Consider the following 72,089-nt stretch of genomic DNA (forward strand, 5'->3'; position numbering starts at 1 on the left):
AAGATATTTGGTTACCTAGAAACCCTCCAATGAGAAGGCAAAATTGGGGTGGGCATGACACCCACAAATCTTCACTACAACAGTAATAAAGTGTATCCAATGAAGGCTACAATGTTTGATCTACCCTGTAAAAGGTCTTCCCTATTAAAGGCTTACAAGATTGTTAGATCTTACCCTATTAAAAGATTTCAACACCTTGTTAGAAGTGTTCCTAATTAAAGGACTTAAAACTTATATTGAAGTAAGCACCCTATTAAAAGATTTACAATACTCTGTTAGGACTACTTTGTTAAGAGATTTAACTGATTCACCTCTTAGAATTTCTTAGCAATGATCCTATAGTTAACACATTGTTGCTAGATAACAAATCACCTCTTTCCTGATGTGTAGTTGATCCTCTCTAATTAGATGTATCACTTTTGTCCTTTAATTCCATTCCTTTATTCTCCTCTAACTGATTCTACAATATATCTCAATTCACAACTCCTTAGCCACCATAAATTCTTTGTTTGTGCATGCAAACTTCTCTCTTTATGCATACAATGTTTAGGGTTTGTCCTCCTTATGAAGACTTAGGTCACTTAGGGTTACGTATGAATCAATGATTTTGATTCACCCATTTTGTCACTTAAAACATCCCTTCAATTGATTGGTTGCATATATTACATTGGGATCTTAAATATAGATGCATCCTTATCATCTAGAAAAAATCACAAAAAAAATCCTTAGGTCAGCTCAAAAATGGTTTACATAGAAGTTTGTACCATTACAAACAACTATGTCCAAAACTATTTACTAGACAATTGAAGTGTCTGATGCTCGGCATCCATTGTATCTTCAATGTTGTAACTCAACCTCTGAATAACTCGACATCCATTGATCACTTGGCATTTGAATCACTCAACATCATCTATCTACTCAACACTTACTAGTTACTTGGCACATACTATATATCTAACAACTTACGCCCGTCATACATTACTTATTTTTCATGAACTAAGCAAATGATTTAAGTGTATTGTCGTCATATGTCAAAACCAATCTAAGATTAACAGTTGTTTCTCAATGGCCCTCTACTAGTTTTCAAGCATCCTTAGTCATGACTTAGTTTGTTTCTTGGGTAAAGTGGAAGGTACTCATTCCTATACATATAAAAATCTATGATAGTCTTCAAATTCTTTCTTGTTTTTCTCATCGTTATTATCTACAAACTGAATTCTCACATTTGTACTTTAAACCATAGTGTGAGTAACTTTATTTAAACACTTATATTATTTTCTCCTAGTAGAGTATCCTAGGAATATTCCTTCATTTCCTTTTGAATCAAAATTTTCATTTCTAACATCCTTATGAATATAGAACCTACTTCCAAATGTTTTAAAACAACTTACATTTGATGTGTCTCCATACCATGTTCAGTGTCTTGTTTGTACCTTTCTTCATCTGTACTCAGTTAATGGTGTAAATAATAGTATTATTCGCCTCTCTCTAGAATATTTGTGAAAATCCTTTCTCAATCAATGGTGTTCTAGAAAAATCAACAATGGATGTGTTTCTTTTTTCAAAAATGCCATTTTTTTGAGGTGTCCTAGGTGTAGATACTTGTCTTTTAACTCCATTCTCATTAAGAAAATTAGTAAACTCACCAAACATGAATTCACCCCATCTATCATATCTTATACATTTTAGTTGCTCACCATTTTCCTTCTCTACTCTTGCCTTTTACTATTTGAACATATCAAATACATAAGATTTAACTTTTAGAAACATCACAGTCATCATTGTTGAATAATCATCAACAAATAGAATGAAGCATCTATCACCATAACAACTTTCAACTTTCATAGGACCACAAAAATTAGTATGAACCAAATCCAATATATCATTAGATAAATATGACTCACTTGAGAAAATTGACTTATTTATCTTATTGATTTGACATTCTTTACAGATAGCATTATCAAGCTTATACAAGCTTGGTAAACCTCTCACTTTCTTCTTGCTACTAATTTTAGCCATGTTATCAAAGTTTACATGATAGACAACTCCACATTTAGAAAAAAAGCATGTATTTACATTGGAATCTAGGTAATATTTCTTACCTCTTATTTGTTAACCAACCCCAATTAGTTCTCCATCAATATCAAAGATTTTCTATTTTCTATTTCAAAACTCTATATAGTGACCTATGTTATTTAGTTATGCAACACTGAACAAATTGTATTTGAGACCTTGAACCCAATAAGAATCATCACACCTAATATTTTCATTAAATATTAGTGAACATCTTCCTTTCATAAGACTTTGAACAACATTTATATGTTTAACGAATCCATCATCACTCTCTTCTAGTTATCAAACTTATCAATATCACTAGTCATATAATGTGAACAACCATTATCAATAATCCAAGCATTATTCTTACTAACATGAGATATAAGAGCTTTTTATTATTCATACCTGTCCTCCTCAAAACCTTCTTTTGCATCAACATACACAACTTCCTCACCTTCAATTTGATCATTAGATTCTAACTTGGTGTGTTCTTCCTTAGCTAGGTAACATGAATTCCTTCCCTTGTCTTTATAATCCTTGTTCCTTCGGTATTTATTCTCCCTTTTGTCACTCTTTTCACTCCTACTCTTAATAGTACATCTAGATGCAATATGACTAACTTCATTACATTCAAAATATATCAAGGGTATTTTATCTTTGAAATTTCATTTTCCTCTCGTTAGCCTCCTAGCCAACACTACATCTAGCTCATCTTGTTCTTTCTTATCTGAATTAGAGTCACTTTCATCTTTTCTATTGTGAGCACTTGTATCGTTCATTAAATTTCCAATAGTTAGAGATGACTTGAAAACATTTTCTACCTTAGGGAAACTATTATCTAAGTTACTCAACTCAAAAGCAATCAATCTACTAAAGTATCAAGAGTAAGGATGGTACCAATGAATAGATCTAAATTCTTGAATAGATAAAACTCTAATAAGATAAATATGGAACAAATTTCTTAGTATTTTAATTACAACATATTGATCACTTATGACTCCTCCAACAAATTTAATAGCACTAATTAATTCCTTTATTCAGTTACTAAATTGTATAATGTTATATCCGTCTTTCATTTGCATTTCATCAATATTTCCTCTTAGACTCTCAGTTTTTTCCTTCAACACATTCTGATATCTTCCATGAACAAGTGAAATATTATCCCATATCTCTTTGTTAGTGGTACAATCCTTGACATCATCAAATTTAGCATCATTAAGAGAAGAAGGAATCTCTATCATTAGGTTATTGTGTTCTTTCTTTTCCTTCATCTTCTCAATTTTCATTGGTCCAAGTGGTGGCAAAGTGTATGCATTATCCATATAGTATAATTCATAGCCTCCAATTCTTGATAGGTACAACTTTATCATTCTTTTACATGATGTGAAGTTTTCTTTGTTCATCTTATGAACCTCTCTCTTAAACATCTTTGGAACTTTATCTTAAGTCCCTTTAAACTTTCTTCTTCAAGCACTTAGCTCTAATGCCAATTATTAGATAAATAAGGAGGGTTTAATCACTTATCATTAGGTCCTTAATACCAATTTTTAACAATTTAACAACTTAAACTTCTAATAGAAGAGCTTAGTAATTAGATCCAAACTTCACAACAATATCCAATTCAATCTTTATCAGTAAACTATTAGCTTGTATCAAGTATCAGAGCAATTGATTGTTAACTATAAACTTCATATACCAACTTGCAACAATAAATAGTAAATGTCAAATAATCATAAAATAACATGTAACAAAATCATCCACACATTTTTAAACACATATATTTTTAATGTAGAAACCATGTTAAGGGAAAAACCATCTAGGACCAATCACCCAAAATGTTTACTCTTCTAAAGTGAGCTCGGTTAGGAGCCAACCCTGTTAAAGGTTACATGCACATTGTTAATGTGACCATGTTGGGTGATTTATACCAAATATCATCTAGACCTTATCACTCCTGAATTGACTTTCCTACTCTAAATGGCTTACAAAAGTCCAATGGAATGTCCCCTTAAAAAAGATTTACAAATAAAACTATTAAGTCCACTTGATTAAGAGATTTTTTGCTCCAATTTCTAGAGAGTAATAGTAAAATGATTTGATAGATAATTCAACTAATTTTATTTGTTTAGATCTCCATTTCACTCATTCTTTGTCCCATTTTGGCTAACCCACTTACACACATAAACTTCACACTTCATTTATTTGATTTAGCAATTCGATTCTGCTCGGTATCCTCTTCCATATTCAGCTTCACAAATGACTTTGATTAACATATATAAACATATCATTCATTCCTTAAATAGAAAAACTATTTTTGTTTACTTAGATTCTCCAAAACAATTTTTCTTAATCATAACCATTTGATCATCATCCAACTTGGATACATTGAATCTAAACACTCAATCAACACAACTTGTCCTTGAACTTTAAACTACTCTCTTGATTGTGAAATCTCCACCATCAGGTCATACCTAATTTCATCCCTTTATTAAATTTTCTTATTTATTTCATCTCTATCTTCAAAACTTCTCAATTAATCCATATTATCACCAAATGTCGACCTACAATTGATTCTTCTACAAATTGTTCATATTTCCCTTTCTTGGTTAACACTACACTCACTTGGTCAATACTAATCTTAGTTAAGACTATACTTTCTTAGTCAATACTATTCATTCTTTAATTACTTAACATGTACTTGATGACTATTAGTCCAACATTTATTGACCTTATTATCTATTTGATCAGTGTAACTCATTGTTTCTTTGTCTTTCCACTTCATAACTACTTTCCTTCCTTATAAACTGAAGTATCTTTATTTTGAATCATCTCAACACTTAATCAAATCATGTAAAACAATAAAATCAATCTTTTATTGCCAAATTCTAACTATTCAAGTGCCCATTAAAACTGATATGCTTATCAATATTGTCTTCCAATCCATTTTCTTCTTCATCATTCAACACTACATCCTTCAGATGATTTTGCACCTTGTTGAATTAGCATAATGTCTTGTCTTTTTAGGCTTGACATAAATGACAACATTAAAAGTGTTTTAACTATTCCACATACATTATAGTTCTATTAAAAATATTCCTTATCTTCAACATGAATCTTAAAAGAAAAAAGGGATAGAAATGCGATTGATATATTTCTTTGATTCAAAATTTGATTACAATTTTAAGGCTTCTAAATAGATATATTTTGTTGTAAGAGTGGGAGGTACTCTAAAAATTTCTTAATTGAGAGACCCTTAAAATTACAAAGATTTGACAATATATATTAGCTAGAAAGCAGTGACCTGAAAACTCCAACATAAAGTAGATTAAATAGTGTGTCATGTGTTCATTTTTGCAAGGTTTGAGAATTTGAGATCTCTATCACTAGCTACAAAATTGATACCTAGCACTTTATCCACTAATAGAATCATATCATTCACCACTATGCTCAGCTACCACCCTTTTATAAATAATGTGATAATCTTAAGATAACTACACCAAAATAGATAGAAGCAATGAGGTGGTGGGGATAGACAGATAGAAGCATTTGGTTGGAACAATAACACATGGAATACTAACATGAAAGCTCCCTTTGAAAAAAAATTGAAGCTCAAAAAAATTCCCATGAGACACCCACATGTTATGCTTAGACAAAAGAAGGGCCCACCAAAAAAATAAATCTATATATCTAGCCAAGAGAAGGAGCACATGATGCTCAAGTGGGGGTTCTATTTTTCACATAAAACTGAACTTCTTCAAATATGCACATAACACCCATGTGTCTTACATAATAGATTCCCAAGCCTCTCAATAAAAGAGGACTATGGTGAACAAAAGAGAATGTTATGATTAAATGTACATTGTGTTGATAGGTAGCAAAAGCACTTTGCTCCATAACAAATGCTTGTGACATTGAAAGAAGGAAGCAATGACAAGAAGCTTTAACTTCATGATATTTTGATTTTTAGATTCACACTGATGGTTGCTCATATTTTTCAAAATCATGGGAAAAAGTTTCATTTGGTTAGGTGACACTCATAAGGTCTCACCTCCATCATGCAAAGAGTGGGGAGAAGGATTTTCAACAATAGTAAGAGTATCATTAGTAGACATGTTTGTTTCATCAACATTCCTAGAAAACATAGAGAACTTTAGATAAAAAGAACCCATAAGTCTATGAATTCTCCTAACAAAAATGTTATAGGTAGCACTCAATACTATGGATCTCATGAATAAGGTGTAGTGCACCAATATTATAGTCAAAGGAACCAGCAAATATAAATATATTTTTCTTTTTCAATGAAAGCATTTTTATTTTATTTTATTTGTTATATTTATTTTCCTTGATCTACAATATTGATGTACATTCTTACAATACATTTAACTAACTTCACTAACCACTTTAGTTCCTTCCAACCAGAACATTATTTGAAATTCTAACAAAATGTCTTTATAACCAAATGTATCAATTTCAAATGGAGACACACATTTTTTCTTAGAATCATTTTAGAAACAAAAGCATAACAACTTTACTCATTTCTATATACTATAGGATAGTGCATGATATATAAATTTCTTTAATCACTGAATGTAGCAACATATCAACAAGTACAGTCCACTTATACAATTTTCTAGCTTACAAGCTGTCATAAAACACAAGATTGGGAGTTACCCAAGGGTGACTCTCCCTAATACAATTAAAATTCACTTGGAAGTATGTTTTTGTTGCACATGAAAATAAGACAACATCCTTCTTCTCTTCAAGTCTTCAATCCATAGATCACAACCTGCAGTACAACACACACAAACAAGCCCATGGTACTCTCCTCCCAACCTTAGGCCTTTTAAAGGCCACCCCCGAGCAGGGAGAACCTTGACTAGGTGGACATACATTACTAACAACCATTTACAACACAATGCTCACATTACAAAACTGTTCACACATTTTACAGTTGACAAATAAAACCACAAAAATTCCCAACCAAGGTAGACCACTTAGGATCACATGTAGATCCATCTCAAGGGGTAAGGGTGGAAAATGAATGTTGGGGAGACTCCACCTGCAACTATGCCTTCATTAGGCTATACATTTTATACAACCTTCACAAGGCAACCCAATACCACATACATGCCCTCACATGGCATCTTTACAATACTTATAACTCCAGCAAGGTGGCATATGGGGCCCATAACACCCATATGGCATCCCTCTCCTACTCTAGGAGAGACTCTCACCCAACACATTCCCTATGCACCCCTTACCCTCACAAGGCTCTCTTTCCCTCCCAAGAGATGAGACTCACCTTGTCACACCCAAAATAGAAAACTGCAACAAGAACATATGAATTCACAACACAAAGTAAATCACAATACACACATACACCAAAACTGAAACATGATCCCTCAACCTTACACAACACACCATATTACAACTACATTACAAAAAACTCACATGCATAATGCAATAAAAATAATCTACTTGACAATAAGCTTTCATAACAAGGGTACATAAGGTTACCAACCTGGTTTCCAAGCAAATTTGAGCTCCCTCTCTTTTTACCAGCAATCCTCCTCCTAAGCTATCTTCTTCTCCTCTTTTTTTTTTTTCCCTTTTCCAAAATTTTACCCCACTTAGATTCTTTTTCCAGATATATCCAAAAATTCTCCCCCCAAGAACTCTCCAACCAACTCTCTCTCGAGAATGTTTTCTTTTGATGCTTAAGTTTCCAAATTCGGCCAACTTGGGAATCCACAATTTTTGGGTGCTCTTTTCAATGCCTAGGGAAGCTTATAATACTTAAAAATGCCCCTACCCCCTAGGTATATCATATGGGCTTTAAAATAAGACCTCAAACTACCCCTAGGGATGGTGTAAACCTCCTAGAAATTCACAAAAGGAGTGCATTCGACCTAGCATGGAAAGAATCCCTCTTGGACCCATAAATACACCTAGGGAAAAGAAATCCTACCAAACCACTCCTTGGTTCACTCAACCACCTACCATCCCACTAAGCATGCTACAAAGGAGAACATGTGTCAAGTGACACCACAATACACACAATACACTTGGCAAGCCATCAAGAAAAACAAATTTACTTTTATAGAATCACAATAATACACACAAATTGGTTTTACAAATAAAATACAAGGGTAAAAAGGTTATACCCTCCTTAGGGTTAACCTTGGTTTTTCCAAACACCTAGCAAGGTTCTCCATAAATCCATGGGCTTCTTTCCTGCACATTTATTGCAAATATCAATAGTCCAAGAATAAGGTGATAAAATGATAATGTAAATATAAATCACATAGATTCTATCATCAATGAATAACATAACTAATATGAAATATGTATTTCCATTCATATCACATTACACACTTCACATTTGTAGCAATTCTCTAATCTAGATAGTAAAACATTATGATCATTTATTCTTACAGAAAATTATGGAATTAATCTACCTTAAGCAATGCATCAAATATAATATAAGTATACAATTCTAGTTTATTCAAATGATACATGAATTCTTAATGTTACTCTAAATATGCTAAGACATGATAATCTAGCACCATATGGAGACCACAATTCAAAAATCAAACATTCACTTGAGTACAACATAAGCTTTAATCATGACATATGGATCATCAAGAAGGTAAGTAAGCATATCTGAATAACATCATAAAAACTACTTAGAATATTAGTGTCCTAGTAACATCATAAGGAATCATCATATAGCCTAATGATATAGGTATCAATGTCCCAATAACATAACATGAAATCAAATAGTCTAAGAATCAAAATATCAATGTCCATAGGGGGTAATAATGTGTCATCTAGAGTCTAACTATCAAAGTCCAAAAGAAACAAAATGTCAATAGTGCTATGATGGTCGGGGTGGGACATGACATAAGGATATGAAAGAGAAATAACTTTGATAAATATAACACACTTAAATTTATGCATCATAAATAGAATTTAGATACATAATTCCACATGAAACCTAATGAATAACACATATAAAAACCCAATCAAATAAGTCATACAAGGAAGATATCTTTACAAGAACCAAAATATAAATGTTATGAGTAGGATGCACCAAAATATATAATAAAGAGATGAGGACAAGAGTGGAATTATTCTTATCTCTAATTGTAAATTACGAAGGGGAGATAACCCAATAGGCTTCAATGGATCCAGTTAGAAATGGGCATCTCTATTTTTTCACTAATATGAAAGGTTGATTATGGAAAATTGAATTAACTAATGCAAGATGAAAGACAAAAATAGGCAAAATTAACAAGTTGAAGAGTATACGAGTGGCATAAAACATACAACTTTGTGTGAGTACTAGAAACATAAACCAAAGAACAACACTAACATGTTATTTCAATATGGTGTTGTTTTGTAGGGAAGAGGGTGTATAGGGCATCATGTTATTAGGAAGAGGGTGTATAAGGCATCATTTTATAAGGAAGAGGGTGACTGCATCACAATATTCCTAGTGCCTTCAACTAAATTTAGTTGTAGACTATCCATGAGGTCTTGCACTTTCCATATTTGAATCGATGTGAATGTCATTGATTCCTATACAAATAAAATGAAGAAGATGTTAAGTAGAAAGAGGTTTTCCTTAGTAAAACATCAGTTGAGGAATCAACTATGAAATAGAAATAAATTGCATGAAAGGGAAGTAGGTTAATATAACGTAAATATAAGATCTACTTTGTAAATGCATATACCTTTATAACTTGATATTGAGATCATTTTGTTTATGAATATGCTTGCATATTATTTGAATGTAGTTGTATTTTGAATTTAAACCTTAAAATGTAGAGAAGAGTCAAGGATACCCTTTACAATTGTAGAGATCTATGAATACTCCTCAAAGTTCTTCAATAGTATTTTTCTTGATTGATTATTGACTTGAAAAATGGAATGACGATTGAATGTCAATGGACAAAGGATTTCATTGTTTGAATGATGTCTCCTCTAATTCATCACCATGGAAGAGACGCTTGATACAATAGAGAATATTGATTTGAAAATTCCTTAGAATACTTGAGAGATGCTTGAAATCTTGATCTTGAATGATTGGATACAAAATTGTAGAATACTAGAAATATTGATTATGCTTACCAATATGTGGAGAGATATTTTTATTTTTATACATCTTACAATATTTAAGATCTCAAAACTCAAAAGAGGTTAGTATAATTTTAGAAATCCAACTAAATTAATAAGACGAGACCCCAATTCAATTTGTGGGGGAAAATATTGGGAAAGAGGTTGTTCAAGGAACCCTCTTCCTAAAAAGACACCAAGGGCATGTAATGTACCCACTCCTTCAGTTGTTTCTCTGTGAGTTTTTCCTATAGAATTGTTAGAAATATAAACTATCAAATACAATTTATAATGATGCAATTATTTCTCCACATCCTTAAGGACTCCGTCAATTAGGCTTGCTAACCCTATAGGAGGATCTCCCATGTTCCTGAGGAATAATCTTTCATTATTTAGCCTTCTTTATTGAAACTGCCTTTCAAGTTGAGCTTCATAATCCTTTTTGAAGATGCCATGTGTTCCTCAAAGTGACCCTTTATTAGTAAGCCATCTCACTGAAAGGAATATCTTTTAAGGTCCACAAGATTTATCTATCAAATCCCCTACAATTTTATATTGTAACCACCCATTATTTCTTATAATTCTTGATTCATATTCCAAAGTAAATTATATTCCTATAATCTTAATTTCATACAATAATTGTATTATTATTATTTATTACTATTTATATTATATTTGCAAGAACTAATATCTGATCAACTAATAACATCATAATTAATATTATGTATGTACCATCTTAAATTGGAAGCACTCCAATTTAATGAAGGTTTAGCACCTATTATGATCTCCTCTCATTCATCTCTTTATCCCTTCTCTAACCTTTCTCCTTGGTGCAATTAGGGTAAAACCTAATAGATCTCCTTTAAAATCTCTTATTTTCATAGTGATAAGATCGAGGTGGGATCTATTTTCCCATAGGTCCTTCCTTTCCATCCACCTTTCCACTAGGAATCCAATCTTGATACTGAAATAGGGTTTCCTCATAATCTAGGTATGATGTCTAAATTTTGAGACCTATTTTGGGGTCCCTGAATTATCCCTGAGGTGCAAGACATCCCTGATTGGGCCCTTTTTTGGCCACTTTTTTCTCTAGGTCTCGTACTTTGACAATCGGGTACAAAATCCTATGAAAGTCAGCTTGTGAGAGTTAGTTGATTATGATCTCTATTTAAGCCCCTCCATTTGCTCCATTTTTCATATCCAAGCATCCATGATCATATCATGAAATCCATCCACAAGAAATTGCATTCAAGCATTCAAGTTTTCAAATTCTTTTCAAGAATTCAAAGAATTCAAGGTTTCCTCCATTGAAGATAAATGATTCATGCATTCAAACCGTTGAAGGAATTAATGTTAGATCTTCCATTGCATTTTCAACATTCAAGATATCCCTTCATGTATTCAAGGTCCTTTGATGTAGAATCTTTCATGATCCATCAAAGGTAGATTTCAAACACATACATTCAATAAGGTTTTGCTTTCATTTTGATTTCCTTCCAAGGTTTATAAGGTTGAATCAAAGCTATTACATTTATACACTTGATTACATTCCAAATTCAAGAGCATATTCATAGATTTACATTACTTCATTTTAGATCTATCACTACTACTTGCTAGCATTCAATTTCAATAATTTCAAAGGTTAATTCCTAAACTAGGGTTTGACTAAGGCAACCCACCCACACCCCCCCTCCCCCACCAAAAAAAAAAACAAACCCTTTGTTTTTCAGGTTTTTGATCTCAAATAGACAAACAAGTTGCAAATCTAAATACCCTTTTTAGCCTTTTGCAAAATTCCAAAACTAGAATCAACATCCTACATAGTGAATCAAGGTGGCACTACACCCCTAATGTACCAATTCACCCCTAATGCACCTATTTCCCCCTGATAAATCACCGAAAGATTTCTTGATTTTGTCTATCACACAAATTTTTGCCTAGATCTTAGATTACAACAACTTCCAACATAATTTGACATCATATTTTTAGGTTTGTACTCTTCAAGGTGCCATCTTTTCCTCTCCATTTCCATACTTTCCATTTCAAACATTACTTCATCTATATATATTTTTGTCCAAAATCCTCTTAAGGTGGGTGTGAGTGAGAATTAAACCCATGTTATCCATTCTTCTTGTGTCATTACCTATTGGATATTAACCTAATGTAAGAATGGTTTTAGATATTCTCCTTTTGAAATAGTGCAAGAATATTTTTGATGACCCCCCTTTCATCTTCTCTTACCTACTCCTAACCTTGACTATCTTGATACTCATTGATATTTAGCTTTAAAGGTATATGTTCAACTAGTTGTATGATATTATATTCAAATATTTGTATGGTATTTCATATTGAGGAAAATATAGTATGGTATTATATTACGCTTGATATATATTAGAAGATTGTCATTTTACGCATGGCTATCGATTCTCGCTTGTGACTTGTCTTAATGACTTCAAGTCTCTTTTATATAATTTACTATGGGATTCCCTTTCTTATCTCGCACTTGGGGAGCAAGAGTCTTTGTGCATTCTTTGTCTCTTTTCTTTCTACGGATCTACTTTCTTCAAACTTACATGGAATTCATTCAATTTGTGATGTTGTTATTCTCTTAATGAGGAATTATTTCTTGACTAAGGATTCTCTCTTTTTAAGAGGTGCATGTCCTAGGTCATAACCTCTTCTTTATCAAATGAAGATTTGTTCAATATGCACAATTTTCCTTGTTTAGAGATTGTTATCTTTCATCCAAGGATCCTTTTTTCACCTATATATATGGGGAAATGAGTAGGTGTATTTGTGCTCCTGTTCCCTTCTTTTCAAAGATGTTATCTTAATCAAGCACTCCTCTTAGGTGGACATCTTGTTCTTAATATTTCTCCCTTTTGAGGATCTTCTTCCCTTTAATGATATATCTTTTTTACGATTACCTATGTTCCTATATTGAAGACTCTAAGCTCTTCACTATGAATGTAGTTTACATTATTTCTAAAATGATATCTCCTTCTTGTGTAAGTTAGTATCCTCTTTCTCTTCCTTCTCATGCCTATTTGACATTGACATGATAAGGAGGGGGCATATATACACCCTCCTTATGCAAAACTCTTGTTATACACAGGTTAGCAAATACATATAACGAGCATTATTTGGAGTACCTTAGCCTTGGATGCTAGGCATTCTTTCTAAGTCATTCTCAAATATATTCATTGTTACCTCATCTCTTTTGCACACATAGACACATATGCTAAATCTCATAATGGGAAACATAGATAAACTTGTTAAATCTCATTCATGTGTAAAACATTTAGATACATACATATATGCTAATTTGTATATTTGGGCCACACATAAAAATTTGCTAAAGTCCCATGTATAAGTAACGTATCCAGATACAACATGTTAAGTCTCATACATTGGTAACACATCTTTTTACACACAACCATACCTTGGTGATATAATGGATGTTGAATTATGGATGGAACTTTGGTGGGTTGACTAGTGAGTTACCACCCCATTAGCTATTTCAATGACATCTCTTGTACCATCTCTCTTGGTATTCATAGTGGGATGGACACTCTATTGGGTGAGGTAATCGCTCTTTCCTTTTTATCTCTTTTGCTATCGTGCTAGTAGAGATAGATCCAAAAGTTATGTGGATTAATGATTTATCTCTTGCATTTATTATTTCATCACTTATTATCTTGTAATGGATTTCCAAATTTGATATTAGTGGGAGAGATTTTTTTGTAGCTAAGATTCTTCTCACTAATTGATTTGGGCTTGTTTAGTACTAACCTCTTCGTTATGTTGTTTGTCCTTTATTTTTTGTTTTTGTTTTGTTTTCACCTCTATGCATGTGTGTGGAGTTAGGACCCTTTGTCTTGGGGGCTTGTTCTCTTTGACTAAGAGATGTCCTATCTCATTAACTTTCACCAAATTCTTCTCCTCTTCTCTCTACTTTACCGCAAGTGTGGGTTGATCCACTTTTGCTAAAGCTAGGGCTAAATGTACCATATTAAATTGGAAGAACTCCAATTTAATTAAGTTTTAGAAGCTAATTAATGTGAATTCATCATTTTCTCCTCCTCTTTCATCTCTTTCTCCTTTGTTTGTCCTTTATCCTAGGTGGAATTAGGGTAAAACTTAATAGATCTCCTTTAAAATCTCCAATTTCCATGGTGATAAGCTCAAAGTAGGATCTATTTTCCCCTAGGTCCTTTCTTTCCATCCACTTTTCCACTTAGAATCCAATTCCAACACCAAAATAGGGTTTCCATAAAATCTGGGCATGATTTCTAGATTCTTAGACCTATTTTGGGGTCCCAAGATTGTCCCCATTGTTTGTGCACCTGGAAATTAGGAGCACACTACACCCTTGATGGGCCAATTAGGGGTGCATTATGCCCCTGATTGGGCCCTTTTTCAGCCCCTTTTTCTCCACGTCCCATATTTTTATAATCAAGTACAAACTCCTATGAAAGTAGACCTACAAGAGTTAGTTGATTCTAATATCTATTTGAGCCCCTCCATTTGCTCCATTTTTTATATCCAATCATCCAAGATCACATCACAATATCCATCCATAAGAAATTGCATTCAATCATTCAAGTTTTAAAATTATCTTTAAGCATTCAAGGCATTCAAGGTTTCCTCTATTAAAGATCAAGGATTCATGCATTCAAGCCATTGAAGGAGTTTATGCTAGATCTTCCATTGCATTTTCAACATTCAAGATCTCCCTTCATACATTCAAGGTCCTTTGATGCATCTTCTTTCGTGATCCATCAAAGGTGAATTTCAAGCACATACATTCAAGAAGGTTTTGGTTTTACTTTGATTTTCTTCTAGGGTTTATAAGGTTGAATCAAAACTATTGCATTTACACACTTGATTACATTCCAAACTCAAAAGCATATTCAAAGATTTGCATTACTTCATGTTAGATCTATTGCTACTAATTATTAGCATTCAATATCAATCATTTCAATTCAAGGTTATTTCCTAAACTGCACCCTTGATGGGCTAATCAGGGGTGCATTGTGCCCCTAATCAAGCCCTTTGTTGGCTCCTTTTTCTCCAGGTCTCATATTTTGATAATCGGGCATAAACTCCAATGAAAGTTGACCTGCAGGAGTTAGTTGATTCTGATATCTATTTAAGCCCCTCCATTTGCTCCTTTTTTTATATCCAAGATCACATTGCAATATCCATCCACAATAGCATTCAATCATTCAAGTTTTCAAATTATCTTTAAGAATTTAAGGCATTCAAGGTATTCAAGGTTTCCTCCATTGAAGATCAAGGATTCGTGCATTCAAGCCATTGAAGGATTTTATGCTAGATCTTCCATTGTATTTTCAACATTCAAGATCTCACTTCATACATTCAAGGTCCTTTGATGCATCTTCTTTCACGATCCATAAAAAGTGGATTTCAAGAACATGCATTCAAGAAGGTTTTAGTTTTACTTTGATTTTCTTCTAGGGTTTCTAAGGTTGAATCAAAGCTATTAAATTTAAACACTTTATTACATTCCAAATTCAAAATCATATTCATAGATTTACATTACTACATGTTAGATCTATTGCTACTACTTGCTAGCATTCAATTTCAATCAATTCAATTCAAGGTTAATTTATAAACTGAGGAACCCCCAAAAAAATAAACAAAAAAAAAATCTTTGTTTTGTAGTTTCTAATCTTGGATAGACAAATAGGTTGTAGATTTGGATACCCTTTTTAGGTTTCTACATAACTACAAAAAAAAATCAACATCAGATAATCAATCAAGGTTGCACTACATCCCTAATGCATCAGTTTGCCCCTGACAGATCGTCGAAAGATTTTTGGGTTTTGTCCATCATGCAGATTTTAGCCTAGATCTTGGATTACAATAGCTTCCTACATCATTTGACAACATACTTTTAGGTTTCTATTCTTCAAGCTACCATCTTTTCCTCTCCATTTCTATACTTTTCATCTCAAGCTTTAATTCATTTATATATATTTTTGTCCAAAATACTCTTAAGGAGGGGGTGAGAGGGAAGTAAATCATGATATCCATTCTTCTTTTTTCATTAGCTATTAGGTATGAACTTAATCTAACCTCAAAAAGGGGTGGATCTTGTTATTCCCCCTTTATATTAATGTAGGTGGGACTTGCTTCCATTTTCCTATCCTACAATATCTACAAGAGCAAATTCATAATACTATTTATACATAGTATAGCATATTGCCAAGTGTAATGCCTACTTACCTTTTCCCTATGATAGTGTGGGCCTTGTTAGATTGGGCCTTGTTAGATCACGACTGATAAATTCCTTTTAATCACCCCTCCTTATACCTTACTCAACATTTGGCTTGAAGCACACTATGGTCTGTTGGGATTATTATCACCATGCTATTAGATCACTTGTGATTGCTCATAATGTTCGATATGCATCTCATCCAATATTGTGGGTCCTTGGTAGTTGACTATCTATTTTCCTTAGGACTCCACTGGCCTACTTTGGTGTGCTTATATTAATATTGGCCCACATATTTTCTTCCTTTATCACCTTTGATTTTCCTCAAGTAATGAGCAGTCCTTGATTGTCATAACTTTCTTTCCTTGGTCAACATGACATTAGTGTTTTATATGATTGCATGGTTTCCAATTCGAATGGTTTCATTTGGTGGGGCCCTTTGATTAATATGTTCCCTAAGTTATTAATATATCTTTCTAACTTATTAATGATTGATGTTATGATTAATAATATTGTTGAACATTATTATTAAATATTAATGTTTAACAAACATTTCATAATAATAATTTTGTTTGATCATTCTTTATGTTTTTGTTAACCAATATAATATATAGTTTATTATGTAATTTAATTGAATTCATAAATTAAATGGGGACTTGCATATTTAGAGTGATATTAAACAAAGTATATATAAGTGAAAAATATTGTATTTTTATACATCAATCCTGGGCTCATGATAGGGCATCATCTTCTCCCCAAAAGAGGTTGAAATAAAATTTGAAGGGAAGGATATCCACAAACAAAGGTCTATTAAAAAGTTAGGTCAAGCATAACAGACATGAAATCTCGAGAACACCAAAATGGGACTTACCTAAATATTGTTGGAAACTACAATTGAAACAATTATTATGTTCTCATTGATGTCAAACATATTGGTAAGATAGAGTGTCAAACCTATTGGAGAGATATTTACTAGCAATGTAGAGTGTCACATCATTTGACTGATGAAGAGGATTTCAAAATAAGAGATAACAAGGTGAGCTAGTGAGTGTTGATAAGTGATGAAAAGTTACGTATCATGGAAACACAATGGACACTTGATAAGTTAGTCCTTGATAAGATAGTGTGTTGTTCAATAAATACATGAATTAAAGATGATAGTTAGATGAAGCTTAGAGTTGGCAAAATTCATAAAGATAATCTTTACTAACTATCAGTCTTGGTTGGTCAATAACGAAGCTGAAGCTGAAGATTTAGGAACTTATGTAGAAGCCAAAAAAAATAGTTCAAGTGGATTGTTAGTTATTGTTGACCAAATGGATGAAGAAGTGTTAGTAGTGATCAAGCATAGTAATGGTTGAGTGAGCTTATTGAGGCCCAATGGGATAATATAGAGTATGTTGAGCTACATAATGATGACTAAGCAAAAGATCACAATGATTGTTGAGTGACAAAAAAGTTATAGCTTGAGAAAGAATTGAATTTGAGGTTGACATAATTAGAATTTTGAATTAGTCAAAGCATGTGGAAGATAAGGATTGATGAGATGGTGTATTTAATGCATGAGAATATTTTTTTAATCGATTGAAGGCAAGGAGTTGATCAAAAGTTTCTAGAAGAAGAAGGAGAACAAAAAGATAGAAGGATTTGATGAATCTAACCTAACCCTAAGATCGATGGTGATGTTTAAGAAAAAAAGGATCAAAATTACCTATTTAAGGAGGCATAAGAGAGGTTTTCTAAGGTTGGTTAGTTTTTTATTGGTGATCTTAAGGAGAAGATGTGAAGAACAAAGCAACAAAGAATGAGTTTGAAGAGTTCGGTGAAGAGTGATTGCTTGAGGAGATGGCAGGTGGATCAGTGATGGAGATGTAAATGGACGCTAGCCAATGAACTAACAGATGAGCATATGGGGATATGAATTTAGAAAAGTGATTTTTATTCTACAGATAAAAGCTATTGTTATATTATAATCATTGTATCAATCAAAATCCTTTAATCAAGGTTGACCTAATAGTCATTTTATAAATCCTTTAATCAAGGTGACATTCTAATGGAATGATCCAAAGTCCTCTAAGAAGGCCACTTCTAACATGGTGATTAAATCCTTTAATAGGTTCACATTTAAGAGTGCAGTGTATAACCTTTAACAAGGTTGGCTCTTAACCAAGCTCCGTTTAGAAGAGTGAACAATTGGTAGCATGTTACTTGGTGGTTGTTCTCAAATTGGGTTTTCACATTAAATCTTTGTGTCAAAGTGTAATTTACACGTATGGATGTGATTTTTATGTACATGATAATTTTTTAGTAGTTTACTTACTGGCAGTTTTAGTATTTTACTTACTGGTAGTCAACACATATTAGAAATAGAGAGTTAAGAAATTGCTTGAAAAGATGATTTTCTGATTATTTTCTATATAAATAGATTTGTTCTATAAGATTGATTAATTTTTTTGAAGTTAGTGAAAGTTGAATTGTTACATCTATACATGGGGATAACTGATTTAAATCCCCCTCCCAGTTATTCTAAATCATTATAATAATTATTATCGAAGCTTTGGTGCTTGTAAAGAAAGTCTGAAGGATTCAAGTCAAAGATCAAGATGTACAAGAGAGAGATACCTAAGATGAGCAAGGAGAACTTACCAACATGGAAAAAAATGTATAGATTTCACTTATCTAGTATTGGACATTCTACATCTTACTACTTGGACAATGAATACATTGAGGTGTCCAGATCTATGACAGTTGAGAAAATGAAAGAGAAGCAGAAGCACAATGATGATTAAACTTGTAGTGAACCTAAGTTATGAAAAATTTGATGATGAGAAGGAATGCACTACTACTAAGAAAAGGTGGGACAAGTTGGAAAAAATCTATGTAGGAGAAAAAAATGTGTTGAGAGATAAAACATAAATCTTGAGAGCAAAATTTGATGACCTGAGAATGAAAGAAGCTGAAATCGTTTCACAGTACTGTGGCCGACTCAAAGAAGTTGTGAATGCTATCAAAGGAGCTAAAGGAGACATAACTGATGAGTCTCTTATAAGTAAGGTATTGAGGACTTTACTTCCTATGTATGAAATTAATTTGAAATTCAAGAATTGAGGTGTACACCTAGTAATGATATGACCTTAAATAGTCCAATTGGTAGACTTACGACATTTGAATTATCCCTTGCTAGTGTTGAATCTACATTCAAAGCACAACTAACTCTTGATGGATCTAAGAAAAATAAGAAAAACAAGTATGTAGAAAGTGATAGCGGATTTGATGATGACTTTGATGAGCTTGAAGCGCTATTGGCTAGACGATTTCCTAGAGAAAAAGTAAAATATAAAGGTGAACTTCCTATTATCAATTTTACATGTAATAAACTTGGTCTTATTGTTGCTAGATGTACTGACAAAGATGAGAAGGAGGAAATAAAAGACTTCAAATACAAAGGAAGGATAGATAATGGAGAAAATAGAGGCAACAAAGACTACAAGAATAAATGTATAAACCTTGCTATATTGTTGAAGAGGATGGTTCTGACAATAATTCTAACGATTATGATAAAGAAGTTGTTTATGTCGCAATGACAGATGATTTTGATGAAGATGAGAAAACTACATTGATCTATCATGTGAGTAAGAATTATATATGTATAATTGATAGTGGTTGCTCACATCATATGATTGATGATACAAGTAATTTTGAAAAGCTAGAATATTATATTGGAAGTAGTGTTAAGTTTGGTAATGATGCACCATGTTATGTGAGAGGTAAAGGATCAATCAAATTGAATGAAAGATTGAATTTGAAAATTCATATTGGGTTGATGTTTTGAAATATATCTTGTTGAGTGTGGCATAGTTGATAAGTTTAGGCTACAAATTTGGTTTCTAGAACAAGAAGGAAATGATCTATGATGCTATTGGTGAACTAGTTGGAAGTGGAGAGAAAACAAGAGATAGCTTGTTCTATCTAGACCTATCTAAAGATACTTGTGTATTTGCACAATGTGAAGATGTTTAGTTATGATATAAGAGGCTACGTAATGTGAACTTTGATAATTTGGTAAGCATTAGTAAGATAAAAAGAGTTAGAGGATTACCAAGACTAAGCAAACCTGATAAAGTGATGTGCAAACAATGTCAAATGTGTAAAATGACAAAGTCTATTTTCAAGAGTAAGACCTATTCTTCTAACGATATTTTTGAGTTGGTTCATATTGAATTATGTGGTCCTATTGGAGTCCAAAGATATTATGGTGAAAATAACTTCATTTTGTTTGTTGATGACTTTTTAAGAATGATGACTATGATGTTTCTTACAGAAAAATCTAATGCATTTCAAATATTTAAGTGGTATCTGGCTAGAGATAAAATTGAAACATGAAAGAGTCTAAAATGTTTGAGATCAGATAGAGGTGGTGAATTCATCTCAGATGAATTCAAAATATTCTACAATGAAAAAGAAATCAAGAGGAAAATGAGTGCACTAAGGACTCCACCACAAAATGGTATAGCTAAGAGAAGAAATAGATCAATTATGTATTGTGTAAGGACAGTGATGATGGAGATGAATGTTTCACTAGAGTACTAGAGAGAGGCTATTAGCAATGTAGTCTATGCTCTAAATTGAGTTCAAGTGAAGAAAGGAACAAACAAAATACCTTTTGAACTCTAGTATGATCATGCACCAAATATGAATTATTTTAGAGTTTTTGGAAGCAAGTGTAATATTGTGGTTTCACAATGCACGCCCCATTTCTCCTAGAAATCCCCCTCAGTAATTTTTTGTTTTCATAGACTGATAGTCTAGGGCCTAAGTCATTTTTGGGACTCTATCTAGAGTCTAGGTCCTGCCTAGTTCTCTATTTGAGAAACCCAATACTCAAAAATGGAAAATTTGAGAAGAAAGGATGATTTCGTGCCAAGGTACGCACTAGCACATCTAGTGCACATGTGCACCTTTAATAGGTGCAAAGTGCACTTCTATCTCCCTTTAGAGATGTGCACATGTACAAATGTGAACCTCCAAAGGGTATGCACTATCTCAAGCCTATAGAATCCTAGGACCCTCTGTTCTTCTCTCTATTATGCTATCAACACCATCGATGACCACACCTCCAAAGGTGTGACACTCCACTAGCCTAAACACACACACACAAACAATGAAGTCATCAAAGGTGTGCACATGCACATCTATTCAAGGTGTGCATGTGTGTACCTTTATTTATGTTAATAAACCTAACTCAAAACCTAAACAAAGCTTAAAACACCTAAGTGCCCACCTATCCAAGGTGCGCAGGTGCACACCTTTCAAACCATTAACTAGATGTTCCTAAGATAATGGTGCACAAATATGCACCTTGTCGAGGTGTGCGATGCACACCATTTTCTACCCTTAGCACCCTTAGTAAAAACTACTTTGTCCCCATTTTCACATGTAAGAAGCATGTGCACAATAGCACACATGTGCATGTGTGCACTTTATAAGGGTGCACACCTGTGCACAAAATGACTATTTTAGAGTCATTTAGCACACCTATCAAGGTGCAAAAGGTGCACTAAATTTATTTTCAAATATTTTTAAGGGGATTTGAGTTATTTTTAGGGTTTTGGTGTTCTAGGTTTGATTTTTTGGCAATTAGGGTTTGTGTAGGGTTTAATTTTCACCTCTCTAGACTAATGATTTTCTATTTTGTATAGATAAAATGGCTTCCTCGTCATCCTCACTTACTGAAAAGATTGCTCCAAAACCCTTTGTCTTCAAGTTTCAAGGGCACCAAAGAAATTATATTTTGAGGATAATCATTTAAAGATCAGATATACTGAGTTGGGACACATAGACTAGTACACATTCCTTGTGCTCTGCAATAAGCCTAAAGAGAGGTCCTTGATGGTGTTGACACTTATTAGATCAGGGTTGGTGAATGTCACATCCCATCCCACATGAGTGTAGTCTTCTAGGCTCATTATGACTCTGTCAAGAACTATGTGTCCGAAGAAAGAGTTGTCAAAAGTGTCATAGGGGAGATAGTCTTGGACCTAAGACTGAGGAACATTGAGAAATTTTTCCATCTCCCAAGAGCTGATCAATATGTGAAGATAACTTATCATCAAGAAGAAAGATGGTATAGAGAGAATTATAAGAAGGCCACAAAGATCATACAATCATCATTTTCTATTGATAGAACACTGGTGCAACACAGAGTCGGTAAGGTAAATATGACTAGAGGGTATATGAAGGATGACATCAGTTATGTTATTGTACATTTGAGAAAAATTATGGGTATACTGGTAACTAGGCATCTTCACATCTGGATGGTCCATTTCATAAAGACCATCAAAACAACCTAAATGCCAATATTTGATTGGGTCATAATACTAAGTAAAAACTTAGATGAATAGTTGGTAGGAGTTAAAGTCGACCCCAAGTTTTACATGAAATCATATTTGGTGGACTTATTGGCGGCAAGGACAACTGACTATCTACCAATGCTTGACCCGATGTGGTCTATCCTCAATTGGTTAAAAAGAAGCTCTCAGACCAAAGTAAGGAATTTTGAATAGTGAATGATGCTTTTACCTTTGTAATCATCTGATTCATAGAGGATGATTATGTGAAGAGGATGTTAGTAGAGGCAACAATAAGGATCACAGAGATAGGCACTTATTACATCTAGTTTAAAATATTCACTTACCTAAGGGTAGCTGGTATGACACTGAATCTGAAGAAACTCTTGAGATATCCATCGGATAGGCTATTTTTATTGGAGATTGCAAGACAGCTCACATCTATCTATGGCAGAGTGAGAAAAAAACATAAGAAGACATGGGTATGGCCTATTACTATAGGTGCATTTGAGGTAAATAAAAAGTAGGATATCATTATTTTTTATTTAGTTTGGTATCAATATCACTTGGAAGATTACAACTCCCCTCATCCTGGCAAAGTTCAGCATTTGGCAGGGAAGCAATTTGTGCATGAAGATGCCATTGAAGATTATTGGATGAATGAAATAAATGACAATAATATCCAAATAAGGGATTATTGTAGGATGATTCTATATTTGGAAAGGTATGCCTTAAAAATAAATGTCCTACTCAAGCTTGTCTAGCAAGACACTCAAGATGTCCTGGATCCCTTGTATAATCAAGACAAGATATATGATAGGCTAATTATGAATGAAGAGATTACCAAGGATGAAAATATAGATATAAACCATTGGTCTAGACACATAATTTAGTTGACAAAGGACTAGATCAAGAAGCCTTTTAACCTTGACCTAGTTCCACAAACTATTTCCTTTCAAGCCACAATATGCCTAGTAAAGGGTAAATGTGCAAAAGTTACAATACCAACATTCCCTTCTCAATCTCCCATTAGGCTAGAAGCAATATATCAAAATGACAAGGATGTTGGGTACTTTAGAGCATATAAAGGCAAAAATAAGAGGAAAAGAGAGTCCCCAAAACAAGTTGAGCCTAAATCTGAAGAGCCTCAAGAAGAGGTGGCTCAAGCACCTAAGAATGAAGAACCTCAAGATGGAGAAGTAGCTTAGGCTCAAAATACTACACATGTTCCCTTGCCTAAATAGGAAAAGAAATAGGAACCAAAGCAGGAAGTACAATAGGTGACACCACCTGCTCAAGAGGAAGAAGCCTCTCCCTCAATTGCTAAGAAGGTTAGGATTAGACCTATTATGAGAAAGACAAGAAGGAAAAAGTTACAAAAGAAGGTTATTCCCATCCCTCAATTCCCTAAGGTAGACAATGAAGAACAAGAAGAAGATAATCTCCCTTTGAGTCAAAGGACTTGTTTAGCCAGGGCTACAATAGAAGAAAGAAGAAGGAGCTCAATTATAACATTGTCATCCATTCCTAAGGAACCTATTTAGGATACTATTTTCAAAGATGAGCAGCAACAATGGATTGAAGAATAGGAGGGGCAAGAAACAAATGTCTTCAACATATCTAATTTTGATTTCATGCCTATGGGAACTAAAATGGTGGGTGATAAGATATGAGATAACCTACGAACCAACCTTTGGGAGAGGATTGGAACCAAATGCCACTTCAATCATAAGGGTTTCTAGGTACATCATTGTCGAGCCAATATAACACCTTTTTAGTTAAAGGATTGGACATCCTTTACTACCAAAGTATTACGCTAGTCTTCATTAAATATCAATCTAGGAGCATGAACTTGAGATGATGTCTACAAAGTATATGCTCTAGCCTCTACTAAAAGTCACTACTACCTTGAATAAAATAACCATTAAGGAAACATATTTTATCAAAAAGAAAGACAACTATCTTATGACTAGAAGGAAACTCAGATAACTACTTAACCATACATCTATGCACCTACTACTATAGGAACAGTAACTGGTTCTATTTCCAATGGCTATAGGAACAATAGTTCTAAACTTAACTTAGAAAAATGAGTCTAACTCCTAATTGCTAAAGTAAACTCCACCTTCTGTATGGGCCCTCACAGAAGAGTGAAGAAAAGATTAACTCAAACTGAAGTGTAGAAACTTAGTAAACTCGTGTATTCATTCAATAGACAACATTACACTTGCTTGAAATATAATAGAATATAACTGATAACTCTTGTCTAACTCTATTCATTCATTCACTACTTGACCTTTTAGCTATAGACAAGGTCTTATTTAAAAGACGAGAAAATAAAAGATTCCTATAATCACAATTTCCTCATAAAGGATAGTTCGTTATAGCTCAAGATTCATGCAAACATGAAACATGATAAGAAACATCAGGTATCCCCTTAAGTTCCCGTAAATACATAGTGTAGTGGATGCTCTGCTACATGACTTAAATGATTCCAAGAATTCAAGTACTGTGCAACTATTTCTCATCAAGAATGCATGCTAACTAATTGATCACCATGTTGACTTCCTTTCTCATATAGCTGCCTCATCAGGTCCCTTATTATTTTCTTGGAACAAGTCTCGGTTGTAATGGTGTCATAACACACCTCCTTTAATACTTGTGATTCCACAATGCTAGACCTTCGCTTGAGCTATTTTAACTGATTCCAACTTGGCTTGGATACCTATAGTCATCATTCAATGCACACAAGATTTCCTACAAACATTTATTTATATTTATTAATTTATAAAGAAAAAGCATTAGTATTCAATTAAGAGTCTTTGCAATCTCTTCGGCTGTAGGAAGATCTACCCATTCCAAACATTCATGAAGAAAAATTTTTATCAACAAAACGAACCTTTTGAGACATAATTCTAATTATCACTTTTATGCCATATTTCATAACTTATACATCAAAAAGTACAAAATATTATACTTAAAGGATGACAAAGTTCAGCATGTTATAAACAAATGTTCAGAAAAAGGATAAAAAAGACATCTATTTCTTCATGTCATCAATCATCCCCACCATTTTATGATGAGTATTTCTTGAAAAAATATTCAGCCACTCCTCTTTCTCATATCACTAAAGAACAAGAACAAGTAGTACATGGAGAAGAGCCAAAAAAAAGGCTAGCCAATAAAGTATCAAAGGAGAGGTAGATACATGAAGAACCACAACAAAAATCTTAGGATAAAGAGGCAAGAACTATGGCTAGAATGGATATAGAAACTTCCAATGTAGATCTCCCTTAGAAGGAGAAGACCCTAGAAAGTAGTGATAAGGGAAAAGGGCTTGCAAGGAAAACTCCCTCTTTAGCCAAATATATGTCTTCTATAGGCACCACACTAACCTAGTTGAAGAGGGAGGTTATTGTTAGACAAAAGAGGTAGCTAAACTTAAATAAAGATGAGAGTATGGATGAGCTAGTGGAAGCCATCAAGAAGCTTGAGCCACCGACGAGCGATGTGCGCACATTGGCCTTTGTAATGAAGAACCAAGATCAGGACTTTTTTGCACATATTGCCATCTATCCTTCACATGTTGACATCAAGGATTTGACTCCTAGTGATTACCAAATCAAGGAGGTCCTCTTAGGAAATCCCACAGTAGACACTAGTAAAGTTTTGATCACTATAGGCATGAAAGAGGTTTTTAAGAATGTAGTCAGGTATGAGTTAGAATTGCTAATGGTGAGGAATTAAAATGAGCTCTTGAGAGGCTATTTGCATGAAGTCATGGGCCCCATTGATCTAGATAATCCAAAGATCACTCTTGCTACAACATTAGAGAGGAGAGATGAGGAAAGTGTATTGATAGATTCATTTTTGGGTGCATGTTAGAAATGGCATGACAATTTTGAGGATAAAGATATACAAATTATATAGACTAATTTGAACCTACTACACAATTTTCAAGCTAATGTAGATAAAATGGTATCCATAGTGGATAAGAATTTTGGTCTGATGGATGAGGTACATACCTAGGGGAGAGCCCTTCAAGTGCTTCAAACAATAAAGGGTCAAAGGTATCGTACACTTTACAGAGGTGTATACAATGGATGAGATTGATAAACTAGATTGGGTTGAAAAGATAGATTCCAAGAATAAGTTAATGGAAGGATTTCACAAAGATATTCAGAAGTTGAGTGATCAAACACAAGAGCAGATTTTGGAAACTGAGAAGGATTAGAATGATGTCTACATTGAGATTTTTGAAGATGAGTCAAGGACTAAATTCATTACAGTACAATCAGTTGTTCAATAGTTCTAAAAAATCTTTGAATAAGCTTCATCAGAAGAAGACATTAAACAAGCATTCTAGATTGAAGAGGTTTTGTTAGAGTTGGACACTAAACTAGATGATTTTGTGAATATTCGTAAGGATATTAGTAACTATCAAAAGATAGTTATGTTGGAGTTATTTCTTGTAAAGAACATATCAAGTGGATTTAAACCTGATACCAGGAGACAAAGACAGGGACAAGCCTAAGGATGAGCTAAATCCTATATTCAGCAAGGCTAAATCTCAGTTCTGGACCAACATTAACAGAGTCATCGAGACTCACTTCCCTTTAGGCTCTGCTAAGCCAAGGTGGGCAAACCTAAGGGGTTTATCTCATTAACTTGATTTTCTTCTATGCAAGATTGTCCCCTATAGTAGAAATGGTCAATATTCTTCTATAATTTGCTGACAAACTTCTAGATTGTAGTAGCTAATTACAACAAAAAAAAAGTAACAACAAATAAGCCATGATTGACACTTCTAGCTCTTCAATACATGAAAGGGAAATTGATATTCAATTAAAGTTTTTGATCTTAGCATAACCTGGGTATGCAACAACAGAGAACATGTAACCTTCAAGCTGACCAGTCCCTTATCCATTGGGCATCAACTAAACCTTCACACACAGATGGACATCTGAAGTATACTCATTTATTCAAACATCTTATTTATCTATTTGACTTACAAACAGACATCAATCTTCATAAAAACTCTCATACTTATGGTAATATCCTTCTGGTGTAACCTACAACCCTGTCAATGTAAACAAGCATTTACTTGGATCTTTGTTCCAACAACAAATTTATCCAGACATACAACCTTAAGGGATTGTAAATGAGTTTAAGCTCTTAGTTCTTAAACACAAAACATTGCAAGTAACAGAAGCAGGAGATGAGAATCAAAATGAAACTAAAGAAAATGAAACTCTTGCATTAATTTCCTTGAAAACAATACATCATTTGTATGCCAAAATTTGGAAAAGAACACCAAGCAATGACTATATATCTAAAAATGCCTCAAAAGAAATACAATAGTACTGTTCATAACAGAGGAATATTGAGGAAATGGTATCACAACTCTAAAAGTAGAGCCAACCTTGTGGTCTCACTAGTGATAAAAATTGGAACCCCTGCAAAGAGAAAAGAAGAAGAATATATAGGAAAAAAGATATTTTCAGGGTTTGGAAGCTGAATTTGACATTTGTCCCACTAAAAATGTCTTCAATCTGATGTTGTTGAAACTAATCTTCTTCATTTGCCTACCACCAAAAACCATAAATGATGCAGCAAAATATCTAATATATCTCACTAAAGCAATCAAAAAAATATCTCATGGAGAAAATATCAGGTACATCATAAACTATGCTGAGCCTAAATTTTGATTTAGCTGGTCACATCTGCTTTTGCCATGATATCAACTTGTGTTGCTGGTAGAAAACATAAATACTTCCAACTGCCTTAAAAACTAATGAAATCATCTTTCAATTTGCTGATAAAGTCATAAATGATGAAATTCTAACTATATATGATCTTAATTTCATTTGGAGACAAAATTCTAAACTTTTCATTGAGAAGGCCCCAAAATTACAAATCCTCCTATAGCCACTTCTAGCAAACACTTGCACAAAATCTAACTATAGAAATGGAAAGTTTGTTCTTTGTTGATTCCAACAATATGCTACATTGTACATTTTGGACAAAAATCATCCAAAATCTGGCTCACAGACTATGATCAAAGCATTAAAATTTGATATTTCCATTTTTAATACTTTTTAAATCTTCCCCAACCAACCATTGCCAAGTGTTGATCCCTCATTTGATATTTTACCTAGCAGGCCCCACATTTATCTACATAATATTGAAACATTTGAAATTTATGCATTTTCATAATATCTCCACCCACAAATTCAACTTCCCCAACCTTACAAAAAACTTTGGAGCATCATAATGTTGTAAAATTCTTCTCTCGATCTCATGCAATTTTAGAACATCGCACACCTTCACATTTAACTTCACGATCATACAAAAACTCGATGCTATGATGAAATCTTTCCCCAGCATAACATTGCAATGTTTGAAACTCCTCCTCTTGACCTTTCGATAGACTCCCAAAATTCACGACGTGGCATCACTGCAAGCATGCACCTCTTTGGTCAAAATTTTGTTGAGCACGATCATGCCATGACAAATGGGCCCCTCCACACATTGAGCTTGGCATCACAGATTACATGTGTCCTTGAAGACACATTGCTATTGACTCTTTTGGCTTATAAGGACATGAGATAATTTCCACACCCCCAATGTGGGATATCCCCATTTGCAAATAAGATTTAAAACTTGGTGGAGGATCAAGAGCCATTGCACATTAGTAATCTTTCCAAGGTGTGCTAATCCAGATGAAAACTCTCGCCATTCCCTCATAGTTAGTTTGTTTGAAATCTTTTAAGCACAACAATGGCCAAGCTTCATTTTGGAGTGGCACACTATGGTGGATTTAGTTATAATAGTGGTCATGACAGTAGAGATGGAAAAGAAGACCAAGGTAAACCCTTGGTACACACATTCTATTGTCTCAAGGGCTCCCCAAAAAGTTCAAACTGCTCCTCTCCTTCCTTAACACTGGTCCTTCTGACTTCTCTAGCCGTGGGCTTTTCTTCAACGTGAACTGCCTCCTCACTAATGTTCCAGCTTCCTCTGCATGGATTGCATCAATTTGCAAAAAAAAAAACATGGAACTCCCTACTGATTTAGCTCCTTTTGAGCATCTTATTCCTACCTTGTTGTGCATTGCTTCCTCTGCATGGGTTGTTCTATTTTTCTTAGTCATGGATGGCTCCTTTCAATGTTGGAGCTCATTTTGGATGTAAAGTTGAAAGGAGTGTAGCCCCTACCTTCTTTTACAGTTATATTTTGTAGATCCCCTCTCTTTTCTTATCGTGATATTCCCTTGTAGTGAGACATTGTTGTCTTCTAACTTCTCGAGACGTGGAAGCTCATTAATGCATGAACAATGCTTTTATTTTGATCCTCTTCAATGTGACCAACTACCTTCCATGGTGTATTCTTATATATCAACATGGGCTTTATAATCTCTCCAAATTTTCATTTAAAACATTTGAGACTCCATTTGTATTGTGTCATGTGATTCTCAAGTTTAAGAGCAATATATAATTCTCATATGTAGTGGAATACACAAATGTTAAATTTAGTGTCATAGTTTATCACATAAGCCTCTAACCCTACACAAAAGCTAACATATTTTAAAATGAATTTATCTTTAAAACTAGATAGTAAAAAACAAATTTAATCACTTCTGCAAGCAACATTAGCAAAGCTACTACTGTCATGGCTCTGAGCAACTGATGAAATCAATCGGGCCTCAAAGTGGGTCCGGCTAAAAAAAAAAATTTATTTTCAAACAACTAATTTTGTAAACTGATCCATCAATCTACTCGAACTAACTAAAATCAAATTTGATCACTGATTGATCACTAAAAAACTCATTTACCCACTTTATGCAAACTGTGATTTTGTGCTAATAGGGGCTATTGGCAAGCTTTAAAAACTTACCCAAACAAATAACTAGGCTCCGAAAATTGACATGTCAATACTTTGTTCCATAATCTTACATCCTATTAGACCTCATCACACAATGATAGTTGGGTCAAAAGATATTGACATTTAAAGTTACCCAATTAAAACTGTCTGCAAATCAACCTGTTAGAAAATTGGAAATTGTGTTTGGTTTTGGCCTTGAAAACTGGGCAAACAAGCACTTGGAGTTTTGGAAACTGGGGCCCAACAATTCATTTTTATGAGGAGAATATAATTTTGTGATTTGGGCTCATGGAAAATCACAGGATGCGTTTGGCAAAGCTCTGAAGTTGGCTATCTGGATTTGCATGACTGGGAACATCATTAAAAAAGCATTTTTTGCAAATGGAATGGCCTTGGGAAAGTGTGCACACGGATTCATAAAAGTTTACAAATTGGCACACTTAAAGTATTTTTAGAGTAGAATGTAGGGGTACAATCCACTTAGCCTAGGTAATCATAGATTCAAAGTTATAATATCACGAATAGGGCTATCAAACAATTTGCATCTTTAATTACCAGTGAAACTTTATAAATTGCAAATAGAATCACGTTTGAAAACTAATCAAATGGATTCATCATAAGATCAAATTTAGAGTGTAGAAATTTGTTGACCCCTAGAATCTGATGTTAAAGGAATTTTCTTATTTGGGTCAACTGGTCAAAAGTTATAACTGTTAGCTTAAAAAATAAATTTGACAACTGAGTGTCAATACACTTAACCAAGATCAAGAATAGGTGCCGAGTGCAATAGATGCCGAGTAATCTTCAGGTGCCGAGTAAAGTGTAGGTGCCGAGTAAAGTGTAAATGCCGAGTAAAGTGTAGTTGCCGAGTAAAGTGTAAATGTCAAGTGAAGATCAAGTGCCGAGTAAAGTTTAGATGCTGAGTAACACAGTTTTTTGTAAGTGCCGAGTAACTCAGTAGAACAACATGTGTCAAGAAACAGAAATATTTCAGGAGCTGACTAATCCAGGATATCAGCATAAGAGTTTGGAATCGCACAAACTATGATGAAAACAGTCTTTACAGCCGACATAAGGAAATCTCGAAGGATTTAATGATCAGATCGAATATTTTATATTTCCTATGTAATTTGCATGCAGCCAATAAGAAAAATGATAAAGGCATGCAACCAATCAGCAAAAGATAAGTATTAAGCGGAAATGAAGATTGAATATGGATCGTAGATCCAGACCTAACACTAAATCCTCGAATGTCTTTATAAGGAAGACGATATCTCATAGAGAAGACATGATAGAGAAGGAGATGATGAAGATGATGATATAGAGGAGAAGATATAGAGTGGTTGATATACTATTTTCAGAAGCGAAAGATATCAGATCACAAAGGATCAAGATCAGACGAAGCAAAATAGAGCCAGCATTCAGCAATCAAGGATTGTAAACTATCAGGTTCATCTTACCTAATACTTTCTAGCCATTGTATTAGCATGGAAATCCTATGGTGATAGTTTAGCTTAACAGCTATTTCATTGATCCTAGAGATAGGTGATTAAATCCTTTAACAGGGTGACACTTCATGTTAAGTGTTTGTAAATCCTCTAACCAGGACACTATTGACACAGTGTAAAGCCTTTAACAGGGCAAACCATCAGAAGTGGTTAAACAATATTGCTGCAGTAATTTTTGTGGGTATCATCCCCACCCCAGTTTTACCTTCTTATTCCTGGAGGGTTTCTGGGTTACCAATTTCAGGTGTTATGTGTTATTGATGCATTTGTTAGTTTCATGTTTACTTAATGTATTTACATGCATGCAATTTATTTCCACATAAAAGTTTTATAGGAAAAATTTTAGTACTTCTGATTCACCCCCCCCCCCCCCCCCCCCCCCCTCTCATAAGTACTCTTTCCACATTTGAATATTCCAACAATTGGTATCAAAGCATTACCAGGTTCTCATAAGGAAAAGTTTAACAGCTTGGAGGAAAAGATCTAGAGATGGAAGCTTTCAAACTTGGAAAGATCATTGAAAATCAGGTGATAGATGTGCAACTTGCTCTGCATAGCTTGGAGGAATTTAGAATCAATTTGAGAAACTCATTAAAAAAAAGGAAAGATCTGGCCATAGCTGAGAATGATATACACTACAAGGAAATTGATACCACCAACATATTTTCCAACGGAAATACCAAAGAGTTTGATGCAGCAATAGCAGAACTGATGGAGAAAAACAAAATTCAAGCAGAAGAGATTAGATCTCTCAAGATGGAACATGAATCACAGGCCATAATGATATGTGAAATTATAGAACAAAAGAAAAGAGCAGTTGATGATAAGGTCATGATGGAAAATGACAAAAGGAATCTTGCAAACAAACTTGAAGAAAAATGTACTAAACTAACAAGGATCTCAAACATGCAGATGGATACACTTGCTCAAATGATGAACCTTCATCATGAACTCAATGTGAAGGACATTGAGATCTCTACTCTGAAGATGCAGAATGAGCAAATGCAAAATGAATTGAACAGAGAAAAAGAGGTAGCAAAAAATCTCAACAAGTCAAGTGAAGCCATCAAGTATTTTGAACAGTTGCTGAAAACTCCAAGATCTGCCCATGATACATCAGGACTTGGTTACAATAGCACTGAAGTTGGAGAATCATCAAAAATTGTTGAACAAAGAAGTGACAAAGGTAAGAATACTAAACCCACTTGTCATTATTGTAATAAGAAGGGACATACTGCTAATGTGTGCAGGAGCAGAAGATTCAATCAACCAAACACACCCAAGAGTAAGAGTTTCTGTCACAAGTGCAACATGCAAGGACATATGACACAAGATTGTAGATCCAATTTCACAAGGACTCAGAGATTTGATGGACATTGTTATAATTGCAATAAGTATGGACATAGGGCATTTGAATGAAGATCAAAACCTATGTGGACATCAAATCAACCAGCAAAAATAGAAGGAAAAGAAAGTCATCATCATTGGGATTAAAATACCAGGTACAGTTGTCATTATTGTCAAGAATATGGACATACACCACAGAACTGCATAAGAACACATTTCAGAGGGAACTACAAAAGATGGTTGAACCAAACCACATGTTTCAGTTGTCTGAAAACTGGTCATATCAGCAAAAACTGTCCTACAAGATCAAAGGCACCCAAGTCTGAAGAGAATAAAGGCAAAGAAAAGATTGATATTGAAAAGATAAGGGGGCAAATGAACAAGACTTGGAAAAAGAGAGATGAGTGCAATACATCAAGTGAAGGGATCACTTCACCCAATGGGTCAAGTGATCACACTTCATCAAACTAAGCATGAGAAGTGTATGGGACTAATATACAAAGTTATATCAGACATCAGTCCCAAGACAAAGAAGCAATTCAAAGTATAAATCTACATGAAACAAGATGTCAAGATGAAAACTAAATGTTGATGCCAAGCTACCTTTGGATATCGAGTCAAAACTCAAAACAGATGCCGAGCTCCCAACAACGATCGAGCTGATAACTGATGCCGAGTTAAAAAAACTCCAACAAAAGTCGAGTAGAAAGGAAATTTAGTAGACGCCGAGTTAGGTTGAAATTTCTTCAGAAGCCGAGTTGGTAGTTGAGCATTTAATGCGATGAAATCAGGGTATATTATCGTGATTTCAATCAGTTTTTTGCATCGCGATCAAGAAGCAAAGTCGAAAAAGGAGCGGAGAAGATCAAGAAAAGTTCAGAAGCAATTTGTGAAAGATTCCAACAACGATCTCGTCGATTCAAGGTATTTCTCTTAAGTGCCGAGCTACGTAGGTCTCACAAACTTGTTTGAATTATAAAACCCTAGTTTGGAAAACAATGGCATCCGGGTCAGGAACCACCAAGGGTTTAGAAAGCCATGAAGTTTAGTTGGTCAGCAACGAAGTAAAACAACTTGAATTTAAGCCCATACCTGAAGTAGCATACAAGAATGATCCTGCAGGTGCATTATCAGTTATTTCGGATAAAGTTGTTATGGTAGAAGATGTTCGCAGATGCTACAATTGTAAAATTGGTGCCATAGGAGACTTAGAAATTCATAATGCATATGATAAATTAAGTGAAAACAAAGTACTGAAAAATGAGTTTTCCATTGTAGAAAGAAAAGGATTAACCAAAACCCTAGCATTTTTTACTGTCTTCAAAATAGAATGGCTACGGATAGTTTTGAGCCAAATACATAACGGAACTTTTTGGTTTGAGTCAGGGCCAGTAAAATTCACCAAGAAAATCGTTCATAGGGTTACTGGTATTCCAACCCTAGATCGGCCAAAGACCCTGCGAAGTGACAAAAGGGAAGTAATTGAGAGAAATACAGGTGCAAAATGGAACAATAGAGGGATGACTATCGACACAGTCACTAATCCTCTACTAGAATTTGCTGTAAGAATTATTTCACACAAATTCTATCAATCAAGCAGATTAAATAGTGTACCTTATATAGCAGTTGATGTTGCATACAAGATAATAAAAAGGGATCACACTTATGATCTGGCAGAGCTCATGTTTCAACAGATTAGTGAAAATCTGGGAGCTATAAGGAAGAGCAAAGGAGCTCAATGTAAATTTGGATCAGTTTTGATATGTATGTTTTTCTATCTGATGAAAGAATTTCCTTCTATAGGGAAAGTTAAATGGAATCCAGACAAAACAATTGTTGAACAAATTAATGGATACATTGAACAGATGGGTGAAAATTTTGATGCCCAAATGACTGGTTATTTTGAGGACTTCAAAAAGTCCATGAAACAAAGAATGAGAATTCCAGTTTCAATGACTGAGAAATATGAAAAAGATATTTTCTTTCTTGTAGATATAGATTATACTTATGTGCAAGCAGTTATACCTAGAATAAGATGGCTTAGGCCACTAGGATATGAACTTGATGCTGATCAAGCCTTTGCAGCAATAACAACCTTACTTGCAGAAGAAGTAGACAAAAATGCAAAAATCTTTGGAACTTATGATGTTGTCAAATCAAAGATAATAATAGAGTTGAAGACTACTTCAGCAGTAAAGAAGAAAGAGAAAATGGTAAGACAAATCAAAAGAAAGTTTGGTGTAGAAGAAGAAGGGACAGTAGAAGAAGAAGGAGATTACATTAAAAAAGAAGAAGTCATTGAAGAAGAAGAAGACAAACTTTAGGATCAGACTCAAGGGTTAGAAGGAGACAAAGAGGAAAGTGCTGAGGTTGAAGTAGCCAAGGAAGCACCAGTCAAGAAAAAGACCACAACTCCATCTGCTCCTAAATCCAAGGGGAGGAAAGTAGCTGCCCCAGCACCAAAAAGACCAACCACAAGGGCCACAACTCAAAAATCAAAAGAAGAGGCTAAAAGGCAGAAGAAAGACTCAAAGAAGACTGTTGTTGAGTCAAAGAAGAGGAAGTTCATTCCCCAGCCTGAAACAGATGAGGAGGAAACAAAGTCAGAAGACAACAGTCAATCTCAAGAGGTAAGACAAATACCCCAGATTGATGTTGATAAATTATGTATAGAAATTAGAAATAATGATTTGAAAGGATTAAAGAATCTGAATTTTTCTAAGCTCACCAAAGGAGAGAAAAATAAATTAGAGGAGTCTGTGTATGCTATTATGGCTGAATATAAGCACACACCTCTAGAATTAGATGACTCTATGCCGAGAGAACTATATACAATCATAGAGGATAAATGGCATTTTTGTTTACAAATGGAAAAAGAAATAAGGGAGTCAACATTGGCAAGATTGTTGCCTGATTTGACTAGAGATCAACTAATAAATGCCATAAAAAGGCATAATAATAGATTCACTCCCAAGTATAGAGCATTCAGTATTCTACAGAATAAAATTGAAGAGGTAGTTACCAAATCCACAAGATTGTGGAAAATAGTTTACAAGAAGATTGAAGATGTATATAATGAGGAATATAAGGTAGAAGCAATTGCCAAGATGAAAGAAAAGGGAGCATCAGAAATAAAAGAGAAGAAACTAGTGGAGAAGGAGAGTAAAGGAGAAAAGGAAGGAGAGGCACTCAATGAGGAGAAAGAGGAAGAGAAAGATACAGCTGAGCCACAAGATCAAAGTACGCAAGACATATAGGTATCTCCTCCTAGTCCTCCTCGTGTCACCATCACACCTACAGATTTCATTAAAATAAAGGATGTTACAGAAATTTTAGTTCAAAACATCAATCCATTAATTGCAGAGGATTTGGAAATCCTTGAACAATCATTTTTAGTAGCAAAATTAAGTTCAAATCCTATATTGGTCAGTGTTGATGAATTACAAAATCCAGAAGTCAAAGCAAAAGCAAGGGTAAAAGCACAAATGCCACCTTTGATCACACAAACTACTAGTATTCTATTCCTTCCACCACCACCTTCACCAAGTATAAGTACTGATACACTCCAAGTGCCAAGTACAGCAGCAGGGGAAACAAAAGAAAAATCTGAACAGCCACCAAGTTCAACCCCATCTAGCATTCAAAAAAAGGGATACTCAAGCTAAAGAAAAAGAGACACAGAAAAAGGAGGAGACTGCAATACAAACACTGGTTGCATTACCCAAATCTGGGACTCCAACACAAACTCTTCAGCAACCGAGCACAGATGGATTACAGCTGAAAATCAAAACACCAGGCTCGAGTTCATCAAAAGCAGTCAGGAGACTTCACTATGGAGTTCCTAAGCTTGATGAAGAAATTAAAATCCCATATTATGAATCTAGCACTCTTACAGAAGAAAAGATTAATGAAATTTAGAGTGCACTAGACAAAAGAAGGAGACAAGAAGCACTAAGAAAGGAATACAAGCATAAGCGTACATTGAATGAAATTAAGGACATATTCACAGAAGCTTTTTTCTTACAATCTCCAGATGATTCAAGACCAATCATGGAACAACTTTCTGATATAGTTGACCAGGTGACTAATGAAGACCAGGAAACAAATGTAAAATTACTTGAATGGTCAGAAAATAAGTTCCAAGGAAAAGTAAACAGTAAAATATCCAATGATATAGCACTAGCACAAGAAGAACTGGCAAAGAAAGTTACAACATTTAATATTGTACTAGGAAACATCTTTTCCCTGTACAACAAGTTGTGTGATTTTTCAACATTCACACAAGACACTAGCCAGAAAATACTGAGTTTGGAAAGCAATTTGAAAACTTCTAGTATGCAACTCCCTACAAATCTAGCTCAGAGTGAGAAGCATTTTGTCCAATCGCTTCACACACAAAGAGAGCTAGCCATTTTGGCAGTAGAGGAGGTGACTACAAAAGCAAAATTGATACAAATGCAATCATCAATTACTCATCATTTGGGATTACTTCATAAGGAGCAAATAAATGCAGAGATAGTCCTCAGGAAAGACCCCAATCTTTCTTCATTTGATGGACTTGTACACCTAGCAGCAGAGATTGCCATCCAGCATAAGACATTAGATGTCACATTAACAAATTGGGATGTAGCTCTAAAGATACTCCTTGAAGTAAATAGCACATTTTTGGCCAAATATGGCATTTCATTGTAAAGACCCTTGACATAAGTGTCAAAAAAGGGGGAGAATAAGTAATTAAAGAAAGAAGTTGAGTACAGGAATGAAATGATAAGTATAATAAAAGGGGGAGTAAGTATAATAAAAGGGGGAGATAGCAAAGATAGCCAATTTTGAAATTTTGACAGGGAGATAGCAAAGATAAGCAAATTTTGGAATTTTGGGGGAGAAAGAAAATTTTGGGAAGCAAAGTTTGAATGAAGGATTAATTACTGAGTCACATGGGTTAAGTGTTTTTGCCACTCATGTCAAAGGGGGAGATTGTTAGCTTAAAGAATAAATTTGACAACTGAGTGTCAATACACTTGACCAAGATCAAGAATAGGTGTCGAGTGCAATAGATGCCAAGTAATCTACAGGTGTTGAGTAAAGTGTAGGTGCTGAGTAAAGTGTAAATGCCGAGTAAAGTGTAGGTGCCGAGTAAAGTGTAAATGTCGAGTGAAGATCAGGTGCCGAGTAAAGTTTAGATGCCGAGTAACACAGTTTTGTGTAAGTGCCAAGTAACTCAGTAGAACAGCATGTGCCGAGCAACAGAAATATTTCAGGAGCTGACTAATCCAGGATATCAGCATAAGAGTTTGGAATCGCACAAACTATGATGAAAATAGTCTTTACAGCCGACATAAGGAAATCTCGAAGGATTTAATGATCAGATCGAATATTTTATATTTCCTATGTAATTTGCATGCAGCCAATAAGAAAAATGATAAAGGCATGCAACCAATCAGCAAAAGATAAGTATTAAGCAGAAATGAAGATTGAATATGGATCGTAGATCCAGACCTAACCCTAAATCCTTGAATGTCTTTATAAGGAAGACGATATCTCATAGAGAAGACATGATAGAGAAGGAGATGATGAAGATGATGATATAGAGGAGAAGATATAGAGTGGTTGATATACTATTTTCAGAAGCGAAAGATATCAAATCACAAAGGATCAAGATCAGACGAAGCAGAACAGAGCCAGCATTCAGCAATCAAGGATTGTAAACTATCAGGTTCATTTTACCTAATACTTTCTAGCCATTGTATTAGCATGGAAATCCTATGGTGATAGGTTATCTTAACAACTATTTCATTGATCCTAGAGATAGGTGATTAAATCCTTTAACAGGGTGACACTTCATGTTAAGTGTTTGTAAATCCTCTAACCAGGTCACTATTGACACAGTGTAAAGCCTTTAACAGGGCAGGCCTTTAACAGGGCAAACCATCAGAAGTGGTTAAACAATATTGCTACAGTAATTTTTGTGGGTATCATCCCCACCCCAGTTTTACCTTCTTATTCCTGGAGGGTTTCTGGGTTACCAATTTCAGGTGTTATGTGTTATTGATGCATGTGTTAGTTTCATGTTTACTTAATGTATTTACATGCATGCAATTTATTTCCACATAAAAGTTTTATAGGACAAATTTTAGTACTTCTGATTCACCCCCCCCCCCCCCCCCCCTCCCCCCCTCTCATAAGTACTCTTTCCACATTTGAATATTCCAACAATAACTTGTCATATAGGGCTACCCAAAATTGTGAACAATATGCAGATTTATAATAGAGGCAACTGACCAACTTTGAGACATTCAAAACCTAGTCAAAATATGTCGAAATGACTTAAAACTTGGAACATAGGTTCTTTGGTATGCATACTAAACATCCTCAAAGTGCTGAGTCATGAAACATTTCTGGTTAAAGGATATTCAAAGGAAAACTGGGCCCTCTGTCATTGTTTGACACTTAGGCAGAAAATGCAGAATTGAAAACTACTCGAACTTCACAAAATGGTTTGAAATGACAAAATAAAAATACAAAACACATGCATATGCCAAATGAATGGTTCTAAACAATTGAAAAACCACCTAGGCCTTGAAATGACAACTGGTTACATATGCACGAAAAGCCTTCATAGGGGTCCATAATGACTCAAAATTTGGAATGGACACTCAAAACGGGAATGCAATTTTGAGCGCGGACAAATTAAAGATAAGTATAAAGCATTGGATTTTCTAGAAGCATCCCAAGTGGCAAAAATTATAGATAAATTCAAGAGAAAGCATCTAGACATAGCTCTAGTATAAAGGGCAAGAAAACCTAAAAGCTATAAATTCAATTTTGACACTTGGGAAAATTTTAGATTTTTTGAGCCTTCCACCAATGTGTGCAATTCCAGAGGTGCACTAACAATTTTCAAGAAGTGAGGTGCATTGAAAATTAATTACGAGTTCCAAATTTAGAGTTTACCATGCATCAAAATGCATTCTGATGGTAGTTCAACTCCCAAAAATGTCTAGAGAAGGTCAAGATTCCATTTTTAGAGTTTCCAATGACTCTTAGATCCTCTTACAGTTTCCTTCTATTTTAAGACATGTAAAGGCTCATGCACCCATTAATTGATATAAAAAAGGGTGGAGTCCTACTTAGCACCATTTAGAGAGTTAGTTTGTACATAATTAGATTATTTTATTAGTTTAGAAGCATATATTTGCATTAAGATATCTCTCACTCTCAACACAAATTGAGGAGATGATTTCTTATAAAATCAAGAATGTAACATGTATTCCAGGCCATTATTTTGATGCAATAATATATGCTATTGGTGCTCTCATTCTGAGTGTAGTTATTCTTGCTGGAGTGAGTTATTTTTGTGAATTCTTGTTCATGATAATAATGGATTCAATGGTCTTGTTGTGTTGTTTTGATTGTGCAATCTTTTAGTTCTGGTGTTTTCCACCTATTGATGAATTATGCCGACGTACAAAGTTAGAGAAGAGATCATACTATTGTTTCTACATAACTTCTTATCTCACATGAGTGCACTTTCTATTGGCTTGCAATTTGATGAGAAGTGAAACGTCTTTCAGTTTTTACTAAGTTTTCATCGATGATTGCATCAGTGGATATCAAGAAGTGCTACTCCTATTTTCATTGTCTCCTACCCGATCTTTTCAATGATTTAATTTATAGATGTGTTGTTACTGTGGTTTATGTCTGTTAGTAATTTCCCTTTCATGTTATTATTTTCATCTCTCATTACCTTATCTTTATTATTTACTTTGCTATCACTTGGTTAAATTAGGAATTCATATAGTTGCATTGTTAGATTGCATTCATTTTTTAAAATAGAAAATACCAAAAACATATCTCTGTTGTGGTTCATTTTGAAATAGCAAGAAGATTGAACATCTTATCCAAAATTGGTTAAAACCAACATAGGAATCCCTATGAATAAACACATTTATCTTCAACTAAGTGAATTCTAGTAGGTCATAAGATTTACTAGAACCTTGGAGTTGATCCCAGATTAGCTTTTCAAGAGAGGAGTTTGAAACGATTCTTGTCATTAAGCATCATGCAAAATGACAACTCAACAGAAGTGGTGCTAGGAGGAGGGCCTAGAACCACTTGAAATAGAAAAAACAACTTGAAACTTCAAAATTATACATTTTTTACAAGTTCAGAAAATTTTCCATCTACTGTTTGAAGGTGCACAAGTTTTTTGAGGAAGTGTGCTTCTACAGAGGTGCACTTTTTCTAGAATTGATGCAAACGGGAAGATCTCGATCCAACATCCTCGTTTCAACAAGCTTCAATATCTTTTGATAGTGAGCCAAAGTTCTTGGAACTCAATAATTTTTGTAAGCCTTGCAGTGACAAAGGATTTCCCAGAATTCTCTCACTTCCATTCAACATTTCATCATCTTCCTCATTTTCACCTCCAAAACAACCACCCGTCGTTCCACCAAATCCTCCACCGATGGCCTTCTTTACAAATTTTATAGATTCACCAATCAATTTGACAGGTGTACTCAATGATCTTTCTAAGAATCCTAAGAAATTTTGCCCAAGGATCATCTATGAAGAGACAAGAAGAACTGAAGATCACATCAAGATTTTCAAAGAAAATTGCAATTGAAAGAAAATTGCTAATGAGAATGTGGTTCTTTGATTATTCTCATACTCATTGAGAGAAGTTGTCTTTAATTGGTACATTAATTTACCACCAGGATGCATCAAAGACTGGGACACTTTCAAAAAATTATTATTGGAACAATTCAAAACTTTCATCAACCTAGTTGTGATACATCATCAGTTCATATCAATCAAAAGGGACCCAGCCGAAATGAATTCACACTTAAACCATCACTTTTATATGGCATACCACAAACTAGAAATGCCATACACTATACTAGTTGAAGCTATGATTCAAATTTATTTGAATTCTATGGACCATATTATGGCTATTTTCCTAAGAATACTTCCTACTACAAATATTGACACATTGGACAAGGTCCTCTCGGAAGCAATTACCTTCACAAAACAAGCCAATTCTAATGGAGGAGGATTGATGTCCCTAGCTCAAGCTATTACCACAATACCAAAATATCTTGTCGAAGCACTAGTGATGCCTACCCAATTCATACCAATAAATCCAACTCCACTACAACAAGCACCTGCTCCACAAGTTCCAGCTTTAACATACCCAGGATGTGAACCTCCAAAAGTTTTTGTCTTTGAGAAAAAGGCAACAACATTTGCTAAAATAGAGAATAACATTGCATCTAAGCTTGGTCAAATGAAGAAGACCATGTCTCAAATTACCAATGAGCTGACTCATTTGAGGTTGTCACAAGGACATAATGACAACTTTCAAAGAACAAATGTTGGTCCTTACAACACCAATAATGGTCAGGACTACAATAGGAATTTTAGTGGAAGTAACAATATTTAGAAAACAATAATGGAGGCAACAATTCCAATCCTCCTAATCGCAACAATAGTTTCCAAAGATAGAATCAACAATGGAACACTCATCCAAATAATGGAAGCATTCATGTAGATAATAACAACAAAAATGCCCAATATTTGGACATCAACCAGTATGACAGTAATTAGAATATACCTAACGATGATGGCTCATATTACAATGGAAATGAAAAAGTAAATACAAATTCACAAGGCAATAATAATGAGCCCCCTATGCAATTCAATGCCATGCTACTAGAATCTTATAATTCTTCACAAAATACAAAAATGGAACAGCAAGCCAATGAAGAATTTTCTTTTCCATTCAGTCAAGAACTAGATACTCAACCTAAATAAGTATTTTCTTTTTGGAATGATAGTCAAAATACTTATAATTTACGAAGTCAAAAGGAACCCATGAGTGATGGTATTCCTCCTACATTAGAACCAAGTCCTCTAGATCTGAGAGCAAGAAACAATCCAGTACCTATTATACCCCTACATAGAGGACAACCAAATCAAAAGTAAGGAAATGTGCCTACAATCTTGAAGAATCATGCGTGGTCTACTGAAAAGTATAGTGCAATGGAAGATTTGAAATGAACAAAGGCCGACATGTCCATGTTTGACATGCTACAAAATTGTCCTAATCAATGGGAAGCACTAATGAAAATTCTTGATCATATAAAGGCAACCCCAAATGCAAATAATATCCCTCAAAAGATGGTGTCACAACAAATTAATGGTTCATAGGTCATGCCAACTATGTTTAAAGACAAGATTGAGGTGCCTCCCTTTTTGCTTAGCATCAGAATCTACAAGAAGAATCTTCACAATTGCATAATTGATTTAGGAGCTTCTTGTAATTTCATGCCACTCTCAATAACACAATGGTTGGGAGTCACTCCTCATCCCTCTAATCAAATAGTGATACAACTCGACAAAATGGAAGTAAAGGTTATTTGTGTGTTGAAAGATGTTCAGATACAATTGATAGTTCACCCTCAAATTCAAGACAACATAGATATACATGTAGTTGAAATTCCTAAAACATACAAATTACTACTAAGTAGAGAGTGGACAAAATGCTTAAGAGGATGGTTTTCAACTGATTTTATCCAACTATGGTTTCCTTTGAAAGGATTGAATAATCATATCAAGATTGATGTTAAGCCAAAATTGAAAATGATGATTACAAAATATAATGCACCAAACGAGGTGGCATTTCTACAATCAGATTTAGGCTCTTAGAAAGTGATAGCTTTTAATACAAATTCAACTAAAACATTAGATGATTAAAGTATAAGATCCATGATTCCAATCCCAAAAGAAGAGATCATAGCATAGTTCATAGATAGCATGGTGGTAAACTTACAATGCCTAGGTGAAGAAGAAGACCCAAGTATTTTAATCCTTCCTGGATTTTTCAGAGTGTACAAAGTTAGTCATTCAAAATTTGAATGTTCACATTGCCAAGAAGTGGTTGCTCAGGTTCTGACTCAGATAATGGAAATAAAGGGGACCACATTCCAAAAGAAGTACCCACTAAAAATTCAAATTCCACATACATATCTAAATCCATGGGGAAAGATGGAGAAGAGGTAGAAGATCTCAATGCATCATATAGTCATACTTCTTCAGATGGTGGAGGTTTGTCTTCTCCTCCACCAAGAATGATTAAGATCTAAAGAAGGAGACATTTCATAAAAGGCCAAGGTTGGACTTCGGTAATCATTCATCCTAAGCCTAAAGTTGACAAAATTACAAAATTGATTGGGGAAATTCAAGAACAACAAGAGAAACATACATTCCCCATATCAAAGATAAAAAATGAAAAATCATCAAGTCCACTACGTGAGAGATTACAATGGATCCCAAAGAAACACTCCTTTAAGGTTCAAGTAAAAGAAAAGTTATGAACAAACAAGCATAAGTCTAGGGAACCCAAAGAAGATCCAATCTACAAACTTTGGTTTGATGACTCTAAATGCAAATTAGCAGTTGGTGCAGGTATTGAATTAATCAATCCAAAATGTTGGTCTTTTTATGCAACATATTGATTACAGTTTAGATGTACTAACAATGTTGTAGAGTATGAAATTTGTGGACTTCTCTTTGCATTAAAGAAGGGAGTCATAGCTCTCATAATCGAAGGAGATTCCCAATTAGTGACTAGACAAGAGAAATCAATTTATTCTTACATGATAGGAGATTACTCACTTTCCAAAAGAGAGTATGGGATCTAATGGATGACTTCAAATATTTGAACATAAAGTCCATCCCCAGAAGGAAAAACATGGTAGCAAATGCCCTCACAATTTCAGCTAGTGCATTACAACCCATCGAGAGAACTAAATTGAAAAGATTTTCAATAGAATTAGTTGTTGCCCCATCTATCCCAGACAACATTAAAAACTTCCAATTTTTCTAGGATGACCAATGCATACTTGAGTTTATCATGTGCAATGGCCATTTCAAGGGATTAAAGATCAATGACACTCTAGATGACAAACCTAAGGATGAAGAACTTGGAGCTAAATATGAGATTCTCAATTTGAAAACCAACACTATTCCAAAGGTAATGGTTGAGTTAGAATGCATCTTTGATCACGAAGAGTCGGCACTTAGCAAGAGAATGGTTAAAGAAAAAGGGATTGAGGAATGTGATTCATATAATATGGATAAAAATCAAGATCCTAAAATGGCAAGGGTTGGAAAGGCATGTAACACTTAAGAAAGGAAAGATATGCTCCAATTTCTTAGGGAGTACAAAGATGTCATTTCTTGGAGTTATGAAGAAATCAAAACTTATGATCCTAATATCATCACACATGACATTCTGTTGAAAATAGATGCCAAACCTTTTTGACAAAGGCAAAGACCTCTTAGTCCTATTATTGAACCATTGATAATAAAATAAGTCAAGAAATTGCTCGATGCTAAGATCATCTTTCCTAGTCACCATTCTACATGGGTGGCTATCTTGGTTCCAATGAGGAAAAAGACTGGAGAAATTTGCCTTTGTGTGGATTTTTGTAATTTAAACCTAGCATCTCAAAAGGATAACTACCCTTTGCCTTCACTTGATGAAGTATAAAAAATTGTCAATTGATCCAAAAGATGTATTTCTTAGATGGATATTTTGGATACAACCAAGTGATGGTTGATGAAGAAGATAGACTAAAGACTGCTTTCATGAAAAAATATAGGACTTTTGCCTATAGAAGAATGCCCATTGGGTTGATCAACACAAGGGCTACATTCCAATGAGCCATGGATGAAGCTTTCAAGGGGTTAATAAAAAAATGTATAGTCATCTACATGGATGACTTAACTATATTTTCAAAGGATCGAAGCACTCATATTGTTAATTTAAGACAGGTGTTCAATAGATGTTAGAAATATGGCATATCACTTAATCCCAAGAAGTGTTCATTTGGAGTCACTGAAGGAAAACTCCTAGGTCACATTATATCTGAAGCTAGAATCTCCATTGATCCTAAGATAATTGAATCCATTCTAAAGTTGCCTGCTCCACATAGTCATAAAGAACTCAAATCTTTCTTTGGCAAGATAAATTTTGTGTGAAAATTCATAAGTGGATTTGCTAAGATAGTTCACCCCCTTAATGATTTTCTCAAGAAGGAAGCAAAAATAGAATGGGTTCCAAAAATTAAGAAATTGTTTGAAGATATCAAAGTGGCTATTTCCACAGCTCTAGTACTTGTCAGTCCAGATTATGATTTGCTATTTAAAATATACTCTTTTACTTTAGAACATTTATGTGTTGGGATTCTTACGTAGAAGAAAGATAAAGAAGATGAAAGACCCATTGCTTTCATGAGTTGTCCTCTAAAGAATGTTGAGTTGAATTATTCTAATCTCAACAAATAGTCTTTTTCTTTAATAAAGGTGGTCAAGAAATTCTACCATTATATACTAAGGAGCAAGGTGTATATAATTGTGCCTAATCTTTCAGTTAAGACATTACTGATGCAAAATGAATTGGGTGAAATACGAGGAAACTGGATGGTGATACTACAAGAGTTTGATCTAGAGATTCAACTAATGAAGTTGGTGAGAGGACAAGGATTGATGAAGATGATAGCTGATAATGAGATTAGAAATGAGAATAGATTCATATTTGATGACAAAATTAGCACAAAAGATCAACAAAAGAAGATTATAGTATCTCAAGTTGATATTGCTCAAGGTATAATAACAAATGTTTGGTATTAGGATACTGTTTACTATCTTTTACAAAATCAATACCACAACTGGATGAATAATTCCCAATGCAGAGTTCTCAAGATGAAGTGTGAATCTTACATGATACTTTTGAACATGTGTGTACTTGCCACATTTGTCAAACAAGTGCTAATAGAGATAAACATCTGGCAATGTCATTACAACCAGTGTTTGAGGTATGCCCTTTTGCAAAGTGGGGGCTGGACTTTATTGGTTTAGTAAACCCACCATCATCGATAGGACATACATTCATTCTCATAGCTATAGACTATTGCATGCATTGGATAGAAGCTAAAACCTCTAGAAATTTCATGACAAAGGTGGTTACAAACTTCTTGGAGGAACGCATTGTTACTAGATTTGGGATGTCATTCTTCCTAGTTTAAGATAATGGATCATCTTTTGCATCAATATTCCTTACCTAATGGGTATTGGATGATCAAGTTATAATCAAGTTCTCTTCAAATTACTACCCCTAAGGAAATGGTGTGGTTGAATCTACAAATAAGAACTTGATCATGATGATAAGATGTTTGCTGAAGGAAAATCCTAAAGACTAGCACACTCAACTCAAATATGCATTATGGATAGACCGTGTCAAGGTCAAGAATTCTTTGGAAACATCCCCATATCTACTCATCTATGGACAAGAGATAGTGTTCCCACTCAACCTTAGGATTCTTGTTTTGAAATTCATGAGTGGGTATGCTGAAGATGCTGATAGGGTTTCGATCAGATTAATGAATCTCTTGGAAATGGATGAGAAACATATAGTTGCTTTAGAGCATATGGAAAAACATTAGGTTTTCATTAAAATGTGGTTTGACAAGTGGGCCACAATCAAGACTTTTAGAATATCCCACCTTGTTCTTCTGTGGGACAAGGCAAAAGAAAATCTGGGCAGCCACACTAAGTTCCAATGCTTGTGGATTGACCCTTATCAAATTGTAGAAATTCTGGGAGAAAATACTTTTAGGCTAAGTTCCTTACAAGGAGGATTGGTCCCATTGCCAGTCAATGGGAAGTTCTTGAAACATTACTTTTGAAGCCTAAAAGAGAAAAAAAAATTTAAAAACTTTAAAAAATTCATTTCTACAAGTATGTTTATTTTCTGCAAGTGTGTTTACTTTCTACAAGTGTGTTTTCTTTTAGTTGTGTGTTTAATTTCATTTGTGTTTTTTCTTTCAAAGTTGTTTCAGTTTGGGGATTAGGTGCAATCAAGATTTTATCTTGACGCATTTCATAAACTACTTTTTCTGGTTTTAACTTTTGGGAAGAGGTCTTTCTTTGTCAAAGCATTCAGATGATTTTGTTTCTTATAGCAATTGAAGAACAGATGTTACTTGCAGTAATAGAGGACTTTCAATCTTGAAATTAGAATTGCAGATCAATAGTTTTCAACACTTTGCAAATTTAAAAGATTGACTATCTTGGTGTTTTCAAATCAAGGTTGATGGCAGCAAGGAATAATCCAAACCCTACTGGTTCAAACAAAAGGTCCTTTTCAAGGAATTTCTAAGATCATTGTTTGGCATGAGAGTTTCCATTAAGTTCTTAATAGAGGAATGCAGAGGTTATCAACTAAAGCTAGAATCTGAGAAATGACACCATGCCTTGGCCACACAGTCTAAGTGTGGTCAGGGTATAGAAATTAAAAAAAAAAGGAAAGGTGATGTTAAGAATGAAAGATTCCAAATCATCTAAGAAAGGTATTCCGACAGTAGGGATATGCACTCCAAAATGGCTATCCAGTATCTATACAAATTGCTTAATGGAAAAATCAAATGGAAACATGTGACTTTGTGAAGCAAAATTCAGAAGATTACCTAGGACCTCAAATGTAAAAAATGATAACCCATAAAGAGCCCTCATAATGGATTCTCTCATCTGGTTAGATAAGTGATTGATAAACATATTTTGCAAGGATTCTTGATGAATGGACCAGTGGGATGAAATATTTTCTCCAAGTTGCTAGAAGCTCAATATTGACTCAATCTAAGACGTCAAATAAAAATAAATACACTGAGCACACACCAAGCTTGAAGATTCTAGATTCTGAGGTTTTGACTATTAAGCAACTCAAAATATTCTTGAAGTATTCAGGATTCAATTGGTATTTGACACATGTTAGAAGAATGCATGTTGTTGAAGCAATGCCTTTGCCATTTCATCCCTTTTGTTGTGGTTTCATAACATGCACCTCATTTCTCCTAAAAATAGGGACCCCTTAGTATTTTTTTTATTTTCCCAAACTCTTAGTCTAGGGCCTGAGTCATTTTGGGACTCTACCTAGAGTCTAGGTCCTACCTAGTCCTCTATCTGAGAAACCCAATAGTCTGAAATGGAAAATTTGAAAAGAAAGGATGATTTTGTGTCAAGGTGCACACTAGCTCACCTAGCACAAATGTGCACCTTGAATAGGTATGCAAGTGCACTTCTATATTCCTTTGGAGATGCGCACCTATGCACATGTGTAAGTGTACACCTCCAAAGGGTGCGCACTATCTCGAGCCTATAAAAGCCCAGGACCCCCTCCTCTTCTCTCCATTATACTCTCAACAGCATCAACGATTGCACCTCCACGCCTCCAAAAGGTGTGACACTCTACCAGCGTGCACACATACACAAAAAACTAAGTCATCACGGTGCACATGTATGCACCTTTATTCATGCTAATAAACCTAAACAAAGCTTAAAACACCTAAGTAAAAGGTGTGCACATGTGAACCTATCCAAGGTGCACATGTGTGCACTTTCAAACCACTATCTAAAGGTTCCTAAGATAATGGTGCACAGATGCACACCTTATCAAGGTGTGCATCTGTGCACCATTTTCTACCCTTAGCACCCTTAGTGAAAACTACTCTATTGCCTTTTGCACATGTAAGAAGCACATGTGCATGTGCACACTCCATAAGGGTGTGCACCTGTGCAAGTGTGCAACTATGCACAAAATGAGTTTTTTAGAGTCATTAAGATTAAGCAAACCTAGCGCACCTATCAAGGTGCATTAAAATAATTTATAGAGCTTTTAAGGGGATTTGAATTATTTTTTAGGGCTTTGGTGTTTTGGGTTTTTTTTTTGGCAATTAGGGTTTGTGTAGGGTTTAATTTTCACCTCTCTAGATTAATGATTTTATGTTTTGTGCAGATAAAATGGCTTCCTCATCTTCCTTACTTGCTAAAAAGATTTATCTAAAACCTATTGTCTTCAAGTTCCAAGGTGCACCAAAGAAATCATGTTTTTAGGATAATCATTTAGAAATTAGATATACTGAGTTGGGACACATAGACTAGAACACATTCCTTGTACTCTACAATAAGCCTAAAGAGAGGTTTGTGATGGTGTTAGAACTTATCAGATCACAGTTGGTGAATGTCACATCATATCCCACATTAGTGCAATCTTCTAAGCTCATTATGACTCTAGCCGAGAACTATGTGTCCAAAGAAAGAGTTGTCAAAAGTGTCATAAGGGAGATAGTCCTAGACCTAAGGCTGAGGAACATTGAGAAAGTTTTCCATCTCCCAAGAGCTGATCAATATGTGAAGATAACTTATCATCAAGCTGAAAGATGGTATAGGGAGAATGGCAAGAAGGCCACAATGATCATCCAATCATCATTTTTTATTGATAGAGCACTGGTGGGATGCGAGCTAGAAAGGTACATATGACTAGAGGATATATGAATGATGACATTGATTATGCCATCATACTTTTGAGAAAAATTATGGTCTGCTAGCAGCTAGGCATCTTCACATCTGAATGGTCCATTTCATAGAGACCATCAGAACAACCAAAATGCCAATAGATTGGGCCACAATACTAAGTAAAAACTTAGATGAACAACTGGTAACCAACCTCAATTTTTACTGGCATCATATTTGGTGTACTTATTGGTAGCATGGACAATTGACTATCCAAGACTATACAAGTAGGGAAGCATGTAGGATGCTAATGCTTGGTCTTATGCAGTATATCCTTCGTTGGTAAAAAAGAAGCTCTTAGACTAAAGCAAGGAATTTTGGATAGTGAATGATGATTTTACATTTGCAATCATCCAACTAATAGAGGGTGATTATGCTAAGAGGATGTTAGTAGAGGCAACAACAAGCATCACAAAGATTGACACCTATTACATCTAGTTTAAAACATTCACTTACCTAATGGTAGTTGGTATGACAATGAATTTGAAGAAACTCTCGAGTTATCCACCAGAAAAGCTAATTTTATTGGAGATTGCAAGATAGCTCACATCTATGTATGACAGAGTGAGAAAACAACATAAGAAGACATGGGTGTGGCCTATTACTATAGATGCATTTGAGGTAAAGAAAAAGGAAGATATCATGACTTTTGATTCAGAGTGGGATCAATATCCCTTGGAAAATTACAACTCCCCTCATCCCTATTTTGACAATATTGGTAGGGTTCAACATTTGGCAAGGAAGTATTTTGTTCATGAAGATGCCATCAAAGATCATTGGCTGAACACAATAGATGACTATGATATCTGAATAAGGGATTATTATAGGATGAATCTATATTTGGAAGGGATCACCTTAAAAATAAAGATCCCTCTCAAGGCTGTTCAACAAGACACTCAAGATGTCTTGGATCCCTTGTATAAGCAAGACAATATATATGATAGGCCAATTATGAATGCAGAGATTGACATGGATGAAAATGTAGATATAAACCATAGGGCTAGACATGTAATTCAGTTGAAAAAGGACTAGATCAAGAAACCTTTCAACCTTGACCTAGTTCCATAGACTATTACCTTTCAAGCCACAACACACACAATAAAAAGTAAACGTGCAAAAGTTACAATACCAATATTCCCTGCTCAATCTCCAGTTAGGTCAAAAAGGGTATATCAACATGACAAGGATGTTGGGTACTTTAGAGCAGATAAAGGAAAAAATAAGAGGAAAAGAGAGTCCCCAAAACAAGCTAAGCTTGAATTTGAAGAGCCTCAAGAAGAGGTGGCTCAGGCACTTGAGAATTAAGAGCCTCAAGATGGAGAAGTAGCTCAAGCTCAAGATACTACATAGGTGTCACAGCCTGAATAAGAATAGGAAAAAGAACCAAAGTAGGAAACACAAGAGGTGACACCACCTACTCAAAAGGAAGAAGCCTCTCCTTCAATTGCTAAGAAAGTTAGAGTTGGATCTATTGTGAGAAGTACAAGAAGGAAAAAGTTACAAAAGAAGGTTATTTCCATCCCTCAAGTGCCTAAAACCATCCCTGAGGTGGATGGTGAAGAAGAATAAGAAGATAATCTCCCTTTGAGTCAGAGGACTCATTTAGCCAGGGTTGTAAAGAAGAACGAAGAAGGAGCTCGACTATAATGTCGCCATCTATTCCTAAGGAACCTATTCAAGTCACTATTTCTGAAGATGAGCAGCAATAATGGATTGAAGAATAGGAGGGGCAAGAAACAAATGTCTTCAACATATCTGATTTTAATTTTATGCCAATGGGAACTGAAATGGTGGGTGATAAGATACAAGATACACCTACAAACCAACCTTTGGGAGAGGATTGGAACCAAACACCACCTTAATCACAAGGGTTTCTAGGTACATCACCCCCACCATTTTAGGACTTGTCTTTCTTGGACAAAGGTTCAACCACTCCTCTACCTCCTATCACTGAAGAAAAAGAACAATCAATTTATGGAGAAGAGCGAGAACAAAGGCTAACTGATGAAGTATCAAAGGACAAGTTGATACATGAAGAACCTTAGAAAACTTCTTAGGATACAGAGGCAAGAACTATGGATACAATGGATACAAAAACTCCCAACATAGATCTTTCTTATAAGGAGAAGACTTTGGAAAGGCATGATAAGGGAAAAGGGCTTGCAAGGAAAACTCGCTCTTTAGCCAAATACATGTCTCCTATGGGCACTACACAAGCATGGATATAGAGGGAGGTTATGGTTAGACAAAAGAGGTAGTTGGACTTGAATGAAGAGAAGAGTATGGATGAGCTAGTGGAAGCCATCAAGAAGCTTGAACCACCCACGGGTGATGCATGAACATTGGCCTTCATAAGGAAGAACCAAGATGAAGACTTGTTTGCACATATTTTCATCCCTCCTCCACATGCTAACATTGAGAATTTGACTCCTAGTAATTATGAGATCAAGGATGTCCTCTTAGGAAAGCCTACGGTAGACACTACTAATTTTGATCACTACTGGTGTGAAAGATGTTTTTAAGCAAGTAGACCGGTATGAGTCAAATTGGTAATGTTGAGGAAGAAAAATGAGCTCTTAAGAGGCTATTTGCATGAATTTATGGGCCCCATTGACCTAGATAATCTAGAGATCACTCTTTTTGTGGCATTAGAGAGGAGAGATAATTATAAGGAAAGTGTAAAGATAGATTCATTTTTGGGTGCATGTTAGAAATGGCATGACAATTTTGAGGATAAAGGTGTACAAATTATACAGGCTAATTTGAACCTGTTACACCATGTTCAAGCTAATGTGGATAAACTAGTATCCATAGTGGACCAAGATTTTGGGTTGATGGATGAGGTACATACTTGGGGAAAAGACCTTCAAGTGCTTCAAATGAGAAAGTGTCAAAGGTATTGTACGCCCACAGAGGTGTATATAATGGATGAGACTAATAAATTGGAAGATTGGATCGAAAAAGATAGCTATTGGGAATAAGGTAATGGAAGGATTTCATTAAGATATTCAGAAGTTGAGAGATCAAACACAACAGTAGATTTTGGAAGCTAAGAAGTATTACAGTGATGGGTGCCTTGATATTTTTGAAGATGATTCAAGGACTAAATTCATTCCAGTACAATCATTGGTTCAATAGTTCTGAAAAACCTTTGAAGATGCTTCATTAGAAGAAGATATCAGACAAGTATTTAGGATTGAAGAGGTTTTCTTGGAGCTGGACACTAAATTGGATGATTTTGCGGATATTCATATGGAGATTAATAACTACCAAGAGACAATAAAAAATAAGTATAAAGCATTGGATTTTCTAGAAGCTTCCCAAGTGGTAGACATTATAAAGAAATTTAAGAGCAAGCATCTAGACATAGCTCTGGTATAAAGGGGAAGAATTTAACCCAGAAGCTAGAAATTTAGTTTTCACACTTCGAAAAATTTTGCATTTTTTGAGCCTACCACCAAGGTGCGCAAGGTGTACAATTCTAGAGGTGTGCCAACAATTTTGAAAGTAAGGTGCGCTGATAGTTAACTTCTAGTTCCAAATTTAGAGCTTTCCATGCACCGGAAACACATTTTAATGACTATTCAACTCCCAGAAATGTCTAGAGAAGGTCAAGCTTCCATTTTTAGAGTTTCCACTAACTCTCAAATCCTCTTATAGCTTCCTTCTTCTTATCTACTATTTCCTTCTTTGTTTTAAGACATATGTAAAGGCCCATGCACTCATTAATTGATATAAACAAGGGTGGAGTCCTACTTGGCACCATTTGCATAGTCAATTTGTACATCATTAGATTTGTTTTATTAGTTTAAAAGCATATGTTTGCATTAATAGATCTCTCACTCACAACAAAAATTGAGGAGATGATTTCTTATAAATTTAGGAATGTAACATATATTCCACGTCATTATTTTGATGCAATAATATATGTCATTGGTGCTCTCATTCTGAGTGTAGTTATTTTTGTTAGAGTGTGTTATTTTTGTGAATTCTTGTTTATGATAATAATGGAGCTAATGGTTTGGTTGTTTTGATTTGATTGTGCGATCTTTTAGTTTTGGTGTTTGCCACATGTTGACGAATTCCACTAATGTATCAAGTTGGAGAAGAGATCACCCTATTGTTCCTACATAGTTTCTTGTCTCACATAAGCACACTTTCCATGGCCTTGCGATCCGATGAGAAGTGAAGCATCTTTCAATTTTTACTAAGTTTCCATCAATGATTGTAGCAGTGGATTTCAAAAAGTGTTGCTCCTATTTTCATTGGTTTCCTACCTGATATTTTCAATGATTTAATTCGCAAACGTATTGTTATCATGGTTTATGTCTATTAGGAATTTCCCCTTCATGTTATTTGCTTTCATCTCTCGTTACCTTATCTTCATTATTTATTTTTCTAACACTTGTTTAAATTAGGAATTCATATAGTTGCATTGCTAGATTACATTCATTTTAAAAAATAAAAAATACCAATAACATATCTCTTTTGTTGTTCATTTTGAAACAACAAGCAAATTGAACATCTTATCCAAAATTGGTCAGAACCATCAAAGGTCTCCCTATGAACAAACACATTTATCTTCAACTGAGAATAATCAAATAGGTCACAAGATCACCCAAAACCTTGGAGTTGATCCTAGATTAGCTTTTCAAGAGAGGATTTCGAAAGGATTCCTACCGTTAAGCATCGTGCAAAACAACAGCTCAACATGTTACATTTTGAAAGATGTGAGAAAAAGTAAACTTGATGCTAAGAGTGATGAAGGCATATTTCTAGGTTATTCCACCGAGAGTAAAACTCATAAGTGTTTGAATTCCAACACTAACAAAATTGTGTAAAGTGCAAATGTTAGAGTTGATGAATTTGAAAAAACAAGAAGAATGCAACAAAGAACCTAGAAATTATAGAAATTTGGTCTATATCTATGAAAGTGAACCTAGAACCTTACCTAAACCAAAGAAAGCTATTGTGAGGCATCACCAACTAAACACTGCCAAGTTTATATAGAAAAGTTATATCCAACATCAACAATCTATTGAGCATTAGGCTATAGGATCTAAGTCACAAACAATGATTGCTAACCAATAGATAGTGGAAGCAGAGTTACAACTAGAGACAATTGAAGAAGTCGAAAATGAAAAATCTAGTGAATAACAAAAAGAAAAACCAAGACTATAACTTGTATTGGCAAAGTATGTGAGAAGGCATCACACACCATATCAAATCATTGGAGATAAAGATTCAGGAGTCATGACAAGAAGAAAATTGAGGAATGATACATGCTTATTATGTGAGTTTGAGCCCAAATCTATCAAAGATGTTTTAGAGAATGAAGATTAGAAAGAAGCAATGAATGAAGAAATTGAACAAATTGAGAGGAACAAGACTTGGACATTGGTACCCAGACCAAAAGATAAGAATGTGATTGGAATAAGTGGGTGTTCATAAACAAGTTCAATGAGAAAGGTGAAGTCACAAGGAATACGACAAGACTAATTTGTAAAGGATATGCACAAGAGGAAGGGGCTGACTACACTAGTACATTTTGGCAAATATGTGACTATGTGATTAAATCTTTTAGTCACACGACTAAAAATTTTAGTCACATGATTAAAACTGATCACATTCCACCATTGCTTTCTAATTTACAAACATAGGTGACTAAATAAGTGACTAAATAATTACTCACTAATAATTAGTTATTGAAATGCAAGTGACTAAACACACTACCAAATAAATGATTAAATTGGTGGCTGGATAATTAGTCATTTATACATTCTCTCTTCAATTTTTATAACGTTTATTTATTAAAGGATTAGGTTTTTTTTATTTTTTATAATTCATTCACGACCCTTGGACTTTCTTTTTCTCATACTAATTGTGGTTTCATGACATCAAGAGTTCAATGTTTAATATTGATAATAGTATCAAGAAAACATGCTATACTATATAGGTTTTCCCTCTTGACAAACTTGATTGAAAATGATTAAACTTAGTGTGAATGATATAACTTCCACTATAAATCCTATCAATAATCTTCCCAAACAAAGTAATGAAGTAATATGAAACCAAAAACATGTGTCAAAGCTTGAGTGAATTGTCTATTAAAAAATCAACACCAATAATAGGTCAAGAGTGACCATGAATTTTGTTCATAGAACATCAATATGAAAAAGAAAATTATTTTAATTCATGTTTGTTGCTATTTTGATTCCATGAGTGATATTTGTATTTTTATTACTAGATTGTGTGTTTGGAAAATACTGCCATTTTTGTGTCATCTCATTTGATGTTTGATTTATATTAATGCCATTTTTCCATCATCTAATTTGATATTTGATTTATTATGAGCTATATTTTTAGATTTATAAACAAATTTAAAATCATTCATTTAATATTATATAAAGATGCATTTTAAGATTATTTTTTAAAAATGCAATTAATTTTACAACTTAAATAATTAAATCATTATTTAAATTATTATAAATAAAACTAGAAACTACTATTATTTTATTTGAACATAAAACATGCTTACATTTTCATTTACCCTCCAAAAAAGGTGCAGAAAATTTCTAGGAAGAAAAATAAAAATATTTAAACTAAACATTTGCAAACTGCATTGAGCGCATCTAAGATTTTCCATGTCAAGGGAAAACATGGAATTGCTTGAACTTCCAATTGATTTTTGCACCAAGTGATTTGTGCGCTAGCAATTTTGGGAAGAAGGGGTGTGTAAGATTGATTTTATGCCCTAATTGTTTCTATTTTCTACCCAGAAAATCTTCATATCAAATCAAACAATATAGGATTGTTCAATGTCATCTAGTGGTGCATCAATTGTGGACTCTAATTATAATTGCGGGCACCCATTAGGCTTTAATTCAAACCAATCTTCTATTTTGAGGCACTAATTTAATTTATTTTTGCACCTTGTTACTAGGCTTTGTGTGGACAAGGGGTCAAAGAGGTTCTATTTGATTGGTTCACCGTGGTTGTGGTAGCAGGGAGCGAAGATATTGTTCATGGGTCTTGACAGCTTGCAAAAGACCACTTTTCTCCATATGTTGAAAGACAAGTGACTAGGTCTGCATCATCCTATGAAGTATCTCACATCTAAAGAACTTGGTATTGGGAAAATCAAATTCAAGGATTTTGATCTAGGCAACCATTTGATTATCAGGAGAGTCTTAAGAGATTACTATGCCAAGGTGAACATTTTTGTTTATCTTTTTGATGTTGCCGATAAAGAGAAATTTATAGATTAAAAAAAGGAGATAGATGTATTGCTATTTGATGATTCACTTACAACTATGCCTTTCTAATTTTAGGAAACAAAATTGACATTCCATATGCAACATTAGAGGAGGAGACTTGATATTACCCATCCCTGACAAATTACACCACTAGTAATGGAAAGATAAATTATACAGGCTCCGGTGTACAACCTATTGAGGTTTTCATGTGTAGCATTGTTAGGAAAATGGGGTATGGTGAAGGCATTAACTGGTTATCACAGTGTATCAAATAGAATTGATCATAATATTTCTTTATTCCAAATATGTTAATGTATCTAAAATGAATCATACTCAGGGTTCAGTTCTGATGGGAGAAATATTTTTGATGCATTATTAATTAATTAATGGCATTAACATAGATGATACATGAATCTTGTATATTGAATTTAGTGCAGGTGTAATTTGGTTCATGTTTGAGCCTGCAATGTAATTGTTTTGAGGAAAAAGAAATATAGGATTTCTCTTTTTGTAGATATTTCTTAGCTTTTCAAAATTTAGGAATTGGTATAGTTCTGACTTAATATGCTTGATGAAAAAACATATAATTGAACTTTCTATTCTAGTTTAAGGGTTTATAATTTTTTATCGGATATTTGTGCCATAAGCATATGAAGCTTGCATGATTGGGAGAAAATCTATGAAAACATAAAGATTTTTATGTCGTTCAATTATTTTTAGTGTTCCTCTAAAGTTGAAGCAATGGAATATGTGTCTATAACCAATTTTGGTTGCTTATCAATAGAACCAAATTTAAAATATATTATCATTACCATAAACTGTTGGAGGCAATCTACAACCAGCTATTAGAATCTAGGTTTATTTTATGGTGTCATGGCACAAGAATTCTTTGCTTTGTTTCTCCATTTATTCCACTAAAGCCTTTCTATTTTTTAGGCTCCCTTTCTTTGGTCCTTTTGCTTGGTGGATTAATCTAGATGATTTGAATCTTTAGTTCTTTGTAATATGAACTGGGGGTTCATGAACCATTGCTTATTTTGACAATGGGGAAAAGATAAGACATGTTTAACAAAAATATTAATTTTTTGTTGATAATGATAATTAAACACAATAGTAGTAGGTAATGCCAAATATTGGAGAAGAATATTGATTATATGTCATTTAGGTTGATCTCTCCTTATGTTTTTTTTTCTTTCCTTAGTACCTTTTCTCCATCCTTTAACTATCTCATGTAACAAGAGGTGGATGTCTGATTGAAGAAATATGGCCACTTTATCATGAATAGTTGTTGTTGGCTTGTGGGAGTAATGGAGAACTTACCATATAAATTGCAAAGACATCCTTAAACCTAGTGTTACTTTTATTGCCCATTCTTAACCTTTAACTATCAAGGTTGTGTTGTATATGGTACTCCAAACTATCAATCTACCTTCCTCTACACTAAATGTAAGAATATTATTGTTGTCTTGTATTTACGAATACTAGATAAAAAAATATTAGTCTTGAACATGACATAGTTTTAATCCATGACAAGCTTACATTTTAGGAAGGAACAAAAGTATTGAGAGTTCTCTTGTGTGTATGATTTTGTCCAAAAATAACACTACCTTTTTGGATGGTATAGGTATGTTTTTGGCGTTGCTCATATCCCATGCTTCGAGGACTAAGTAGTTATTCCTATTAAACAAATTGGATTTATGCTCATGGTAGGAAATTTGTATTCTCTATTGCATGGTTTAGATTTTACTTGGATGATTTCTTTTTAAAATATGAGGCAATACTTGTTGATTATTTTCCATTTTGATTACTTTTGGGCTAAGTCTTAAATTTAGTATGGCTCCATGTTTTTTAATATGCCCAATCACATCTTCAATCCTATCTACCATACTTTGATGATTTATTTTTTAAAACATGATTCAATGCTTTGATGATATTTTTTAAAATATTATAATCTTATTAAAATTCAGAGGAAGCATCTAGAATTATTTGAAGTTTCTAGAATACTTGAATTAATGTTTGAAATTTAATGAGAATTAGAGGGACATTGCTCACAATAGTATATACAATAGAGGATTTCTAGGGACAACATGATCTAGGATCAATAGCCTTATTTTCCTACCTACCCAGCCAATCTCCAACAGTACTACTTAGAAACCCCCAGAAGCAATAAAAAAAATGATCATAGTAATATTAAATAGTGGGCTTTCAGCCATCTCAGTCCATGCTGAAAATTATCTCTTCCTCTTAGGAAATCAACCTATGCTTATCCAGGCTTGAAAGAAAAACTATACATAAGTAGTATGCATACCCTTGAAAGCACAAAAATATGTGCAAAAATATTGTCAATTACACCAAACATTGTAAACCTTGTCACATTTAAGCATCTAGCCCATCTATGCAACATGCCCATTTCATGGCATTCATATATTAATTTACTATATCCTCTTGCCTTGAGCCACACACCATATAAAAATGTTCATGCACATTGTATATGACACTTCCAGTTGTTTGTGATCCATTTTCATGGCATCTTGTACAATTGTTTACCAAAAAAGCAGAATTAAATGAAATGAAATATAATACAAAATTCACACACAAAGATTTTCCTTAATCTCAATTCCAAGAATCAACAATATTGAAGCCACAAACTAATTTTTTTTTAATAGAAGAAATCCTTGGCACCCCATGGTTAATGTTGGACAAGCCAATTGGAGCAATGAACTTAAATAATTTTTGCATACCAAGGATATCAAGCATAGATTGGGAAACTACTATTCTAGACAATCCTGAATATTGGTTTTTTTCCTTCTTCTAGATTTAGGCCTCTTTATCTAATAACCCTTTTGAATTTGTATTATTATCTCCAATGAGCTCTTTTTGATATTCCATGCCAATGAAAATGACCATTAAGATTGTCTTACATATTCACCTAGAACGTATAATTGGTATTGAGGATGTCATTTGGAGGAAAAGGGATTTTCTTTGGCATTTCTTTGTTTCAATTTACTGAAAGATTATGGTGAAAAGTCATATTGTTGATCATGATTGACTAGTTATTTGAGTTGGATATCTCACACAATTATCTACACATGAGAGTTATATTGTTGAGTTAGTGCTCAATTTGAGGTTTGTGTCTTAGTTTATTGGATTTTGTGTTCACTTATGTAATTTAATTCGGTGACTATTTCCTTAATGGAAGCTATTATACGCTATGGTTTTCTAGGAGAAATAGTTTTCCATAAGAATTTTGGTGTTTACATCTTGGTGGTTGCTCTATTTTTGTTTTTAATTTGGTTTCACAATGATAAAAGTTTAAAATACTATTTAACCCCATACACCCCCAATAGGACATAGTTTCTTGAAGTCAAGAATAATGCATTTGGATTTATTTTTCACAATGAGGTATGATTTATACTAATGATTCTCATCGTAACCAAAAGTAATGATGTTTTTAATTCTTACAATTTTCAATGGTCTAAACTCTAAAGTACTAGTGCTTTCATTCTTTACCTTATGCTTCATTCTAAGAATATCAAGGAAATTTTCCCTCATAAACAAAAACAAACAAGGTCAACTAGAGACTGGGAGATTGGCACCAGTATTGGTACAACTAATTTTCAAATATAGGAGACATGATACATCGAGATTGGTACCAGTACTAGTATGACTAATTTTAGGAGACAAGGAACTTGGAGAGAGAAAATGTTTTCTTTATATATAATTTAATAATTTCAAAGAAATATCAGAACATAAAGCTTTGAAAATAGTCAACATTTGGCATCCTTGCCATAAGAGCAGGAACCTCTTTGTCCATGTCAACACATTTGTAACTAAGGCATACCTTCTGCAACACACACAATAAAGCTAATTTCAATGATAAAGAATAGATAGGCATTGATTAATTTTATAGAAAGGAAAAACAAGTACTAGAAAGGAATTTACATAAGGTTATCTTAAATTCTAGGCAGGTGGTTTGAAGATGCTCTTTAGTATAGTAACAAAACTAAGATTTAACTTGAGAAAACACTGAGCCACTAAGGTTTGAAGATGTAGTATTTAAAGCATTCTTTTCATTTGTTTCATAGCCCATTTCTAAGTATCCCAATAAATGCATAAAAAATATTCTATAGAGCAGAGCTGGAAATGTTTGGGAGAGCATTCCATTTGCATCATACCCATTGTTATTTCTTTGGTAAGAACTAAAGTGTCCACAGAAACTAGGGAGGGAATTTGTCAAACATTTTGATGGCATTGATCAATCTATTGATGATAAAATTTAGACCATGGTCAATAGATTTTGCACACAAAAATTAGGTGGCCTAAAACACTAAAACTTTAATCAAAACAATAACCTTTATGCTTATCTACTAACATATACTACTAACAAAAGTAACAGAGAATACGAAGTATTAGGCTCTCAAACCTGGTCTTCTAATTAGAATTTTAAATCAAAAAAGAGTTTGCAGCACTGGAATGCAATTTTAGAAAAGACTATATGCATCATAATTATATTAGAATGTGTGCCTTTCAAATAAATAATTCCATTGTAAAAACCTAAAAGAAACTAGATGAGGTGCCAAGTAAAGCTCCAAGTTAGTCTTACAACACATTGGAGTGTCACTCAATTTGACAGATCAATCAATTAGTTTGACCAATCAATCAACATAATCTAACAACTAGTGGTTCCTAAACAAAGTAGTTGACTCAGTTTTGTCCACAAATTTCAAGTTCTTTAACTGAGCACTAGATTATTAGGGATTTCTCTTGTACATAATTGCAATCTCTTTATGGTAATCTCTTAGCTACATGGAAACTAATGTGATCTCTATCATCATTGTTCCTCTATATTGATCCTATGTTGATCCCATGTTGAGTTCTTGCAATAATAAACTCATCCATTTACAAGTACAAGATAAGTGGATAAAGTCAAAAAAGTTAAAACCTAGACTAAACTTGTAAAACTCCAACATGAGTAAAAACTCATTGATCCTATAATACAAAAAAAAATCACCTGCACCAGACAATATCCTTTAATCAATCTGAATTCAATTCATGTGTATCTCACCCAAGCAACTCAAAACCCCTTATAACTAAAGAAAAAGCCTCAATAAGATCAACTCCCTCTTTCAGAGGTAATATTTACTATCAACAAAAATTTAGAGTGTATCCCTCCATTTTTAGTATAAATTTGTCAGTTTAGCCTTGAATACCCCTATTAGTTGCATGCGTAGAATCAATCATTGCTTCCACAATAAGTTATGGAAATTGTCTCTATGAATTTGGATTGATGTTCCATCATGGTATCCTATAATGTCTACTCAATTGGATCAATAAGTAGCCTATAAAGGCCACCACCTTCAACCAACCAATTCAAACCAACTCTTGATGGTTATAAATAACTTTTCATGACAACTTTTTGCATTTTTGCTTCTAATTATTACCAAATGATCCCAAACCTTTAGGAATCATGGGAAAGACATATATAAGATTAAAACAAACTTTTTTTTAGTTATTAGACTCAAAAACACTCAAAACCAACAAAACTTAACCTAGTGGACTAAGGACTCTCTTGGTTTATAAAGTGACCACAACGAGCCTTGTCCACACAAAAGGTTAAAACACCCACACAATGGATGGTGTTATCACATCGTTATTACATCACAAGCAAAGAAAAAAACAACTCTTCTAGAAGGAACCAATCCTTCAACCATTCATTCTTTGATTGGTTCCATACGAATGCTCTAATTGATGATTTTTTTTTTGCCTTTGGGGCATAGTTAACTTAGATTTTGTCTAACATACAATTTTGAACATTGGTTAAATCATTGCCCTCAATTGAAAGTAATATTTAGCTATTTGTAAGGGCAAGGAAAATGTCATTTTGCACCACGACATTATGTTTAGGTTGTATAATTACAATATGCCTTGTGTCCCCCTATTAATTTTCTTGTAATTGTTGTGCAACATGCTACCCCACCCCCCACCCTCAGGGTCTACCCATGAAGTTGGTCTCTCTCATGTTGGAACCATTAGAAAAATGACTAAAAATAAGTCTTCCCCCCCCAGGTTTAGTGAAAAAGTAGGACTAAGATCAAAAAGTCACATAAAAAAGAAAAAAATGTGGTTTTCATAGTTGATTCTAGCAACTATATTGAAACCTCAGGTTCTCGTACGTCTAATAGAATTTCCAAAGAAAAATGTAAGTAGGCCCTCAAGAAAAATGAGTCCACAAAGTCTGATAATTCCATTGTGAAAGCCACTAACAATTTTTCCACCCACTCTTCTAGCGTAACCCATGCCTCCCCTTCCTTTGCTAAGAAAAAATCCACCCCCTCCTCCCCTCATGTTGCCTCTCTACCCCAAAACCCTGCCCATACTCCCAAACCCTCTCCCATACAAGTCTTTTTTGAGGGGGATACTAAGATGGACACCACTTCTCCCAAGGTTGGTGGGATGTTGGGGATTATCAAGAACCAACTAGTGATTCTTGATGGTGCAGTAAAGGAATTGAAGAAGGAGGTGGACGGGTTGAATAGGCAGCTTAAAGACTAGCATTTGTTATTAAATTTATGCATGCATGCTCTATCACTCTCTACATGCTAGAGGAGGAAATAATTAGCACAAAGGTCAAGATAGATGAGGATATCCACATAAGGAGATAGTTTCTTCCTAAATAAACAACCATGTCATATACAATTATATTGGCACATTGAACTAAAAAAATTCTCAACAATCTCACAAGCTATTATAATGTAATAGTTATCTACATAGGTATACCTTTGAAGTAGCTTCTTTAAATAAAACTTCCTCCAAATGTCTTGCAACATTATAGAGTTGTTTCTCCAATCTAGGGGAATTTTTACACTGTTTGAGAAGTTCAATTCTGCATAGAAATAAACACCATTATTGTATTCTAGATAGCAAGAGACATTTTTTTGAGAAGCATTGAAAATAAGCAATTTGTTCATGAGATTTGCATATCATTATAGATATAGAAAAATATATTGAAAACTCAAAAACATGTTCATCCTAGTCCCACACTTAGATGAAAAACAACACTAGCACATGTAACAAAGTTTAAAGCAATCACAACTATTTATTGCTTATAAGTTAAGATGGTCTTTCACAAGTGAAAATCATATGGCTCACCTAGTAAGGTACCATCTGTCTACACACTTGATTAAGATTTTAAACATTTAAGAGAGAAAAGGCATTTTATAAGTACACTAAAATTGCTAAGAAAGCCAAGATAAATATGCGCCCTAGTGCCTACACATAAATGCTCTAACTGGCAATTTTTTGTGCCTTTGGGGAATTGTTAACTTACATTTTGTCTAACATACAATTTCAAACATTGGTTAAATCACTACCCCCTTTCCATTTCCTCCAAGAGCTTCCAATATGTAAAGATAAACTACTTCCATTTTGTGGTGTCAAGCCAAGTATCTGTCCTCCTATGTGACCAACATCCTGTTCGGGTACATGTGCTTGAGTCTATATTCCGATAAACTTTTCCACTATAATTCTACAAAATTTCTAACCTAGGCTATCAAAAAGCACAAAGTTATCACCAGTATCTCCATTTTCTAATTGATACTGAAATGCAGAAGGAATAGCAAAAAGTGCATTTAGAATTACAAAAACTCACATTCAACACTTCTTCAAAGCCAATCCATTTTAAAATCACTCTCATGTTCGTAACTGCAGCTTCTTCACTTGAAGCTAAATAAACAAAAGTTTTCTTTTAGCTTCCAAAATCTAAAGCTTACAAAATGTTGTCCCTTAGCAAACCATGATCATATTTCTCCTACTAAATAATCTCTTGGTTCTCATCTAGAATCTACATATGGTCTTTCCAACCAAATCAAATATTTTTTCTCCCTAAAATGAATAATGTCATGTTAATATGGAATAAATAAATACATATGAGTGAATTCTAAAAAATTAGAAATATTTCATTTATTCTTAAAAAGAACAATTCAAGATAATATATTAGTGGAATAGATATATTTACAAAGAAGAAATTCCAATCAAACAAGGAGCAAATCTGAATAAACACATTAAACATTTCAAGTACATAATCAGAGTAAGAAAACTTGCATCTTTTCTAAAAAAATATAAGGGAATGAGGAGAAGGATTAACTCTTCTTCCAAAAAAACTTGAAAGGAACTATAAACACATCTATACTTTTTTTCCTTAAACCAGAACAACTGAAACAAAAAGAAGCCTATCAAATTTTAAATTTATTTTCTAAATCCACTACTTATTTTGCAACTTATTAAGTGAACAACTAAAAATCAATGCGATTATTTATTGGGATTCAACTACATAGTTTCTAGTCTTCCTTCATTGATCTATTACATGAATAGTAGCTCACATTGCACAATGACCTATCTACCATATGTCTTACCATGATTTGGATGAAGCATTCCCAAAAGTCTGAGTAGGATTAGTTTCTTCATTCATGATGCTCTAGAGCTCTGTTGTGCTATCATGACAAGATATATTATGAATAGAAGAACCTTTCAATCCTCCTTGCATTATTCCAAAAACAAAACTTCTAGGCTGGGTGCTTGTCTTATAGGAGCATTGTTTCAAAAATAGAGCTTTCAAGCTAGCTGGCTTGTCTTCTAGAGGGTTGGAAGATAAGTCCATATTCCTACTTTATCTCCATTTTTATTTTCTTGGCATTCTCTCTCACAAGAATTTCCTAGTGGCCATCAAGCATTCTCCTACAGATCCATCCTCTTCAACTATTGCTCTAGGCAATCAAGTAGAACCAAAATTACATATTTCCAAAATAGATTATTAAAAGCCTTCTCTGATACCTAAAAGACCCCAGTGCTACACTTGATATAAGCTTGGTTTAAATTTATAAGTGGTGTCTCTCAGATTAGCACCCAATTTGACTCTGATATTTCTCATTATTCATTTCATTTTGTCCAATTTGGGCTTCAGAAATGAGATCTGTAAGGATTTTAAAGAAACGTTTTATGTTGGGGACCCATAAATCACTCAATATCCTATGCATTTTGGGCCAAATTGAACCTACCTTCATGTATAAAATGCCCAAAAACCCTAGGATTACTTTTCCATTCATTGACATCTTGGACATTCTATACCAAATATGTATCTACATTATTAGCATCATTTTTTGGAGGCATCAATTTAATTTATACAGTTTTGAACAAACATAAATATTACATACTTTTTGGTCTTGGTTGTCATCATTCTAGATGTAGACCTTGCAAATCTGAGGCATGACTTTTTTCAACTTTATTAAATCACATTCTTTTCAGAAGCCCAACCTTTGTATAAGTTGCATGCTATTCAAGACAACAAAATTATAAACCCACAGAACTTCTTTGTTATGGGCATGCATAGCAGAGGATGAAACCCATCTTTATTTGGGCATGTTTATAAAGCAACATCCCCTATGTAATTAAATACCCTACTAGGAGTCTTGAGCCCTAAGTTGCAATTTGGATATGGATGCGGGTACAGAAACAAGAACCCAGTATGGTGGTATGGCAGTTGTTCCTACTTGGATATGAGATTGATTTCAATTGATTTACATTATGCATATCTAGCAATTGTTTGTTTAAGTTTTGTGAAAATATTTTCCTTATGTTTTTAATGATTTGGCATTTTGTCAAATGTTTGAAATGAGATTGAACCGGCTTATGCACATGAAAGGGCTAGTAGGAGTGGCACTCCAATTAATCATGGTTCAAATGAAATTGAACCAAACATTGATATTGTGAATGCTAAGAAACAAATGTGGGTTTTCCAAGCTCCAAATGCATTCAAGTCATCAAAAGCTACATGTCTTAACTGTAAACAAATGAACATTTTTAACATAGTGTAGGAAGGATGTTATAATGAATATCTTTTTTAAGGGATGTCCCTATGGCTACTTATGGTGATTCAAGAAGTGTAATGGAATGGCGTCATAATTAATGTATAATTTTGTTAATCAAGGTTTCAGTAGAATCTATTGGCTTTAGGAATTTTCAAACTACTCTTTTCTTAGAGAAACAAAAAATGACTAAAAAGTACTTCTCTTGAAGACACTAAACCTGGAGTTTATGTAGACCTTACTCACTAAGAAAAATCTGAGAGGTGATAATGTGCTTGTGGAAATGTCAATGTGCTAAGAAAGGAAGCTGATGACCCACATTTACTAACAAAATTTATCAGTATGTCATTAATTCATCCTTACCACAGGGTACTTTCTAACATATTACAATAAATTTATCAATATACCATTAGTTCATCCTTAATTTAAAATCATAGTATAGTCTTCCTATGCACAATATAGTAAGGTATAGTTAGTACATATATCAAATTCATATGGAGTGCAAATAGTAGTAATTTTTTGCAAAAGCTTATGCCAATAGATTTCAATTATCTTCCCATCTAAGCTTGAAAACTAGATAATGTGTTCATATACCTATGAATCAAGGGGGAAAAAAAAGCCTCTAGGTGCTACTATAATCACATTTATTCTCAAATTTTCATTATCCATCCTAACAAACCCTCCTCTAGGTTTTGAGGCCTAATTAGAGTCCTCAAAGAAATAAGTATCAATTATACTTGGATATTAACCAATCCATTCATGGTAACATCTAGGGGCATCCAAAAAAACTTCAAATATCCATTCTTAGGTTTTGAATCAATGCCCATCAAAAGTTATGGGGATTATTGCGTCTTCTTTACCCAAATTTGCTAGTCACATAGAGATGCCTAGCTAGGGTTTTATCCATATCTCTCCACAACTACAACCATTCATTCTGAAGCCCAATTCAAATGAAAATAGACTCTCATATCTCCCTTTGCACCAGGTTTTAGAATTTTCCCATGGTTGAAATGAGAGACGTGATCCCACAAAGTTGACAGACCTAGTAATTTTTTGTCAAAACATGACCAGTAGGTGGTTTTCCTTCAATTTCTCTCCCAATTATCCACTATTGAATGTCAAAATAGATGCATATGAAAACTAAGACATGGAACAAGCAAAAAATAGATAATTTTCCACCAAAAATACAAATTTTCAATTGAAATTTTGTAGTTTTACAATATAATTCCTCTCAACAACCCTTGAAATGATTGTTGACCCCATTTTGAATATTTTCCCACCAATTCCAACTAATTGATGATGTGTTGATGTGTCATGTGATTTATTAAATTTTAAAAAATAATTATATGTTGGCAACTAGAGTATAAAATGATGTATATTATAGTATATTTGTTCCTTCTGAACTGCATGTGAGCAAAGAATTGGGGCAATAAAACTTTCTTGTTTTAAATGTCAGAGGTGTATATAATTTTGACATGGCTGAATTTTGGCTATGGTCCTTTGGTGAAGAAAGTGGTTGTGGAGAAACTGGCATGGATGAAGAGCTAGCACTCAAAGATTGCTTTGGAATATCACTCTTAAGATGAACAACCAAAGTCTCACAATTATGGGAAAGTAAAAGTAAAAGCCCTCTTCTAGGTGAGAGAGAATCCTCCTTAACCTCTATCACATCTAGATGCACTAGACCTCAACTATTCACCTATAGTATGGGAAAAGACTCTCTATCATCAGCACCAGAAACATCATCCATTGTGCCTAGCTATGACCAAAGGATGTCTATTGCAACACCATCACCAAACTATAATAAAAATAAACAAAAAATCTGCATCCAGTCATATTAATACAATTTTTGTGTGTCAAATCATTCTTCCTAGAACAATAGACCTGGAACCACTTTCATTCTACCCAACCCTTATGCTAGAAGGAGATTCCTTCTCTAACAATGTTGAAGCTACCAGCACAATATTTGAACTGCAAGAACAAAACACTCCTTGTTCCAATCAAATTTTAAAGAAAATGAAGGCATTTCTAGCTAGTTACTACCCATGGATACATTCTACACAAGAAGGTATGAAGCACATAAAATTTCCATTTATATTATAGCTTGTAAGAAGCAAACTGTGGTTGGTTTGAGGAAATTTTCTTTAGCCTCTATTTATGAATTGGCATTTGGAACTATTTTAGACTTTTTAATTGAATGATATATGAATCATGGTGAGCTTCAAAAAATGCTATGAGGTTATATAACCAACAATTTTTCTTTATCCTTTTAAAAAAGCAAGGTTCTTTTTGGGTCCATGATGCCTAGTGCTTGGTGCATTTATTTGAACTAAGACCACCACAGGCTCTAGAAGTTTGCATCAAAATCATATGCACTTATTTGTGTCATATTGATGTCAGTTTTTGGAGTAATAAATAGGTTGCTACTTTTTTATTTCTCATTTTCTTTCAGCACACCTCAGTAATTGCTAAGTATGAATTTATAATGTGGAATTGTTAGGATCACACAAGGTATCCTCAAATTTTTGGCCACAAGGCAATTGGGTATGTTCTTCTCTTTAATTTCATGTTTTTGTGTCAAATAACACTATCTTTTGTCAAATGATCATATTTTGTGTTTGTATGGTGCAGAAGAGTGGAAAGTGTGGGGGAAATGTGAAGGATGTTTAGGAGGGAGATATGGTGATACCTATTTTCATGTTGCATTGCACTAAGTGTGTGGATTTCAAGTCAACCAAAAGCAATATATATTCCAAATTAGAGAGTAAAATTGTAGGAACCATGGTAAATGACAATGGTACAAGATTCATCATCAATGGGAAGCCTATATACCATTTTTTGGATGTTTCTAGCTTCACCGAATACATTTTTTTAGAAGTTGATGTTGTTGTCCAGATAGATCCTTGATGGCTACCCCTGATAAAGTTTGTCTTCTTAGTTGTGGGGTCATAATGGGTAAAGACACTACATTTTATTTTAGTGGATAGTTTGTTTCAATTGGAGGATAGCTATAGTATTTTAAGACAATTGTAATCGTCAAATGTCATAGAATAAGTCCTTACCAGTAGTGTTTGACTAAAGAATTAGAACATCCCCATTGCTATAATAGTCTAGTGTGTTAGCATATTGAAATTTTGCAATTGTTTTGAAGAACTAATTACCTTTTTGTTGTTAGGTGGGGTTTGGAAGGTGGGTAATGTATAAAAAGGCTCCACTGTGGATGTTTTTGGTCTAGCGATTGTTGGCATGGTTGTAATTCACTTACTCTTCCTACCCTTGATCCCAACATCTTCATACAATGAAAAATACAAAGGATTCCATTTACAAATTTTGTAGCAATTTCATTTGTTTTCTTTCTAACTTTTACAATTGTAGGTTGCAAAAGGTGTAAGAATCAGAGGTGCATCTAGAATCATCACTGTTTATTTGAAGCTTGAAAAGTTTGACATTGGTATAGTGATGGTTTTGAACATCTTTCATGTTAATTTTCATACAAATAGATCATTTTTGTTACATCATTGGAGAACCAATATATGGACTAACTTACAATCAAATTCATGACAAATTTTGCAGCTTAAGCATCATTTACTCCCAAGTTATACCCTTTATCCTATAGTTAAGATCATAGTTTTAGTACCTAATATTTATGTGTCAATGATCAATAGTAAAACTATTCTTATTGAATTGTGGGCTTTCATCTATTGGAGGTCTATTATTTTGTGTTTATAAGCAAGAAAATGTATCTTCATTATTTATTCTAATCCCTATTAGGTAGGTATTTAGCTACAACATTACCTAGTGTTATAGGCTTTTCCCAGCCATCAAATCTAGACAAGTCTCAAACTATTTACTACTGATAGCATGTGTCTAAGCTTATTGAAGTACAAAATTTGGGATTTTAATTTTCACTTCTAGTACTTCAATTGACAATACTTCTTCAATTTTCTCATGTTTTCTAATATGTTTCACTACTAATCTTTGTTGGGTATTTCTTAACAAGCGAAATCTGTGGTTATAGGATGCATTGTATGGAAATCAATCGAATGTTAATTGTAGCATGT

The 72,089-nt window shown here is 34.0% G+C and overlaps 1 pseudogene; it reads left to right on the top strand.

The window, feature by feature from the left end:
- The first annotated feature begins 19,360 nt into the window (after positions 1–19,360).
- LOC149560915 (small COPII coat GTPase SAR1A pseudogene) lies at positions 19,361–58,443 on the top strand (annotated as a pseudogene).
- Positions 58,444–72,089: the final 13,646 nt, after the last annotated feature.

This window comes from Cupressus sempervirens, chromosome 4 (genome assembly GCF_028749045.1).
Source record: "Cupressus sempervirens isolate cs-2001-9-10 chromosome 4, ASM2874904v1, whole genome shotgun sequence".
NCBI lineage: Eukaryota > Viridiplantae > Streptophyta > Pinopsida > Cupressales > Cupressaceae > Cupressus > Cupressus sempervirens.